We start from the raw sequence: 68,897 nt of genomic DNA, 5'->3' as shown, positions 1-68,897 counted from the left end.
ATCAAAACACAAGCATATGCAACAATATGATGCATGATCATGGCATGTAGATGTGATGCTGTTTGAGCTAATGCAGCTAGCAATCATTTGGGTGAAATCCATTTGAACCAAAGATTCAAATGCATCTCCAAAATAAGCTCTTTATATAAGCCATTTTAGTGTTTCACTTATACAGTAGGTATAAGTTGGTTTGTCATGCATGAAACTAGAACAGATGGAAAGATTGCATTTTTCTGATAATTTTTCATATATAAATTATTTCAATCTAAGCTACGGTTGAATTTCTATGATTTTTTGAAGTTTGAATCATTTTCTGGATTTCCTGATTAAAATAATTCCAGAAATCATTATTGCGTCAGCATTGAGTAAGCATGACGTCAGCAGGTCAACTGCGGCTGACTAGGGTCAAACCTGACGTGTGGGGTCCACACGTCAGTGTCTAAGGGTTAATCAGGGGTTTATACTAATCTAATTAAAATATTAGGGCGCGGGGCCCACTGTCAGCGTCAGGGTTAGATAGATGGTGATTAGCCTTAAGCTAATCACCTGACCCACGGGGCCCACCTGACGGCCGGCGAGGTCAAAGGGTCAAACCTCACTGGCGTTAAGCCGCCGGCAGGGCCTGAGACGGCGGGGCACCGCGGAAATCGCCCACAGGGCTCCGTTTAGCGCGCGAAGCACAGCTACGGGATGCGGACGCTCGTCTGCATCCAACCGTGGTGGTGGCTCGGCCGGGGAGTGGCCGGAGTGGCGCCGGTGACGAGCTCGGCGGTGGCCGAAGCTCGGCCGGGGTTGGGTTCGGCGCTACGGTGCACGAGAGGGCGAGTGGGTGAGTGCGTTAGGCTCCTGGGAGCTTCCTGAGCACGGTGAGGCGCTCCGTTGTGAGCGCGCGCGGCTGTGGCCACGATGGCGAGGAGCTGCGGCGGCGATGGCTTCGGCCACGGTGGAAACGACGGCTACGACGCGGGAACGAGGGGGAGAAGAGAGGGGAAATGGGAAGATGCTCACGGCGGACTCGACGGGCTTGTCGGCGAGCTCCGGGATGCGCTGAAGACGGCGGGGCGGCAAAGACGATCTCCGGCGACCGGAGATGAAGACAGCAGCGATGGCGACTCTCCAGGGCCTCTCGAGGCGCGTGGCTTGACGGAGAGGTAGCCGGCGATGTGGCGGAGCTTCTAGGCGCAGCGGCAGGGCGAGGGGTGGCCGGTGGCCACGGCAACGAGCAGCGGCGCTCTCCGGTGCGCTCGGTGAAGAGAGGGAGAGGGAGCCAGAGGAGGGGAGAGGCACGGGAGAGAGGGGGTGAGGCCAGGGGGATCGGGGCGGCACCGAGAAGAGGCATCGCGGCGTCACGCTGGCAGGGGAGGCAGGCAGGCGAGCTGGTGGCGTGGCGCTCTGCCCGTGCGCGCGCGTCGGCCACACGCCTGGCCGACTGGCGCCAGGAGGACGACGACGGTGGTGGCTGGGCCGGCCTGCTGGGCCAGACCAGGCCGCACAGTGCCAGGCTGCACAGGGAGGTAAGCACCAGGTAGGTTTTCTCGTGTTTTGTTTTTCTGACATATGTTTTGATTTAAAAAAATACTAAATCATTTTATTTACTTATACCAATTTTTGCAGGTGCTAGTGATATTATTCCAAAGCTCCTCATTAACTAGCATAATTTTTGGACAATATTGTATATATATAACAATATATATCCAAAGCAAATATTTACTGCATTAATTCCAAATGCCCAAAATAAATACTTATGAGCTCCTAAAAATATTGGTTTGATTTTTATCTCTATCCAATATTTTCAGAGAGCAACATGAGCATTTTCTTGGACCTTTTTCGAGCAATTTTTATTTGGGTCATTTCCAAAAATGATTCTGAGGGTTTCACAAATCCTCATTTCAAATTTAGATGGAATTTAAACATGATGCACAAATGACTAGCTAGCCTTGAGCATACCAGAACTAGGGATGTGACAATCAATCACAAGATGATATTGAACATGGATACTATGATGAGGATGATGATAGTGACTATGATCTCGATGAGTCTATGAGACACTTTGGTCTTATGGATAACCTTCGTGGCTACATGGCTGGAGGAAAGGAATGGGTTCTTGATAGTGGATGTACCGATCACATGACTGGAGACAAGGACATGTTTCATGAGCTTGCTAAAAATGACGGCCCTCGAAAGTATGTCACTTTTGGTGATAACTCAATGGGTAAGGTGGTTGGCCTCGGTAAGGTGGCCATCTCACATGACAGCTCCATACAAAATGTTATGCTCGTTGAATCTCTTGGCTATAATTTACTTTCTGTATCTAGACTAGCCAATTTCGGTTTCAATGTCCTATTTACTGAAGTAGATTGCCAAGTGTTTCGAAGAGATAATCATAATATGGTCTTTACCGACATACGTAGAGGTGATCTATACATTGTTGATTTCACTAAAAGGCTCAACCTAGAACTTTCTTAATTGCTAAATCTTCTAAAGGCTGGTTGTGGCATAGACTGTTAGGCCATGTGGGCATGCGAAATCTTGACAAGCTTATTAAAGGTGATCATATCCTTGGTGTTAAATATGTTATATTTGATAAGGATAGACTTTGTAGTGCTTGCCAAGCAGGAAAACAAGTTGGAGGAAGTCATCCTGTGAAGAACATCATTACCACAAGAAGACCACTCGAGCTACTTCATATGGATCTCTTTGGTCCCAATGCCTACAAGAGTCTCGGTGGTAACTCATTCTGATTGGTCATTGTAGATGATTTTTCAAGGTTTACACGGGTGTTCTTTCTTGACGATAAATCGCAGGTCCAAAAGATCTTCAATAACTTCGCCAGGAAGGCCCAAAATCAGTTTGAAGTGAAGATCAAGAAGGTTCGCAGCGACAACGGGACAGAGTTCAGGAACGCCAATGTGGACACCTTTCTTGACGAAGAAGGGATTTCACATGAGTTCTCGGCTACGTACACGCCTCAACAAAATGGAGTTGTTAAGAGGAAGAACCAGACGCTCATTGAAATGGTGGGAATGATGCTTGACGAGTACAAGACGCCAAAACACTTTTTGGCAGAAGCGGTTGAGACAGCTTGCCATGCAACGAATCGTCTATATCTTCACAAGCTACTCGGCAAGACGACATAAAAGCTTCTCACCGGTAACAAACCCCAAGTTGGATACTTTCGGGTATTCGGCTCAAAGTGCTACATTCTTGATATGCATCGTCCTTCGAAATTTGCTCCTAAATCTCATGAAGGTTTCCTACTCGGTTATGGCTCAAACTCTCACACATACCATGTCTACAACAATTTCACTCGAAAGATTGAAGAGATGGTAGATGTGAAGTTTGATGAATCTAACGGCTCGCAAGTAGAGCAATTGCCAATTGATGTAGGTGACAAATATGCTTCAGAAGCAATACAAGACTTGTCTATTGGCAAGATTCGCCCAACGGAGGTGAAGGAGAGTACCTCGTCTGTCCAAGTGGAAGCCTCGACTTCACGCCAAGGTGAACCACAAGTTGACTTGGAGGCATCCACAACTGGAACGCATCAAGACGATGAAAATGAGGATGTACAATAAGACGAACCTTGTCGACCTACCTCTCCACCTCCATGAGAGAACAACAACGCCAACGACAACGAAGAAAGACAAGAAGAAGAACAAGACAATGAAGAGGATGTTCCACCCGGCCCAAAAAAAAGATCGCACGATCTCGAGAAAGAGTTTCAAGAGATCATCCCGTCGAACAAATCTATGATGATATTCAAACCGGGAGAATTACTCGCTCTAAAACTCGTTTGGCTAACTTTTGTGAACATTATTCATTCATTTCTAGTATTGAACCTATGAAGGTTGAAGATGCTCTTGATGATCCAGATTGGGTGAACGCCATGCATGAAGAGCTACACAATTTCGAGAGGAACCAAGTGTGGACGTTGGTTGAAAAGCCCGATGAGAGCAAAATGTCATTGGAACCAAATGGGTGTTTTGGAATAAGCAAGATGAAGATGGACAAGTTGTATGCAACAAGGCTCGTCTCGTCACTCAAGGCTACACTCAAGTCAAAGGTATGGACTATGGTGAGACATATGCCCCCATTGCTAGACTTGAATCCATTCGCATCTTACTTGCTTATGCCAATCATCATGATATCACTCTATATCAAATGGACATTAAAGTGCATTTCTTAATGGTGAAATTGAGGAGGAAGTTTATGTTAAACAACCTCCCGGCTTTGTTAATCCCAAGAAACCCGATCATGTGTACAAACTTCACAAAGCTCTTTATGGTCTTAAACAAGCTCTTAGAGTGTGGTATAAATGCTTGACTAAGTTCCTTATTGAAAAAGGATTTGAGATTGGAAAAATTGATTCTACACTTTTTACTAAAGGGTTAATGGTGAATTATTTGTGTGCCAAATTTATGTGGATGATATCATATTTGGTTCGACTAACCCTCATTTTAGTGAAAAGTTTGGAAGGCTAATGTCGGAGAAGTTTGAGATGTTTATGATGAGTGAACTCAAGTTCTTTCTTGGTTTGCAAATCAAGCAAACTAAGGAGGGTACCTTTGTCTCTCAAACAAAGTATACCAAGTACTTATTCAAAAAGTTCAACATGCAAGAATGCAAAGGTATGAGTACACCCATGCCTACTAGTGGACATCTTGACTTGACAAAGGATGGCGAACCAGTTGACGAAAAGGTTTACCGCTCTATGATTGGTTCATTGTTATATCCATGTGCATCCCGTCCCGCTATTATGCTAAGTGTGTGCATGTGTGCACGATATCAAGCGGCCCCCGAAGAATGTCATCTTAAGGCTGTGAAAAGGATAGTGAGGTACTTAATTGACACACCAAACTTTGGCATTTGGTATCCTAAGAGGTCTTCTTTTGATCTTGTTGGCTACTCCGATTCGGACTATGCCGGTGACAAGGTTGATAGAAAGTCCACTTTGGGTCCTTGTCAATTTCTTGGTAGATCTCTTGTGTCTTGGTCATCCAAGAAACAAAATTCGGTATCCTTATCCACCGCCTAAGCGGAGTACATTGTTGCCGGTTCATGTTGTGCTCAATTACTTTGGATGACCCAAACTCTTAAAGATTATGGAATATATGTGAAACATGTTCCATTGCTTTGTGACAATGAAAGTGCTATTAAGATTGCTCATAATCCCGTGCAACATTCTCGAACTAAGCATATTGAAGTTCGTCATCATTTCATTCGAGACCATGTTGCTAAGGGAGATATCAATCTTAAACATATTCGTACCGATAAGCAATTGGCGGATATATTCACCAAACCTCTTGATGAGAAAGTATTTTGCCAATTGAGAGGTGAATTAAACATCATTGATGCCTCAAACTTGGAGTAGGAACTCCATTTGGATGCATGCAAGGCATGAGCCTTTATATGACTATTCCTTGATATTTCTCTTATGATGATGATCATATGTCTTGGATATACTTGTACCCTTGCATGCTATCTAACCCTTGTAGGTACTTGGATAAGCCCAATTCTATGAGATTGCAAGTCACTCACATCCTAAGCAATCTCTACATCACCAAGTCTCTACAACATGGTGTGGTTGAAGACAAGGAAGCATGAATCCTTTCAATATATCCTTTGACAATTTCTATCAAATTCCATGTTTGTCATTTTGGATACACAAGTGCTCTTCCTTGCAAACCTAACCCATGTAGGAAGATGAAATCAAGTTACAAGCGATGCTCCCAACTCTTGATGAACTACATAAACCTTGAGCATCTTATACAAGTTTAACTACATGACCAAGATCAACACCACCACCAACGTATGCCATTCCATCTTAGAGAAGCTTTTCCCCAAGACATGGGTCAAAGCAACTCAACAAGATGTGAATACATCAAAATTCTTAAACGAAAAATGGCAACCCCATTTTGAGCTTAAATGATGAGTATGACCTATGACCAAGTGCCTTCACTTGAATCCTAAGTCAATATACTCTAACATAGGTGACTTTGTCGCTGACCAATTCTAGATGAAGTTCTCTAGTGTTTCTCTATGTTCTTGCATTTTTCTCTTGCATGCTTGTTCCCCTTTCAAAAAAGCTTCATATAGATTTCTTTTCTTTTCTCTGTTATTTTTCTGCTTTCCTTGCATTTAATTCATTACAAATCCTTTAGTTAATTCCCTGTAAATCTTTGTGAGATCCTATTTGCCTATTGAGCTGAGATGACAAAATCTTTCTCTATGTTGAACTCAGCCTCACCGATCTTTCCTTATCGGCTAGACCGAAACAACTCGGTGTCACCGAAGAAACAGATTCGGTGTTACCGATTTCACTACTAAGGTAACATTTTGCCATTTACATCCTGCATATCTAATCCAGCTCAACTTGATGATTCTTATCCTCTACCTGCATCACAACATACATGCTGCTTTGTCATGTGACTCAAGGACCAAACCTACTTGACTCATGCTCCAGAAGACCCCTTCTTGGAAATTGATGTCAAAGGGGGAGAGAGAGATCACATCAAAGGGAGAGAGAGAGACCCTATGGGAGAGAAAGACTTCTAAGTCTTCCCAGATGCTTGGTATACAAAGAGGAGAGAAGCTACATGTCTTTAAGAGGGGAAAGACGTGTTAGTAGAAGATGTTTCTTTGTGTTTTTTTCTCTGTGTTTCATTTTCTCTGATTTTCTATTACCCTATCTTCTCCCGTTATCCATTATCAGATTTAGGGGGAGAAAGACATCTAAGGGAAGAAAATCTCTGAAATTCATTGCATATCTTTATCCCTTGGGGACATGTCAATATCCGAGTAGAGTACTAAGTACTCACTCACTACAAGTCATCCCAGTCTTGGTAATCTTGTGGTTTCTCGTTCTTGCTCTGATTAGTAGATGTTCCTGTGTTATCTAACCCTATTTTCTCAGGTTCATCTCTTCCAAAGTCGGCTCAAGATCACAAGGTAAGTATATGCATCACTCCCATGTGCATGATGATCTCTTGCTGATGTACATATTGTTTGCAAGAAGAACTCATGACCATGAAGGTACATTTTCTGCATTTCACAACATTTGCTCTGATGCATATAGCCAAGATACATGTAACTCATTGCATGCTCTGACATGCTTATGCATTCACATACTTTCATAATCTATCTTCACATGATTGCATACATGTAGGGGGGCCAATGCATGTTGCATGTTCTTCCAAAGCTTTACTTGTCACACTTCATACCTTTATCTAAAGCTTTGATGTATGTTGTCATCAATTACCAAAAAGGGGGAGATTGAAAGCACAAGTGCTCCCTGGGTGATTTTGGTAATTAATGTCAACATATCTCTTATTAGACTAATACTTCTATCTAGTATGTTTCAGATAAGTTCAACAGTGGAGTGGCAGGACAAGAGGATGTGGAACCCCTTCAAGGTGCTAAGGACACATATTGGCAAAAGCTCAAGACTCTACATTTTCATTTTAGTGATCCAAGATCACAATGAGTCCATAGGAAAAGCCAATACCATTAAGAGGGGATGAGGTGTTGCTTAATGGCTTGCTTGCTCAAAATGCTTAGTGATATGCTCCAAAAGCCCTCAACCACTTTCTCATTTCCACATATGCCCTAAAACTAAAGTCAAACTCGGCCCCACTGATTTGATCTATACGGTGCCACCGAGTTCATTGACATAGCCACTGCCAGAAACCCTAATAAGTTCGTTCTCACCGATGGGATCTCAGTCTCACCGAGATGGCCCTGCAAACTCTCTGTTACCTATTGCAGTTATTTCGGTCTCACCGAGATATGCAGTTGGTCCCACCGAGTTTGCTTGACCAAGTCTCTGTTTGCTTGTTGCTGAAATCGGTCTCACCAAGTTCACGCAATCGGTCTCACCGAGATGAGGTTTTGCCCTAACCCTAGCACATCGGTCCCACTGAGTTAACCTTGTCGGTCCCACGGAAAACTCTAACGTTCACATTTTGAACCAGATCGATCTGACCGAGTTTCACTATTCGGTCCCACCGAGTTTGGTAAATTGTGTGTAACGGCTAGATTTTGTGTGGAGGCTATATATACCCCTCCACCCCCTTCTCCATCTGTGAGAGAGCCATCAGAACGTGCCTACACCTCCACCATACATTTTCTGAGAGAGAACCACCTACTCATGTGTTGAGAGCAAGATATTCCAATCCAACCACAAGAATCTTATCTCTAGCCTTCCCCAAGGTGCTTTCCACTCAAACTATCTTTCCACTGTATCCAAATCTGTGAGAAAGAGTTGAGTGTTGGAGAGACTATCATTTGAAGCAGAGCAAGGAGTTCATCATCAACACACCATCTATTACCTTTTGGAGAGTGGTCTCTCCTAGATTGGTTAGGCGTCACTTGGGAGCCTCCGTCAAGATTGTGGAGTTGAACCAAGGAGTTTGTAAGGGCAAGGAGATGTCCTACTTCGTCAAGATCTACCCAAGTGAGGCAAGTCCTTCATGGGAGATGGCCATGGTGGGATATACAAGGTTGCTTCTTCGTGGACCCTTCATGGATGGAGCCCTCCGTGGACTCGCGCAACCGTTACCCTTCGTGGGTTGAAGTCTCCATCAACATGGATGTACGATAGCACCACCTATCGGAACCATGCCAAAAATCTCCGTGTCTCCAATTGCGTTTGTACACTCTAATCCCATCCACTTACTCTCTTGCAAGATGCATGCTTTACTTTCCGCTGCTCACATACTCTTTCCATGCTTGCTTGAAATGCATTGTGAATGTTTGAAATTGTGCTAATCTCCAACCTCAACTTGAAAAACTTAAAAACTACTACTGAGGGAGTCCCGGACTAGGGGGTGTCCGGATAGCCAAACTATCATGGTCGGCTGGACTCCAAGACTATGAAGATACAAGATTGAAGACTTCGTCCCGTGTCCGGATGGGACTTTCCTTGGCGTGGAAGGCAAGCTTGGCGATACGGATATGTAGATTTCCTACCATTGTAACCGACTTTGTGTAACCCTAGCCCTCTCCGGTGTCTATATAAACCGGATGGCTTTAGTCCATAGGACGAACAACAATCATACCATAGGCTAGCCTCTAGGGTTTAGCCTCCTTGATCTCGTGGTAGATCTACTCTTGTAACACATATCATCAATATTAATCAAGCAGGACATAGGGTTTTACCTCCATCAAGAGGGCCCGAACCTGGGTAAAACATCGTGTCCCTTATCTCCTATTACCATCCGCCTAGACGCACAGTACGGGACCCCCTACCCGAGATCCGCCGGTTTTGACACCGACTTTGGTGCTTTCATTGAGAGTTCCTCTGTGTCGTCACCGATAGGCTCGATGGCTTCTTCGACCATCATCAACGATGCAGTTCAGGGTGAGACCTTTCTCCCCGGACAGATCTTTGTATTCGGCGGCTTTGCACTGCGGGCCAATTCGCTTGGCCGTCTAGAACAGATCGAAAGCTACGCCCCTGGCCGTCAGGTCAGATTTGGAAGTTTGAACTTCACGGCTGACATCCGCGGGGACTTGATCCTCGATGGATTCGAGCCACAGCCAAGCGTGCCGCGCTGTCACGGCGAGCATGATTTAGCTCTGCAGCTGGACAGTACCCTGGAGGCCACACTCGAACCCGCTCCGATCTTCAATTCGGAGCCGGCTGCGCAGATCGAGGACAGATGGCTAGACACCACCTCGGGGGCTGCAACCTCTACGGCGATGGAGCCGAACAATGAACTTGTCCCTCATGAAGCTCGGGACTCCGAGGTGCCGGACTCCTTACCGGACTCCGAACCTCCAGCGCCCTCTCCGATCGAATCCGATCGGGCGCCAATCATGGAGTTCACCGCAGCGGACATCTTTCAACACTCACCTTTTGGCGACATCTTGAGTTCGCTAAAGTATCTCTCGTTATGAGGAGAGCCCTGGCCGGACTGCGCTCAGGATGGTTGGGATGCGGACAACGAAGAAATTCAAAGCCCACCCACCAGCCACTTGGTAGCCGTTGTCGACGATCTAACCGACATGCTAGACTACGACTCCGAAGACATCGACGGTATGGACGAAGATGCCGGAGACAACCAAGAACCAACGCCTACCGGGCACTGGAAAGCGACCTCATCATATGACATATACATGGTGGATATCCCAAAGGATGGGAATGGCGAAGGAACAAAGGAGGATGACCCCTCCAAGAAACAGCCCAAGCGCCGGCGTCAGTGGCGCCGCTCTAAATCCCGCCACAGCAAGAATGAAGATTCCGGCACCGGAGATAATAATACACCAGACAGTGCCGAAGACAACCCACTCCAGCAAGATCCAGCGCAGGAGGATGGAGATGCCAGCCCTCATGAGAGAGCGGTAGAAGAAGAGGTAGAGGATTATATGCCTCCCTCCGGAGATGAAGCAAGCCTCGACGACGATGAATTCGTCGTTCCTGAGGATCCCGTCGAACAAGAGCGTTTTAAACGCAGGCTTATGGCCACGGCGAACAGCCTCAAGAAAAAGTAGCAACAGCTTAGAGCTGATCAAGATCTGCTAGCCGACAGATGGACTGAAGTCCTCGCGGTCGAAGAGCATGAGCTCGAACGCCCCTCCAAAAGCTACCCTAAACGCAAGTTGCTCCCCCGATTAGAGGAGGAAGCGTATGAACCCACATCACCAGGAGACAATACGGCTGACCGACCACCCCGTGGTCGCGACAGAGAGGCCTCTAGGCCCTTCACTAGACCCGTACCCCGGCATCGCTCGAAAAGCACAAGGCCACAGGGGAACGCTCCGGACTTGCGAGATATATTGGAGGATAAGGCAAGACAATCAAGATCGATCTATGGATCGCGTGGGCGCCCCACGGTACGTGACGACAGCCGTCGCGCCGGACACAGTAAGTCCGGCCGGGTCGAACAAAACAGACAAAGTTCTTCTGAGCTCCGTCGTGATATCGCCCAGTACAGAGGCGCCGCACACCCACTATGCTTCACAGATGAAGTAATGGATCATCAAATCCCCGAAGGGTTTAAACCCGTGAATATCGAATCTTACGATGGCACAACAGACCCCGCGGTTTGGATCGAAGACTATCTTCTTCACATCCACATGGCCCGCGGTGACGATCTTCACGCCATCAAATATCTCCCCCCCCCCCAAGCTTAAAGGACCAGCCCGGCATTGGCTTAATAGCTTGCCAGCAGAGTCAATTGGGAGTTGGGAAGACCTGGAAGCCGCATTCCTCGATAACTTCCAAGGCACGTTTGTGCGACCACCAGACGCTGACGACCTAAGCCACATAATTCACCAGCCAGACGAATCGGCCAGACAATTCTGGACACGGTTCTTAACCAAGAAAAACCAAATCGTCGATTGTCCGGATGCGGAGGCCCTCGCGGCCTTCAAGCATAACATCCACGACGAGTGGCTTGCCCGGCACCTGGGACAGGAAAAGCCGAAATCCATGGCAGCCCTCACATCACTCATGACCCGCTTCTGCGCGGGTGAGGATAGCTGGCTAGCACGCAGCAACAACTTCAGCAAAAATTCTGGCAGTCCGGATTTCAAGGACCGAAATGGCAGGTCGCGTCGTAACAAAAACAAGCGCCGCATCAACGGTGACAATAGTGAGGATACGGCAGTCAATGCCGGATTCAGAGGCTCTAAACCCTGTCAGCGGAAAAAGTCATTTAAAAGAACTGCTACGGGTCCAACCAATTTGGACCGAATACTCGACCGCTTGTGCCAGATACATGGCACCCCCAAAAAGCCAGCTAACCACACCAATAGGGACTGTTGGGTATTCAAGCAGGCAGGCAAGTTAATTGCCGAAAACAATGACAAGGGGCTGCATAGCGATGACGAGGAAGAGACCCGACCGCCGAACAATAGAGGACAGAAGGGTTTCCCCCCACAGGTGCGGACGGTGAACATGATATACGCAACGCACATACCTAAAAGGGAGCGGAAGCGTGCACTCAGGGATGCATACGCAATGGAGCCAGTCGCCCCGAAGTTCAATCCATGGTCCTCCTGCCCGATCACTTTTGACCGAAGGGACCACCCCACCAGCATCCGCCACGGCGGATTCGCCGCATTGGTCTTAGACCCAATCGTCGATGGATTTCACCTAACCAGAGTCCTGATGGACGGCGGCAGCAGCCTGAACCTGCTCTATCAGGATACAGTGTGCAAAATGGGCATAGACCCCTCAAGGATTAAACCTACCAAGACGACCTTTAAAGCCGTCATACCAGGTGTAGAAGCCAATTGTACAGGCTCAGTTACACTGGAAGTGGTCTTCGGATCCCCGGATAACTTCCGAAGCGAGGAGTTAATCTTTGACATAGTCCCGTTCCTCAGCGGCTATCGTGCCTTGCTCGGACGTACCGCGTTTGCAAAGTTCAACGCGGTGCCGCACTACGCATACCTCAAGCTCAAGATGCCAGGCCCTCGAGGAGTCATCACGGTCAATGGAAACACTGAACGTTCTCTCTGAACGGAGGAACACACGACGGCTCTCGCGGCAGAAGTACAATGCAGCCTCTTAAGGCAATTCTCGAGTCCGGCCGTTAAGCGGCCGGACATAGCTAAGCACGCCCGGAGTAACCTACAACAAAACCACCTGGCACGTTCCGAGCACGCGTAGTAGTGCGGCCCCAACCCCAGCCCCTGCAAAACGTCAAAAACAGGTCCTTCGCGTACACCATTACGCTCTGAAAATACCATGGGCATGGGGAGAGGGGCACGACCACGATAAGCCCAGACTGCGGCTCAACCACACCAGGGGCTCTCAAGTGTGTCGTTCTTTTTTTCTTTTTACCTTTTATTTTTTACCCACAGGACTCCGTTCGTCAGAAGCCCTGTCCGGCAGCAGACCTGGCGAACTCATGATGCAACAGCCAGGGAAGGATAAAGGCTACAACGAATATACAGGTGGTCTCCATTACAAGCATTTTTATACACCAATCCGCAGCCTACCCCTGGAGGGGGACATGTTTAACAGTCCCATCCCTTGCTTATCGCACTACTTGTATCGTTCTGCATTCATAGCAGCACTTATTGAATAAAACAATGCAGCACCTTTTTGCTTATAATTGCATTTCTTTTCATACATATGTTCATTTATGACATGTCGCATCCGTACACTTTGGTACGGTTAAAACACACCAGGGGCTTATGTTTCCCGCATCATGGTGTGATAAGTCCGAACACTTTCACAAGTGCGGCACCCCGAACTTATAGCATTATATGCATCGGCTCCGAATCATGTCTTGGGTCAATAGTTGGGTTTGCCCGGCTCCCATGTTTTGGTACCTTACGTTCCGTTGTATCGGCTAAGGTAGCACTGGGAGAACCACTGCGATTGCGCCCCAGTTGAGCTGGGTTAACGCCTCAGTGGAGAAAGCTAAAATTGACCGTCATGATGAGGCGAGAGCCGGTCGCTGTTCGAGAGGTTTTTGCGAGTCCTTAAAGACTTACGCCGCTTAGAGCGAGGAGCCGGATCTTGTCCGGCCCAGGCGTGGATAGCGCCCCAAATTCGGCCTTCCGAAGACTAGGGGCTTCGCCGAAATTTAAAATCATAGAATTCTATGGCTAAGTGAGAGTGTTCAAGCATTATAAGTCCGGTTGCCTTGTTCGCTGTGTTGAGCGCCTCCCTATATGGACCCAAAAATGGGAACAAGAGTGCTCAAGTTTATCCCGAACACCCCAGCACTCGTGGCATGGGGGCTGAAGCCGACGACTTGCCATCTCTCAGATTTGATAAACAGACGCACAGAAGGTAATATTTTAAATTAACAAGCGTTGCTTAGCGCATATGAACTAAGTTTTCAGCGCACAGGATAACAAAATGCGAGTCTACTCAAAAATTACATCTTTGGAGCACTCCCCCGCAATAGTGCGGGCGCCCTTCAGCACACTCTTATAATACATCCCGGGCGTGCGATGCTCCTTTCCCTCTGGTGGCGGGTCCGTCACAAGCTTCTGGGCATCCATCTTGCCCCAGTGCACCTTTGCACGGGCAAGGGCCCGACGGGCACCCTCAATACAGGCGGAGTGCTTGATGACTTCAACCCACGGGCACGCATCCACCAGGCGCCGCACCAGGCCGAAGTAGCTCCCAGGCATGGCCTCCTTAGGCCACAGCCGAACTATGAGGCCCTTCATGGCCTGTTCGGCCGCCTTGTGGAGCTCGACCAGCTGCTTCAGTTGGTCGCTAAGGGGCACCGGATGTCCGGCCTCAGCATACTGAGACCAGAAGACCTTCTCCGTCGAGCTCCCCTCCTCGGCCCGGTAGAATGCGGCAGCATCGGACACGCTGCGAGGAAGATCTACGAACGCTCCTGGAGAGCTCCGAATTCGGGTAAGCAACAGGTAATTAACACTCACATGCTTACTTTGCATGAAAAATGCCTTACCCGCTGCTATTTTCTTCACCGCCTCAATCTCCTGGAGGGCCTTGTAGGCTTCGGCCTTAGCAGCTTTGGCACTCTCAAGAGCCGTTGCAAGCTCAGACTCTCGAGTCTTCGAGTCACGCTCCAGGCTCTCATGTTTTTTCATGAGATCCTAGAGATCTTGTTGTACCTCCGCCACCCGCGCCTCCTGCTTCACTCGCTCGGTGCGCTCCGCGGCCGCATTGCGTTCGGCCACGGCCACCGCCTCTTTCAGGGTCGCCACCTTGTTAGTGGCCCCTGCAATACCCACGTTATCCTTGTCATTCTTTTGCAACCAAAATCCTTTTCTATAAGGTACAATTTTAATAAGGTGTTACTCACCTTGCTTGTCCTCGAGCTCCTTCTTGGCATGGCCGAGCTCGTTCTCGGACCGCTCGAGGTTTTCCTTCAAAGTATTGACCTCCGCAGTCAGTGCGGTAGAGGTCAGCAGCGCAGCCTGCAATCCCATATTGACATATTTATTATGACTCCTGCGTATATCTTTTTAGATCCTCAGTCCGGCTTTTCTTTCCGAACACCGAACCGAGCATCAGGGGCTACTGTCTATGCGGTACCATTCTATACATATTGAAATTCTTACCTCAAAGCCTGTTAGAAGGCTGCTGCAGGCTTCGGTCAGCCCGCTCTTGGCGAGCTACACCTTCTGAATCACCGCATCATAACGGTGTGGTGTTCCTCTTCGATGGAGGCACCATTGAGCGCCTCCAGCAAGCTATCCGGCGCCTCCGGTTGGACGGAGGCTGCCGGCGTCACGGTCTTGCCCTTCTTACAAAGGGGTCGCCCGCCGGACTCCGGAGCCACTGTGGGTTCCGGGGCCGAGTCCGGTGCAAAGTCCGGGAGGTTGTCCTGCGACACCTCCGGGGCCCTCTCCTCCTGGTGGGTCCCTTCCTGGGATCCCACCTCAGCATCGTCCGCGTCACGGCGGGTGGAGGCAGTCGGAAGAGAATCCATATCCGACGCACCTAAGGACCCGCTCGATGAAGCGGGAAGATCATCCTTAGGCGGACTGCAGGGTTGTATGCGGCATTAGAAAGACATTATGTGGCAAAAAATATAAACCTTGAAGTTATTCGGGAGTCCGGATACTTACGATCTCGCCAGGGGCTTGGCCCTTGGAGGCCAGTCCTCGTCGTCGTCACTGGCGTTGGCGGAGCAGTCCGGGGGAAGAGTTTTTCCCTTCTTGGACCCTTCGGCCTCCCTTGTTGGGGAGGCCTTTCTTTTCTTCCCTCCCCCCGCTGGGGGAGAGGCTTTCTTCTTCTCCTCCTCGCCTTGGTGGGAGCAGTCGGCCTCGGATTCATCATCCGATAGCACCTGAAAACGGGAACTCTTCCGAGTCCCCGTGGCCTTCTTCTTGGCCTTCTTCTCCGGCACCACGTGGGGTGCCGGAGCCAGCAGCCCCGTTAGGCGGGCGTCCGCTGGGTCCTCTGGCAATGGGGCCGGACAGATAGTCCATTCGGCCTTCGCCAGCCAATCCTGTCAAAGGTTGTCACATCCCTAATTCTGGTCTGACCTATGCCAGCTTCCATGTGTGCATCATGTTAAATTCAAATGAAACTTGAATTGAGGAATTTTCAAAAGCCTCAAAAAAACCTCTAAAAATAACCAACATTTAAATCTCATCAAATGAGTACAAGAAATTGTTCCTGTTATTCTGTGAATATATTGGCATGAGGTAAAATTCAAACCAATATTTTTGGAGTCACAGAAATAATTTATTTTTGGGTCTTTGATTTAAATCAATTATATATTTGGGTTGGAAATTATTTCTGCTATATAAGAAATAATGTTCAAATATTTTGTAAGTTTGCATGTGACCTTGGACTAGCTCTCTGAGTTCACATAAAAAGTTACAGAAAGTTTTAAAATGGTTTAGTTTCCAAACTAAACCAAAACAAAATAACAGAAATAGAAAAGAAATAAAAGAAAGAGAGAGAGAAGACACCTACCTCGGCCACTTATCTGGCCGGCCCACCTGGCAGGCCCAGCACTGTGCTGGCCCATGCCAGCCAACTGCTTCTTCCTCACCAGGCAGGCATAGAGGAGGGACACCGCGACGCCGCCGAGGTCGCCACGCCACCACCCTGCCTGCCTCTCCCCCTCGACGCCCGGACGCTCTAGACGTCGCCACGCACTCCCCTCGACCTCTGCACTTCTCCCCTCCTCGCAGCTCTCGCCCCTCCTCTTCTGCTCTCTTCCCGAGCGACCCATCGCCGCCGTCCACTGCCGCCGCGTCCACCGAGCTCCCCTCGCCCTGCCGCTGAGCTCTGGAGCTCCGCTTCGACCCGATCTCCCTCTCCACGGATCCAGGCCCCTCCGGAAGCCCTGCAGTGTCGTCCCCAACCTCGTCTTCAACCTCTGACCGCCGGCGGACTCGTCGGGGATTCGCGAGCTCCAGCCTCTCCCCGGCCTCGCCGTCGCCTCTGCTGGATCCGCCGTGAGCCCCTGCTCTTGCTTCCCCTCTCCGTTTTTCCCCTCGTGTGCCGTAGCCATCGCCTCGCCTGCAACCGAACGTGCCGCCGCCCGCGCTCGCCACCGGTGATGCTCCGGTGACCATTTGGTCTCAGGCATGCGACCAACGTATTCACCGCATCACGTAGGCCACCACTAGCGCCTCAGCTCGCTTGCTCGCACACCGCAACGCGGCCGCACCCACGCCCGAACTCCGGCGGCCGCAACCGAGCTCGCCGCCATCGACTCCAGCCACCCCAGGCCCAACCACGGCTGCCAATGGATGCGCCGTTGCGCCAGCTTTCCGTAGATCCCAACGGCGCCTTGAATGGTTCCCTGTGGGCGATTCCCGAGCCCCTCCACCGCGTCTGGCCTCGCCGGCGTCATGTCGCCGGTGGGTTTGACCCCCCGCTGACCGTTGACTGGTGGGCCCAGTTTGACCCTTGGGTCCATGACAGGTGGGGCCCGCCCTGCTAACTAACCCAGGATTAGCGCTAACTAAATTTAGTTAGATTAACTAACTACTGACAGACGGGACCCACTGGTCAGTTTGACCCGGACCGTGCCACGTTGACCTGCTGACGTCATGATGATGTCAGGCTGACGCAGTAATGTTTTTCTGGATTTATTTTTATTCAGAAAATTCCAGAAAATAGTATTAACTTCTAAAATTCATATAAATTCAACCGTAACTCCAAATGAAATAAATTATATATGAAAAATGATCAGAAAAATCCAATATATCCATCTGTACCATTTTCATGCATGTTAGAACAACTTATAGCTGGTGTTTAGCACAAATCATATATGGCATTTAAATATCCACATATGGAGTTTGAATTTGAATCTTTGATTCAAACCAACTTCATTTAACTTGTTGCTAGTTGCATTAGCTCAAACCACAGCATATTGCCATGTCACATTCATTAATCATATTGTTGCATTGCATTGATTGTGTTCTCCCTTGTTGCTGGTATTTGTCCCCTCTCAGTAGACGACATTCCGACGATGAGTTCGATGACACCGATGAAGAGCTATATTATCTTCAGAAGTGCCAGGCAAGCAAAACCCCCTTGTTCATTCCGATACAATCCCACTCTCTCGCTCCTGCTCTCTTTTACTGCATTAGGACAACAACGGCATTCGTGTTACATGCTGCGGTAGTTGAACCCCTTTCCTCTGCATGACCTGTCATTGCCACAGTAAATAGATGAAACCCACTAGCATGAGTAGGAGTTATTTGAGCCCTGATGTGCCTACTCATTCATGCTTGTTTGTCATGCCTGCAATTGCTTAGAGTTGTGTCAGGTCTGATTCATCGGGGATGAATCGGAGGTGTGTGAACATGTCCTACTGTTGAGAGCTAAGTGTGTGAACACGATTTAGTAAAGGTAGCGGTGAGAGGCCATGTAGGAGTACATGGTGGGTTGTCTCATTGCAGCCGTCCTCAGGAACTGAGTTCTGTGTTTGTGATCCATGAACAGCTACTACCACACATTGGGATCCTTAATTGACTCTCTCGACTTATTAATCAACTTGATCTCTGTCCAGGAGTTGCAACTAGTTTCTGGTGTTTGTAGGTAGTGTTAGTAGTCTACCAAGTGGCACCCGGTACAGGTGGGCTTGGGACAGACTAGGCACAGTGGCCCAGTGTACCAAGTGGCACCCGGATGGTGGGCTTGGGAACCCTGCACACATCGTTTGGGGCCGTGAGCGACACCCCGGCCGGATCTCCTTGCGGATGGAACCCGAATAGGCGATAAACCTGGACGAGAGACTTGTGTGGTTAGTCAGGTCGTGGCCGACACCCTCGCTGGGCTTCCGCTTGAAGGTTGCCGAGTACATGTCGTGTAAACGGCGGTAAGTGGTGAGAGCGTGTGTGAAGAAGTACACCCCTGCAGGGTTAATATGATCTATTCGAATAGCCGTGTTCGCGGTAAAGGACTTCTGGGTTGCCTGTACAGTTCATAGATAACTTGAAGTGGATACTCTAAAATACGCAAGATAAGCGTGAGTGCTATGGATGGCGTTCTCGTAGGGAGACGGGAGCGGATCCATAGTGGTGTATTGATATAGTGAATATGTGGACTCGTGTGCGCCACCTCAAAAGAGTTACTCGCAGTCGTAGTTCAGGATAGCCACCGAGTCAAAGCTGGCTTGCTGCAGTTAAACCCCACCATCCCCTTGTTGATAATGATGCATATGTAGTTAGATCTGATGTAAGTCTTGATGGGTACATTTGTACTCACGTTGCTTAATTTATGTTTTTGCAGAGAGACGTCAGTCTCGCTAGTAATACCGCGTGGACTTCGACGTTTAGCTTGTTACCTCAGCTACGATCTTGTGCCCTCGGCAGGATCTGATAGACAGTTAGGCTTCTCAGCTTTTTCATTTGTAGATGTCTGTACTCAGACATGTTAAGCTTCCGTTTGTGCTTTGACTTGTATGCTCTGAGTGTTGGGTCATGAGACCCATATTTGTAATATCTCGCTCCTTGGAGCCTATTGAATAAAATACTTGAGTTGTAGAGTCATGTTGTGATGCCATGTTGTACTTGCACATATCGAGCATATTGTGTGTATGTTATTGAAATGCTTGACATGTGTGGGATCTGACTATCTAGTTGTTTATCCTTAGTAGCCTCTCTTACCGGGAAATGTCTCCTAGTGTTTCCACTGAGCCATGGTAGCTTGCTACTGCTCCGGAACACTTAGGCTGGCCGGCATGTGTCCTTCTTTGTCCCTGTGTCTGTCCCTTCGGGGAAATGTCACGCGATGAATACCGGAGTCCTGTTAGCCCGCTACAGCCCGGTTCACCGGAGTCCTGCTAGCCCAGTGCTACAGCCTGGATTCACTCGCTGATGACCGACACGTTCGATGATGGGTCATGGATGCATGTCCCTGTAAGTTTGTGCCACTTTGGGTTTACGACTAGCCATGTGAGCCCGGGCTCCTTATCATATGGATGCTAGCGACACTATCATATACGTGTGCCAAAAGGCGCAAACGGTCCCGGGCAAAGGTAAGGCGACACCCGTGGGGATACCGTGCGTGAGGCCGCAAAGTGACATGAGGTATTACATGCTAGATCGATGTGGCATTGAGTCGGGGTCCTGACAGCTTTGGTATCAGAGCTTGACTGCCTGTAGGATTACCAAGCCAAACTGGTCGAAGTTGAGTCTAGAAATTCTTTAGTTATATAAGGGAATTGATTGTGGGATGGAACGTAAGGCTCTTTTTACTCCTTATACCTTGTGCCTTCTGATCTGAGTCATCCTCTTCTCTTCTACGGGGTTTAAGAACTAGGCTTCTCATCTATCTCTTGACGTGTTACTAATCCATAGACTTATAGGATTGATGGATTTAAGCCTTTGTTCAGTTTCTACTACTTCTGTATGTTGATAGTTGGTCTAGGAACCTTGATATTGTGATGTTAAGTGGTTATGCCACCATTTTCGCTGGATGTCTCAAATATTTTTGAGCATTTACAGCCGTTATGCTGTCCGAGTCATCCCAGGTTTCTAAATAGTCTGATGCATTTGCAAATCCCTTCCTCCTGTTCCCGATGTGCCTTTGGTCAGATTAATCACACAAATCAATGAGCTGAGGTACTTTATTGCCTTGACATATATGTTGGATCTGGTATTATGACCCTAGGTGTCTTAGGGGATCATCTAGTAATCTAGCCATGTTCGTGTTCCCAGTGTGATGATTCTGGTCTTTATTCTCAAAAGCATCCCGTGATGCCACTTAGTAGTAGGTATTCTAGTCCTGGGTTTCTGAACCCGAGATTTCCCTACTTACTTCATGTTGTTAGTGTTGCTCGTACCTTTAGGATATTAGTAACCTTTGTGATAGTCCTCGAGGTACATGGTATATCATTCTTCCAATACCATGAACCAATATGGCAGCAGTCTTTCTGAGCCAAAAGATCACAATAAGAGTGCTCTTGATGAGTTCTTGATTCTATATTGTGACTCTGCCAATTCTACCTCTCTGCATGGGTTATCCGGGAGAAATATGTTGAATTCGTTCGACATGCTAATCTATGCATCCACAACTCAAAAAGTTATATGTTCCTTGAGTTGTACCTCCTTAGTTGTTTTCTAAACCTCGTCTATCAATTGATAGTCAGGGGTATGTGTGCATTCGTTCATCGATGCCTATTATTCTTGTGGTCCGTCAAGCCATTCTATTCTGAAATGACTGGGAGAAACAAACTCCAGTACCTCGTCCATATCTAGGATTGGGTCAAAGTAGTTGTATTCCACAGATCAAAATGCCAATCCAGCTTTTGTTCTGTTCTACCTTGGAGTGTTACCATCTTTATGTCAAGAATGTCATGAGAATTGCACCACCTCTTATGAATTCTTGACGCAGTAATACTTCTTGCCATCATTGTTCATTCCTCGGCTCCCGTGTTATCGTAACCGGAATGCCGACAAGTGTACTGTGATGTGCGAAATCAATACTTCGAGCAACTCATTGCTTGGTAGCTAATGGACAATACTCTCATTCTTAGCGTGCTGGTTATTGAATCATCATCCTAAGATTGATCATGCTACCTAGTCCATATTTCCGGGTGCACTCATCAACCAAGGAGTTAGGATTGTGACAATCCCTCGCTCCTTGATCATACCGTCTTGCCCTGAAAAGCAAGATTGTTCTCGAGCTTAATAACATATCGGTGGTTCGTGATTTTCCGGATATCTTCTCGGAAGTGTCACCGGGTCGTCACCTGACCGCTATGTTGAGTTCGTGATCATGTTGGTTTTCCTCCAAACCACAAATTCTCCAAGAATCTGTGTTGGATACCCCTGAGCTAGTTGTTTAAGCTGAACAACAACTTGGGGAGTTGGAAGATAAAAGCTTGTCCGACTTAGTTCATTTTAAGGGATATCTTGTATGTGTGTTGAAGAAAGTTGATATTTTCATCGATTGACCCTCGTGATCAGTTAATGGACCTATCATTTTATCCAACCTTTGATTTGAGCATGGGCTATCATCAAATCAGACCAGAACCAATGATATTCGTAATGTTGTCTCACTCGTGGTTGATCCCTCGAGCATACACCATTATATCTTTTGGGTCTAACCAATGCTATCACTTGTTCACATAATTATGGAACTCCATCCTCATGGAAACCTGGATGAATTGTTGTTGAGCCCATCAGCAACATTTTTATCTTATCCGTGATTGTGTAGAACATCCAGCTAGTGTTGGAAACTTTATAAGCATTATCTTCATGTTCCATGCATGAAGCATATGTCCGGATGAAAGAAGTGACTCCCTTTAATTCATGTGCATCTGATGCAAGCTGTCGCTGTGAATTCAAGGAAGTCAATGTTTGTTTCCTTTGGAATCATCCCAAGTTAGTCACACATGTGCAAAGTATACTATGGTTTGGTAGATTAATTACCTCCACTCCATATGTATTCCGTAGCACCCCAAGCCACTGATTGATTTGTTCAAGGAGAAGAAGTTCCTTCATAAGAGCTAATCATATGACTTATGCAAGGACTCCGTTATCCGCGATGATGGTTGCCTGCCAGAACTCGGTAGTGTTTTATTATAAGACTACTGCGTGGTCATGCTTGTCTGGGACAGCGTGTTCACATGTGTGTAGTAGAACCAGCTCATGCCTTGGAGCATGCTATCGTAGTTCATTTTCCTGAGAATCTCGCAACGTCATCTCGTCGATTTGTGTTGCAAACTTTCATTTTTCTTTCTAGACTTGATGAGTCTGGAATATCATGTTACCAACCAGATCTGAATCTCAGGCAGATACGATGGTTGGAACCTTTCCAAGATCTATGATGTAGGTCCCGACAAGGTTGATGTTCTGGCCGACACACCTAGCCGGAAGATCTATCATTGTAGTATCTTGATTGAGCAAATCGGCCATCTTCTCCATGAGGATTTCGAGTGACTTACTATAAGTTGTTCCTTATGGATCCTTTGTTCTCCCGAAGCCCGACCTTTTACTTGATGTTCTAGTTACCAAACCATTTCAATGAATGGGATACGCTAGCACATCAAGGAGAACATTAGAAGCGGAGTGCTAAATGTCTCTCGGTCGATCATCCAGATTTTGTTCCCTTGGCCCCGCCAAGGTGAAATCTGAGAAGGTGTTATCTTCTTTTGCATCTGCATCTTCCACCGGTATTCATCATGGTAGTATGTTGTGTTGCCAGGATCCTTGACACGGATATTGGTAAAATCTTGATGAGTATGGAAATGCTCAAGTTCTTGAGAGCACGCACAAGCGCTAGGTGTTATCATCGGCATTAACTGGATTGCTCTCAGTCTCCTTGATTATGCTATAACTTTTCAAACAGTGGATTCACTCTCTACTGTTGAGCTTCTCCCCAGTTACTAAAATCACTCCATGTGTTGTTTTCAACAAGGTAATCCACATCATCCATTCTAATCCAAGCATGCCATTCTACCGACCCCCTCCAAACGATCGCTCGAGAATTGCCTTAGGCTGGTATAAAGAGTTCCAATGATCTCTAAATCAAAGATAATTCTTTTTGCCACTTAAGGGGATATTTCTACAAGTCACCTTCCCTGAGGTGCCCCATTTTGGAATCATGGCAATTTCCCTCGCTACTTTGAAACTCTCGTCAAATTGTTTCTTTTGTTGCTCCTGATGCATGTTTTGCCTCTCGGCTCGAGAGATGTTGCTATGTCTCATTCCGTGAGTTAATCCTGAGTTGTTCGACCTTCGAGAAGATCGATTCTTCTAGAGTTTTTCCTTTCCTCTTCTTGTCATGTTAGTTGGAGTTCTCAGAGGAAGACATCGAGACAAAGATGAGGATCAAATCAACGCTCTTATGAAGTGCACCCTGGATCGTGAAGATTATACTAGTTTGCGTTTCCCCTTCATCTTACCCTACGTTTGAATCTCGAGACGAGATTCTTGTTTAGTGGGGGTGAGTTGTCACATCCCTAATTCTGGTCTGACCTATGCCAGCTTCCATGTGTGCATCATGTTAAATTGAAATGAAACTTGAATTGAGGAATTTTCAAAAGCCTCAGAAAAACCTCTAAAAATAACCAACATTTAAATCTCATCAAATGAGTACAAGAAATTGTTCCTGTTATTCTGTGAAAATATTGGCATGAGGTAAAATTCAAACCAATATTTTTGGAGTCACAGAAATAATTTATTTTTGGGTCTTTGATTTATATCAATTATATATTTGGGTTGGAAATTATTTCTGCTATATAAGAAATAATGTTCAAATATTTTGTAAGTTTGCATGTGACCTTGGACTAGCTCTCTGAGTTCACATAAAAAGTTACAAAAAGTTTTAAAATGGTTTAGTTTCCAAACTAAACCAAAACAAAATAACAGAAATAGAAAAGAAATAAAAGAAAGAGAGAGAGAAGACACCTACCTGGGCCACTTATCTGGCCGGCCCACCTGGCAGGCCCAGCACTGTGCTGGCCCATGCCAGCCAGCTGCTTCTTCCTCACCAGGCAGGCACAGAGGAGGGACACCGCGACACCGCCGAGGTCGCCACGCCACCACCCTGCCTGCCTCTCCCCCTCGACGCCCAGACGCTCTGGACGTCGCCACGCACTCCTCTCGACCTCTGCACTTCTCCCCTCCTCGCAGCTCTCGCCCCTCCTCTCTCTGCTCTCTTCCCGAGCGACCCGTCGCCGCCGTCCACTGCCGCCGCGTCCACCGAGCTCCCCTCGCCCTGCCGCTGAGCTCTGGAGCTCCGCTTCGACCCGCTCTCCCTCTCCACGGATCCAGGCCCCTCCGGAAGCCCTGCAGCGTCGTCCCCAACCTCGTCTTCAACCTCTGACCGCCGGCGGACTCATCGGGGATTCGCGAGCTCTAGCCTCTCCCCGGCCTCGCCGTCGCCTCTGCTGGATCTGCCGTGAGCCCCTGCTCCTGCTTCCCCTCTCCGTTTTTCCCCTCGTGTGCCGTAGCCATCGCCTCGCCTGCAACCGAACGCGCCGCCGCCCGCGCTCGCCACCGGTGATGCTCCGATGACCATTTGGTCTCAGGCATGCGACCAACGTATTCACCGCATCACGTAGGCCACCACTAGCGCCTCAGCTCGCTTGCTCGCACACCGCAACGCGGCCGCACCAACGCCCGAACTCCGGCGGCCGCAACCGAGCTCGCCGCCGTCGACTCCAGCCACCCCAGGCCCAACCACGGCTGCCAACGGATGCGCCGTTGCGCCAGCTTTCCGTAGAGCCCAACGGCGCCTTGAATGGTTCCCTGTGGGCGATTCCCGAGCCCCTCCACCGCGTCTAGCCTCGCCGGCGTCATGTCGCCGGTGGGTTTGACCCCCCGCTGACCGTTGACTGGTGGGCCCAGTTTGACCCTTGGGTCCATGACAGGTGGGGCCCGCCCTGCTAACTAACCCAGGATTAGCGCTAACTAAATTTAGTTAGATTAACTAACTACTGACAGACGGGACCCACTGGTCAGTTTGACCCGGACCGTGCCACGTTGACCTGCTGACGTCATGATGATGTCAGGCTGACGCAGTAATGTTTTTCTGGATTTATTTTTATTCAGAAAATTCCAGAAAATAGTATTAACTTCTAAAATTCATATAAATTCAACCGTAACTCCAAATGAAATAAATTATATATGAAAAATGATCAGAAAAATCCAATATATCCATCTGTACCATTTTCATGCATGTTAGAACAACTTATAGCTGTTGTTTAGCACAAATCATATATGGCATTTAAATATCCACATATGGAGTTTGAATTTGAATCTTTGATTCAAACCAACTTCATTTAACTTGTTGCTAGTTGCATTAGCTCAAACCACAGCATATTGCCATGTCACATTCATTAATCATATTGTTGCATTGCATTGATTGTGTTCTCCCTTGTTGCTGGTATTTGTCCCCTCTCAGTAGACGACATTCCGACGATGAGTTCGATGACACCGATGAAGAGCTATATTATCTTCAGAAGTGCCAGGCAAGCAAAACCCCCTTGTTCATTCCGATACAATCCCACTCTCTCGCTCCTGCTCTCTTTTACTGCATTAGGACAACAACGGCATTCGTGTTACATGCTGCGGTAGTTGAACCCCTTTCCTCTGCATGACCTGTCATTGCCACAGTAAATAGATGAAACCCACTAGCATGAGTAGGAGTTATTTGAGCCCTGATGTGCCTACTCATTCATGCTTGTTTGTCATGCCTGCAATTGCTTAGAGTTGTGTCAGGTCTGATTCATCGGGGATGAATCGGAGGTGTGTGAACATGTCCTACTGTTGAGAGCTAAGTGTGTGAACACGATTTAGTAAAGGTAGCGGTGAGAGGCCATGTAGGAGTACATGGTGGGTTGTCTCATTGCAGCCGTCCTCAGGAACTGAGTTCTGTGTTTGTGATCCATGAACAGCTACTACCACACATTGGGATCCTTAATTGACTCTCTCGACTTATTAATCAACTTGATCTCTGTCCAGGAGTTGCAACTAGTTTCTGGTGTTTGTAGGTAGTGTTAGTAGTCTACCAAGTGGCACCCGGTACAGGTGGGCTTGGGACAGACTAGGCACAGTGGCCCAGTGTACCAAGTGGCACCCGGATGGTGGGCTTGGGAACCCTGCACACATCGTTTGGGGCCGTGAGCGACACCCCGGCCGGATCTCCTTGCGGATGGAACCCGAATAGGCGATAAACCTGGACGAGAGACTTGTGTGGTTAGTCAGGTCGTGGCCGACACCCTCGCTGGGCTTCCGCTTGAAGATTGCCGAGTACATGTCGTGTAAACGACGGTAAGTGGTGAGAGCGTGTGTGAAGAAGTACACCCCTGCAGGGTTAATATGATCTATTCGAATAGCCGTGTTCGCGGTAAAGGACTTCTGGGTTGCCTGTACAGTTCATAGATAACTTGAAGTGGATACTCTAAAATACGCAAGATAAGCGTGAGTGCTATGGATGGCGTTCTCGTAGGGAGACGGGAGCGGATCCATAGTGGTGTATTGATATGGTGAATATGTGGACTCGTGTGCGCCACCTCAAAAGAGTTACTCGCAGTCGTAGTTCAGGATAGCCACCGAGTCAAAGCTGGCTTGCTGCAGTTAAACCCCACCATCCCCTTGTTGATAATGATGCATATGTAGTTAGATCTGATGTAAGTCTTGCTGGGTACATTTGTACTCACGTTGCTTAATTTATGTTTTTGCAGAGAGACGTCAGTCTCGCTAGTAATACCGCGTGGACTTCGATGTTTAGCTTGTTACCTCAGCTACGATCTTGTGCCCTTGGCAGGATCTGATAGACAGTTAGGCTTCTCAGCTTTTTCATTTATAGATGTTTGTACTCAGACATGTTAAGCTTCCGTTTGTGCTTTGACTTGTATGCTTTGAGTGTTGGGTCATGAGACCCATATTTGTAATATCTCGCTCCTCGGAGCCTATTGAATAAAATACTTGAGTTGTAGAGTCATGTTGTGATGCCATGTTGTACTTGCACATATCGAGCATATTGTGTGTATGTTATTGAAATGCTTGACATGTGTGGGATCTGACTATCTAGTTGTTTATCCTTAGTAGCCTCTCTTACCGGGAAATGTCTCCTAGTGTTTCCACTGAGCCATGGTAGCTTGCTACTGCTCCGGAACACTTAGGCTGGCCGGCATGTGTCCTTCTTTGTCCCTGTGTCTGTCCCTTCGGGGAAATGTCACGCGATGAATACCGGAGTCCTGTTAGCCCGCTACAGCCCGGTTCACCGGAGTCCTGCTAGCCCAGTGCTACAGCCTGGATTCACTCGCTGATGACCGACACGTTCGATGATGGGTCATGGATGCCTGTCCCTGTAAGTTTGTGCCACTTTGGGTTTACGACTAGCCATGTCAGCCCGGGCTCCTTATCATATGGATGCTAGCGACACTATCATATACGTGTGCCAAAAGGCGCAAACGGTCCCGGGCAAAGGTAAGGCGACACCCTTGGGGATACCATGCGTGAGGCCGCAAAATGATATGATGTGTTACATGCTAGATCGATGTGCCATTGAGTCGGGGTCCTGACAAAGGTAAAGGGAGTTTAGATCCCGCATGGAGTCAAACTATGGAAAACAAGTGGCAAAATCACTTACCTCGTCAGCTGGACGCTGCGAGCGGAATCCTTGATCTTCGGTAGCGGATGCGGGAGCCTCGACGCCCTTGAACAGCACCTTCCAGACATCTTCGTACGTAGTGTCGAAGAGCCCGCTCAGAGTCTGGTGCTGCGCCGGATCGAACTCCCACATGTTGAAGCCCCGTCGTTGGCACGGGAGAATCCGGCGGATGAGCATGACCTGGACTACGTTGACAAGCTTGAGCTTCTTGTCCACCAGCTTCTGGATACAGGCTTGGAGTCCGGTCAGCTCCTCTGAATCCCCCCATATCCGGCCACTCTCTTTCCAGGAGGTGAGCCGTGTAGGGATGCCGGATCTAAATTCGGGGGCCACTGCCCAATCAGGGTCACGCGGCTCAGTGATGTAGAACCACCCCGATTGCTACCCCTTAATGGTTTCCACGAAAGTGCCTTCCAGCCACGTAACGTGGGACATCCTGCCCACCATGGCGCCTCCGCACTCCGCTTGGCTGCCCTTCACAACCTTCGGCTTGACACTGAAGGTCTTGAGCCACAAGCCGAAGTGGGGCTGGATGCAGAGGAAGGCCTCGCACACGACAATAAACACCGAGATGTTGAGGATGAAATTCGGGGCCAGATCATGGAAATCTAGGCCGTAGTAGAACATGAGCCCCCGGACAAAGGGATGAAGTGGGAAGCCAAGTCCGCGGAGGAAATGGGGAAGAAATACTACCCTCTCATGGGGCCTGTGGGTGGGGATGAGCTCTCCCTCGTCGGGGAGCTGGTGCGCAATGTCGCTGGACAAATATCCGGCGTCGCGCAGCTTCTGGATCTGCCCCTTCGTGACGGAGGAGGCCATCCACTTGCCTCCCGCTCCGGACATAGTTAGAGAAGGTTGAGGTGAGAAGTGCGGACTTGGGCGCTGGAGCTCGAGTTCGCGGAGATGGATAAGCCAAGGAGGAAGAAGGCGCAGGTAAAAGGGTTGGATATTATCCCCTTATATGGGCAGACAAAAACATGTGTCCCCACCAGCCTGGTAAAACTCGCTTATCTCCCAAGCGTCACAATCAATGGCGCGGTTGGGTTACCCATGTCCGTATTGATGGGAATCTCGGCATAAGGGGAACACGATCTCTGCTTCGACAAGACGTGCCAAGGAAACCGCTTCGCTAAACACGCGGAGGTGGAACAATAAAAACAATTTGAGTAAAGGCTTGGTAGTGGTATGACGTCACGCCACAAAATACGTCAGCAGATTGAACTTGTGTAATATTATTCTCTCTACGGTGGTACGTGGAATTTATTTTTGCAGAGCCGGACACTATCCTGATGTTCACAATCTTCTATAAATTATTCGGAGGAAGAACCCACCTTGCAATGCCGAAGACAACATGCGCGCCGGACTCGTCGTCATTGAAGCCTGGTTCAGGGGCTACTGAGGGAGTCCCGGACTAGGAGGTGTCCGGATAGCCGAACTATCATGGTCGGCCGGACTCCAAGACTATGAAGATACAAGATTGAAGACTTCATCCCGTGTCCGGATGGGACTTTCCTTGGCATGGAAGGCAAACTTGGCGATACGGATATGTAGATTTCCTACCATTGTAACCGACTTTGTGTAACTCTAGCCCTCTCCGGTGTCTATATAAACCGGATGGCTTTAGTCCATAGGACGAACACCAATCATACCATAGGCTAGCTTCTAGGGTTTAGCCTCCTTGATCTCGTGGTTGATCTACTCTTGTAACACATATCATCAATACTAATCAAGCAGGACGTAGGGTTTTACCTCCATCAGGAGGGCCCGAACCTGGGTAAAACATCGTGTCCCTTGTCTCCTGTTACCATCCGCCTAGACGCACAGTTCGGGACCCCCTACCCGAGATCCGCCGGTTTTGACACCGACAGCTACCTTTACTTGTTGAGGGTCTAATCACTCCCCTCTGGACACCTCTTCTCGATCCTTTCAATTGGTATCAAAGCTTTGGTCTCCATTGCTTTGGTTTAAACACCATTGGAGGAAGATGGATGAGTCTATGATTGGGAGTATTAGACGTAGAGTGCCTATGCTTGATGGAGAGTTATATAATGCTTGGAAAAACGAGATGCTTGAGATTTTCAATGAATATCACTTGAACAAGTACATTACTACCCCTTGTGCGCCCCTTGTTGACCCCTTGCATCCTACCCCCCGATGAGTCTCTTGATATGATTCGTAATCTTAGAACTATCAATCTTATCACTAAAGGATTACCTAGAAATTTGATTGCTTGCTTGCCAACTCTTGAATGTGCTTACACTATATGGAGATTTCTTGAGGAACGATTTCCAGACTATTCCTTGAAAAACTTAGATGAGATTTTTCACAAGTCCATTGCTTTAAATAAGATGAGTCCTAATGATCCTAAGTTTAGTGATTGTCTATTTAAGCTTTGTGACCGTATTTGTGCCAAAGGAGATATTGGAATCATTAGCAACATCATTTTCGAAGTCATTAGAATTCATAGAGATGCACATTGTCATGATCACAAAACTAATGAATCACTCTCTCTAGGAAATGATCAATCACAAGATGATGTTGAACATGGATACTATAATGAGGATGATGATAGTGACTATGATCTTGATGAGTCTATGAGACACTTTGGTCTTATGGCTAACCTTCATGGCTACATGGCTGGAGGAAAGGAATGGGTTCTTGATAGTGGATGTACCGATCACATGACCGGAGACAATGATATGTTTCATGAGCTTGCTGAAAACAATGACCCTCGAAAGTATGTCACTTTTTGTGATAACTCAAAGGGTAAGGTGGTTGGCCTCGGTAAGGTAGCCATCTCACATGACAGCTCCATACAAAATGTTATGCTCGTTGAATCTCTTGGCTATAATTTACTTTCTGTATCTAGACTAGCCGATTTCGGTTTCATTGTCCTATTTACTGAAGTAGATTGCCAAGTGTTTCAAAGAGATAATCATAATATGGTCTTTACCGGTATACGTAGAGGTGATCTATACATTGTTGATTTCACTAAAAAGGCTCAACCTAGAACTTGCTTAATTGCTAAATCTTCTAAAGGCTCGTTGTGGCATAGACTATTAGGTCATGTGGGCATGCGAAATCTTGACAAGCTTATTAAAGGTGATCATATCCTTGGTGTTAAAGATGTTATGATTATCTCTTTGAAACACTTGGCAATCTACTTCAGTATATGTGCATCCGGCCTATTGGATATGGGTCAGACTGATGGACCGTCAAGACATAAGGCAGAAGACCACCTCTCGTGTCCGTTAGGGACTCCCGTATACGTGGATGGCAAGTTTAGGTGTCCGGATATGCTATTTCCTTTCTATTGAACCGACTTCGTACAACCCTAAGCCCCTCCGGTGTCTATATGAACCGGAGGGTTAGATCAAAGGCAGGATCATAACGTTACTAGGCTAGCCGAGCTAGGGTTAGCCAATACGATCTTGAGGTAGATCAACTCTTGTAACCCCTATACCATTCGAATATGATCAAGCAAGAGTAGGGTTTTACCTCCATTAAGAGGGCCCAAACCTGGGTAAACACTGTGTCCTTTGTCCATTGTTACTATCAACCCTTAGACGCACAACTTGGGCCCCTCTACCCGAGATCTGTTGGTTTTGACACTGATATTGGCGCTTTCATTGAGAGCTCCGCTGTATCATCGGCAGAAGGATGGATGGCTCGCCTCCTCATCAACAATGATGCCGCATCCATGGAAACCTTTCTCCCCAGACATGTCTTTGTGTTCAGTGGCTTCGTGCTTCGTGCCAACTCGATCGGCCGTCTCGAGTACGTCGACAGTTACGCCCCCGGCCCCCAGATCAGGTTTGGAAACCTGAACTACATCGCTGACATCCGAGGAGATCTAATCTTCGAGGGGTTCGCGGCCTCGGCTGCTGCTCTGTGCCCCCATGAACAAGGCTCTTCGGATCCCACGTTAGATCATGTTCAAGGGTCAACACTCACACATGCCCCGGCCTTAGATCCGAGGCGGGTCGTATCGTCCGAAGACAGGAGCGTTAGCCCCGCCAGACTCTCCCCCTCATGGAGCTCCTGAGCGAAGACCCAGATGCAATCTTGGACTAGCCTCTGGATGATAACTCCGAACTGTCAAGGTCTGCGCTCATCGGGTCCGAACAGGTGCCTCATGCCGAACTCAGCCCAGCAGACCCACAGTTTCCTATCAGCTTTTGCTCCTAGATGACGCATTGGGATTAATGCAGTCTCTCGCCATCATGGAGGTTTTTCCTCCAAACTATACCCAGCTCGGGTTGGGGCTGATAGCGGGGAATTTTATGCCCACCCACCACCCAATTGATAGCCACTTTCAAGGATTTAACCGACATGCTGGACTACGCATCCGAAGACATCGACGGTATGGACAACGATGCCAACGCCGAACCTAGCCAAGTCCCGCCCACCACAGGGCATTGGACGTCCATGTCAACCTATGATGTATACATGGTGGACACTCCTGATAAAAAGGACGACGAGGATAATTAGAACCCCGATGAGGACAAGCGCGTCGATAAACCACCAAAGCACCAACGTCAGCAGAGCCGTTCACGATCGCGTCGGGCGAAGGATAGTAATATTGGCACAAGATACAACGAGACTCCGGATGATGTCGAAGATCCCGAATACCCCGTCGAGCCCACATCCGAAAGGGAAGAGGGTCAGTATAGTCCCAAACACGCCGATCATGAAGATTCGGAAGATAACAACTATATCATCCCAGAGGAATCCCTCGAGCAACAACGCTTCAAGTGACAGCTCATTGCCACAGTGCGGAGCCTGAAAAAGAAACAACAACAGCTCAAAGCTGAACAAGATACACTCAAGGAAAGGTGGACTAAGGTCCTGGCCGCCGAGAAGTACGGCCACGAGTGACCTAGAAAAAGTTACCCCAAGCGCAAGTTGCTGCCACAATTCAACGACGAAGCCCTTGAGCCAATACCATCGAAATACAATCAGGCAGATCAACCAGACCGACCACTGCGTGGACGGGATAAAGCGACATATCAAGTCGAACACTAGCTCACACCCCTCCCCGAAGAGGCAGGGAGACAGCAATTGCGGGATACACATATGACTTACAACATGACCTAGACAATAAAGCTGGCCAGACTAGATCAATCTACGGATCAAGAGGCCGTGCCCCAGCGCGAGACAACGGCTACGAAGCCCGGTGTGACGACCATAATTATATTCAGATCAGAACCGAACTCAGATGTCGTCCGACCTCCGCCGTGATATTGTGCGATATAGAGGGGATGTACACCCTTTATGCTTCACCGATGAGGTAATGCAGCACCAATTGCTGGAAGGGTTTAAACCCGTAAACATCGAACAGTATGATGGAACGATGGATCCAGCCATCTGGATTGAAGATTTTCTTCTCCACATTCACATGGCTCGAGGAGAAGACCTCCATGCCATTAATTATTTTCCTCTAAAGCTGACAAGACTAGCACTACACTGGCTGAACAGCCTCCCAGAAAAATCCATCGGAACCTAGGAAGATTTGGAAGATGCTTTTTGGGCCAACTTTCAAGGCACTTATGTCCGGCCACCGGATGCTGATGACTTGAGTCACATAATCCAGCAACTAGGCGAATCAGCTCGCAAGCGTTGGAATCGGTTCCTAATCAAAAAGAACCAGATCATGGATTGTCCAAACGCCAAAGCCTTAGCGGCCTCCAAACACAGTGTCCGGGATGAATGGCTCGCCCGACACCTCGGGCGGGAAAAGACGAAGACCATGGCAGCCTTAACTGCACTTATGACCCACTTCTGTGCGGGTGAGGATAGCTGGTTGGCTCGTAGAAGCAAAAGCTCGAGCAACCCCGACACTTCGAAGGCCAGGGATGGCAATGGTAAACCTCGCCGCAATAAAAACAAGCGTCGGAGCAACAATGACAACGCAGATGATACGATAATCAATGCCGGATTCAGCGGTTCTAAATCTACTCAGCGGAAGAAACCTTTCAAAGGCAACATGGATGGTCCATCCAGCTTGAATAAAATCCTTGAGCGGCCCTGTCAGATTCATGGCACGCTCGATAAGCCTACTGACCACACCAACAGGAATTGTTGGCTTTTTAAACAGGCCGGTAAGATAAATACTGAACACAAGGGAAAGGGACCTCCAAGTGAAGACCATGATGAGCCCCGTCATCCGAACACAAAGGGTCAGAAGCAGTTTCCCCCTGAGGTGAAGACAGTGAACATGATCTATGTCACTCACATCCCCAAAAGGGAGCGCAAGCGCGCACTAAGGGACGTCTACATTGTAGAGCCTGTCGCCCCAAAGTTTAACCCATGGTGAGCTTGTCCGTGTTGGAAATATGCCCTAGAGGCAATAATAAAATGGTTATTATTATATTTCTTTGTTCATGATAATTATCTGTTATTCATGCTAGAATTGTATTATTCAGAAATTGTAGTACACGTGTGAATACATAGACCACAACATGTCCCTAGTGAGCCTCTAGTTGACTAGCTCGTCGATCAACAGATAGTCATGGTTTCCTGACTATGGACATTGGATGTCATTGATAACGGGATCAATCATTAGGAGAATGATGTGATGGACAAGACCCAATCCTAAGCATAGCTCAAAGATCGTGTAGTTCGTTTAGCTAGAGCTTTTCCAAATGTCAAGTATCATTTCCTTAGACCATGAGATTGTGCAACTCTCGGATACCGTAGGAGTGCTTTGGGTGTGCCAAACGTCACAACGTAACTGGGTGACTATAAAGGTACACTACGGGTATCTCCGAAAGTGTCTGTTGGGTTGGCACGAATCGAGAGTGGGATTTGTCACTCCGTATGACCGAGAGGTATCTCTGGGCCCACTCGGTAATGCATCATCATAATGAGCTCAATGTGACCAAGTGTATGGTCACGGGATCATGCATTACGGTACGAGTAAAGTGACTTGCCGGTAACAAGATTAAACGAGGTATTGGGATACCAACGATCGAGTCTCGGGCATGTAACGTACCGATTGACAAAGGGAATTGTATACGGGGTTGCTTAAATCCTCGACATCATGGTTCATCCGATGAGATCATCGAGGAGCATGTGGGAGCCAACATGGGTATCCAGATCCCGCTGTTGGTTATTGACCGGAGAGGCGTCTCGGTCATGTCTGCATGTCTCCCGAACCCGTAGGGTCTACACACTTAAGGTTCGGTGACACTAGGGTTGTAGAGATATGAGTATGCAGTAAACCAAAAGTTGTTCGGAGTCCCGGATGAGATCCCGTACGTCACGAGGAGTTCCAGAATGGTCCGGAGGTAAACAATTATATATTGGAAGTTAGGTTTCGGCCATCGGGAAAGTTTTGGGGGTCACCGGTATTGTACCGGGACCACCGGAAGGGTCCCGGGGGGTCCACCGGGTGGGGCCACCCATCCCGGAGGGCCCCATGGGCTGAAGTGGGAGGGGAACCAGCCCCTGGTGGGCTGGTGCGCGCCCCCCCTTGGCCCCCCCTACGCCTAGGGTTGGAAACCCTAGGGGTGGGGGGCGCCTCCACTTGCCTTGGGGGGCAAGCTACCCCCTTGGCCGCCGCCCCCCTAGGAGATTGCATATACTAGGGCCGTCCCCCCCCCCTAGGGGCCCTATATAAAGAGGGGGGAGGGAGGGCAGCCGGACCTATGCTCTTGGCGCCTCCCTCTCCCTCTGCTACACCTCTACCTCTCAAAGACGCTTGGCGAAGCCCTGCCGAGATCGCTGCTGCATCCACCACCACGTCGTCGTGCTGCTGGATCTTCATAAACCTCTCCTTTCCCCTTGCTGGATCAAGAAGGAGGAGACGTCTCCCTGACCGTACGGGTGTTGAACGCGGAGGTGCTGTCCGTTCGGCGCTAGGATCTCCGGTGATTTGGATCACGACGAGTACGACTCCCTCAACCCCGTTCCCTTGAACGCTTCCGCTCGATCTACAAGGGTATGTAGATGCACTCCTCTCTCTCGTTGCTAGATGAACTCATAGGTTGATCGTGGTGAAACCATAGGAAATTTTTTATTTTCTGCAACGTTCCCCAACAGTGGCATCATGAGCTAGGTCTATGCGTAGTTCTCTTTGCACGAATAGAACACAATTTTGTTGTGGGCGTAGATGTTGTCAACTTTCTTGCCACTACTAGTCTTATTTTGCTTCAGTGGTATTGTGGGATGAAGCGGTCCGGACCGACCTTACACGTACGCTTACGTGAGACAGGTTCCACGACTGACATGCACTAGTTGCATAAGGTGGCTAGCGGGTGTCTGCCTCTCCCACTTTAGTTGGAGCGGATTCGATGAAAAGGGTCCTTATGAAGGGTAAATAGAAGTTGACAAATCGCGTTGTGGCTTTTACGTAGGTAAGAAAATGTTCTTGCTAGAACCCTATTGCAGCCACGTAAAACATGCAACAACAATTAGAGGACGTCTAACTTGTTTTTGCAGCATATGATTTGTGATGTGATATGGCCAAAAGTTGTGATGAATGATGAATGATATATGTGATGTATGAGATCATGTTCTTGTAATAGGAATCACGACTTGCATGTCGATGAGTATGACAACCGGTAGGAGCCATAGGAGTTGTCTTAATTATTGTATGACCTGCGTGTCAATGATTTAACGCCATGTAATTACTTTACTTTATTGCTAAACCGTTAGCCATAGTAGTAGAAGTAATAGTTGGCGAGCAACTTCATGGAGACACGATGATGGAGATCATGATGATGGAGATCATGGTGTCATGCCGGTGACGAAGATGATCATGGAGCCCCGAAGATGGAGATCAAAGGAGCTATATGATATTGGCCATATCATGTCACTGTTTAATTGCATGTGATGTTTATTATATTTATGCATCTTGTTTACTTAGAACGACAGCAGTAAATAAGATGATCCCTCATAATAATTTCAAGAAAGTGTTCCCCCTAACTGTGCACCGTTGCGAAAGTTCGTCGTTTTGAAGCACCACGTGATGATCGGGTGTGATAGATTCTAACGTTCACATACAACGGGTGTAAGACAGATTTACACATGCAAAACACTTAGGTTAACTTGACGAGTCTAGCATGTACAGACATGGCCTTGGAACACAAGAGACCGAAAGTTCGAACATGAGTCGTATGGAAGATACGATCAACATGAAGATGTTCACCGATGATGACTAGTCCGTCTCACGTGATGATCGGACACGGCCTAGTCGACTCGGATCATGTATCACTTAGATGACTAGAGGGATGTCTAATCTAAGTGGGAGTTCATTAAATAATTTGATTAGATGAACTTAATTATCATGAACTTAGTCTAAAAGCCTTTGCAAATATGTCTTGTAGATCAAATGGCCAACGCTCATATCCACCTCAACTTCAACGCGTTCCTAGAGAAAACCAAGCTGAAAGATGATGGCAGCAACTATACGGACTGTGTCCGGAACCTAAGGATCATCCTCATAGCTGCAAAGAAAGATTATGTCTTAGAAGCACTGCTAGGTGAAGCTCCCACCCCAGAGAACCAAGACGTTGTGAACGCTTGGCAGTCTCGTGCTGATGATTACTCCCTCGTCCGGTGCGGCATGCTTTACAACTTAGAACCGGGGCTCCAAAAGCGTTTTGAGCAACACGCGCCTTGACCAGCCGCTTCACAAGTCCAAAGTAGCTGCTGGGTATGGGCTCGGCTGGCCAAAGACGGACTATCACGTCTTTCATGGCTAGTCGGGCCACCCTATGCAACTCCGTTAGCTGCTTCAGCTGATCGCTGAGGGGCGCCGGATACTTTGGTGCAAGGTACTGCGACCAGAATAGCTTCTTCGTTGAGCTCCCCTCTTCGGCGTGGAAGAACTCGGCGGCGTCAGCAATACTCCTCGACAGATCCGCAAATGTGCCTGGAGAACGCCAAACCCGGGTCAGCAAAATGTATCTCTTTCTTGTAAATTTACTCTACATGAGAAAGGCCTTACCAGCCGCTATCTGTCTCGCCTCTTGGATCTCCTGGCGAGTGCCCTGGGCTTCAACACGAGCTTCCTTCATGCTCTCAAGAGCTTTGGTGAGCTCGAAGGCCTGTTCCGAACTCTTCTGCTCTAAGGACTCGCATTTAGCGATAACGTCCTTGAGCTCCTATTCGACCTCGCCCACCGCGCCTTGTGTTGTTCACGGGCGGTTCGTTCCACCTCCAAATCCTTGGCCCCTTTGTCAGCAACCACCTTGCTCACCTCCGCCTCCTTCTTGGCTTGGGCGAGGGCGCTCTTGAGGGACTCGACCTCGGCTGCGCCAGCTGTGAGTATAGTCATAACATTTAGTAAATTTAAAGAATTCACACACATATCACTTCGGGTATGTAATAGTGTCGCATACCTTGGGTTTTGTCAAACCGCTTATTGACACGGTCGAGTTCCTCATCGGCTAGCCGAAGCTTCCGATTGAGCTCGGAAACCTCTGCGGCCTGGGCAGCAGCCGCCAGCATAGAAGCATGTCGAACAAGATAGTACATAAAATTATCAACTTGTTTTTTATCCTTTGTCCAGATCGTTCTAATCCGGACAGAGTCTCATGGGCTACTATCTATGCATAGGTTCATCCTTGCACATATATATAAAAATTTGCAAGAGAATTACATTGCATACCCTCAAAGCCCGTCAGTAGGCTGTTCAAGGCTTCGGTCAGTCCGCTCTTTGCGGACCGAATCTTTTCCATAACCGCACCCATCAAGGTGCGGTGTTCCTCCATGATGGAAGCATGTTGCAGTGCTTCCTACAGAGTATCAGCGGCCTCCGGATTGACAGAGGTCGCCGATGGAGCTGCTGCTCCTCCCCCCTCTGTCGAAGGGGGTGTTGGTCCGAACCCGGAGCCGTATTGGTCTCGGGGACGGTGTTCGGCGAGGGCCCGAACTGCTGAGGCCCCCCACCTCCGGTGGTCATGGGGGTCGCCGTGCCCCGCTCTACGGCATCCGAGGTGTTATCCTCGGGCGCCTTTTGGACGGCCTCGTACGCTCCTCCTCGGCCAGGAGATGTCCTTTGAGACGACACATCGGTGTCCTCCATGGCAGGGGGAGAAGGCACGCGATGGTCCGTCATTCTCCGCGTCTTCAGGTGGCAGAGAGTTCCCCTCCAAAGAGGAGGGAATTAGGATCTCGCGTGGAGGGCTAAAAAGGCAAACAAAGATATGATTCATATAACAGGTGCAGATTAAGCGAAAATTGAACAAGTAAGGTTTCAACACTTACGTGTCGGCCAGGGGCTTCTCCCTTGGGGCCCTCTTCGGGCTGTGTTTGGACTCTGAGTCCAAACTATCCGAGAGGGTTATCTTCTCCCTCTTCGGCATTGCTCCCTCCGGATTCTTGGAGGTTGTCCTCTTCTTCCTCCTCATCTTGCGCCGGGAATCGCTCTCCACTTCCTCCTCCTCCTCCTCTTCATCTTCGTCTTCCTTGTGAGAGAAGACGTCCTCGTTCTCTCCGAACACTGCGTCCGAAGGACCTTTGCGGAGGGAACCGTCCTTGGGCCCTTTGCCCTTCTTCTTGGTCTTCTTCTCCGGCGGCTGATAGGGCGTTGGGACCAGCATCTCCTCCAGCTGAGGAGTGACTGGATCTTCAGGCAACGGAGTCAGACTCTTAATCCGCTCCAACTTGTTGGTCCAGCCCTGCAGAAAGATGGGCTGATAAATTTATTGATCGAATACATAAACCAGATATATCTTTGGAAAACCAAACACTTACCAGAGTGGCCAAATTCTTGGCATCGAGGCCGACGTCTTCGGTCTCCATGGGCCATCTCTTCTGCGCCTTGAAGAGTAGCTTCCACATTCCCTTGTGCGTCGTGCCGAGGAAATGTTGCAGAGTCCGCAGCTCCTCCGGATGAACTCCCACATGGGGGAAGTCCGGCGCTGACAGGGGAGTATGCAGCGGAAGAGCATAATCTGCACTATGTTGGTTAGACCAACGTTTTTGCTTAGTACGTTGGTGATACACGTTTGCACCTCCGTCTGAGACCCCCAGTCAAGGCCCTTCGCGGTCCAGGAGATGAGCCTCATGGGGGGGCCGGATTTGAACTCTGGAATCGCCGCCCACTTGCTGTGGCGCGGCTCAGTGATATAAAACCACTCTTGTTGCCAGATCTTGACAGTCTCGACGAAGGCCCCCTTGGGCCATGTGGCGTTGGGCAGCTTGCTAATCATGACCCCGCCGCAGTCCGTGTGTTGCCCGTCAACCACCTTCGGCTTCACATTGGAGACTTTCAGCCACAGGCCGAAGTGTGGGTGAATGCGGAGAAGAGCCTCACACACGACGATAAACGCCGAGATGTGGAGGAAAGGGTTTGGGGCTAGATCATGGAAATCTAGCCTGTAGTAGAACATAAGGCCGCGAACGAATGGGTGGAATGGAAAACCTAACCTTCTAAGGAAAATGGGGAAGGAAGACGACCCTTTCGCCGGGCTCTGGAGTGGGAATGATCTGGCCCTTGGGGGGAGCCTGTGCGCGATGGTGGTAGCAAGGTATCCTGCACTCCGGAGATCCTTTATCTCCTTCTCCGTGATGGAGGAGGCCTCCCACTTGCCTTTGGACCAGATCCAGCCATGGTCGGAGGAGGTGGTGGTGGTGAGGAAGACGGAAACTTTTCGGGCACTGAGAGCTTGGGAGATTGGAAGGCAGAGGAGACTGGAAGGCGTGAGGAAGAAAGGAGAAATCCATTGCCCTCTTATAGGCAGTAAAAATGCCAACCGTCCCCCCACTTGCGCCTTGAAACTCGCCTATTCCCAATGAAAGTGTGTGTCGTAAACGGTTGGATTACCAAAATTCTATTGATGAGCAATCACGTATTAAGTGGGCACGATCTCTGTTTTGACAAGACGGGCCAATGGGTCTTGGCCTCGAAACATGGAACGCGGAGTGTGAAAATGGTTCAAAACGTCGAAGGGTCAAGTATGACGCTTCGCCAAAAAAAGTTGTCAGTAAAATACACTATTCTTATTTTATATATCCTGCCTTCGTGGCTAAGGGTTGTGTTAATTATGAAAAGACGGATACAATTCTCTTACGGTGGAAAGCTGACATGTATTATTCAAGGAACCTGCCTCGCAATGCCGAAGATAATCTGCACGCCGAACATGTCGTCATTGAAGACTGGTTCAGGGGCTACTGAGGGAGTCCTGGACTAAGGGGTCCTTGGGCATCCAGCCTATTGGATATGGGCTGGACTGATGGGCCATCAAGATACAAGGCAGAAGACCACCTCTCATGTCCGGTAGGGACTCCCGTATACGTGGATGGCAAGTTAGGTGTCTGGATATGCTATTTCCTTTCTGTTAAACCGACTTTGTACAACCCTAAGCCCCTCTGGTGTCTATATAAACCGGACGGTTAGATCGAAGGCAGGATCATAACATTACTAGGCTAGCCGAGCTAAGGTTAGCCAATACGATCTCGAGGTAGATCAATTCTTGTAACCCCTATACCCTTCGAATATGATCAAGCGGGAGTAGGGTTTTACCTCCATTAAGAGGGCCCGAACCTGGGTAAACACTGTGTCCTTTGTCCATTGTTACCATGAACCCTTACACGCACAGCTTGGGCCCCTCTACCCGAGATTGCCGGTTTTGACACCGACACCCGGGTTTGGGCTCTTCAAAGATATACACCCTACGTCTTGCTTGCGTTTATTGCGTTGGATTGATACAAAGTACAGATTTTCTACCATGAGATCGTCATGTCCTTTATGAGCCCTAGCTCTCGATTTATATAAATACCGAGGGGCGGTCTAGGGTTACAACATCCTGGATGGCTATGTACGAGGAAACCAAGTATTTGATAAGTCTAGCGTCTTGGAGTGCACGATGTCTTCTGGAGCCTTTCGTTTATGCATCATGGTCCGCCCCGCGTGGCCCACCCCGAAACCGACAAAGGGGAGCTCGGCAAGTCATTTGGCTCAAAGTTTTGATTGCATTTACTTGAAGTTTGATTCATTCAAATCAAGTTTTGAGTAGAAATGGAGTTTGGAAGAGATGATATAGCTAGGCCATTTCCTTATGAAAACTAGATGGAATGAGAGATAGATGCTCTCAAGGAAGTTTGATCCAAATTGAGTTTGGTTTGAATTGATTTTTTTAAGTTCAAACAGGGCAGGACTGAATATAGATGATCTGACCAAGCTAAACAATTTGGAATCAAATGAAGCTTGGCAAGATCATCATTTAGGGGAAATGTGACTTAGATTTATTTGTGAATATTTCCCATGAAAATATTTCAAATACTTGAAATGTCCAGAAAATGTTTTTGGAAGTTTTGATCAAGATGATGAACATAATCATGTGGTGAAACTCACATATATGTCCTTTGAGTCTCTCTAAATTTCCTCAAATAATTTTGAAACAGAAAAGTAATTATTCTTGTTTACTTGCCATTTCTAGCCTTTCAAAAAAATAATTTAAAAAGGGATTTAAATACTTTCCAAATTTGAAATAGTGGTCTTATATATAGTAGAACTTAAAAAATTATTTTAATAACCATATCATATGTAAAAATAAATACTTATAGTTCAAACCTTCATTTTGGGATTTTTGAAAAGGAAAATATAACAAATACTCTTTGTGAAAATATAATAAATACTTTTTGTGAAAATATAATAAATACTTTTTGAATAGTGAATTTTGTAAGTAAAATATTTTTATGAGCTAAACATATGGCATGATCATTGGGCAATGTTTCAGCTCAATGGGCAGAAAGTATTAATTTGGAGCAATCACAAGAAGTAATGCAAATAAAATCCAATAAAAAGCAAATGAAGATCCAAAAAATTTAATTGGTCCAATTGTTTCAATCACTTAAAATTAAGTAAACAATTTTACAAAACATAAGGTGTTACAGCGAGGCGGATACGAGAGGCAGTTTGACCTGTGCAGGTGAGAGGTTTGGGGTGCAGGAAGATCTGGAGGACGAAGAACAGGTTGGGCTAGAGGAGGAAGTAGGGTGCCCACAATCGATTTGCACTGATTTTTTTCCGAGCACCTTATGTATTGCCAGTCCCATTTTTCAACATACGTGTTGTGGCATTCAAATCTTGCATTTTTTTTCCTATTCCCACGTTTATAAATTTATGTGTTCTGAGTTGTTCAGAACAAATTATTATTTTTTTCCTATTCCCACGTTTATAAATTTATGTGTTCTGAGTTGTTCTGAACAAATTATCGGTGTGTGTGCGCGTCTCGTTTGCCTTTTGGCATGTATCCTCGTTTTTTCTTTTTTCGGACCTTTTTACATCTTCCTGAACTTGTAAATTGGTAAGGGCCTCAGTTTAAGGCCGGGCAAGCGCCTCCGTTCTAAAAGAAATGTGTGGATCTCTACGAGATTTTGGAACACACATGTGCATTGGCTGACAACCCCAACTTCAAATAACTTGTAGTCCAAAGAATTATAAGGATTCGAATTCTCTAAAATCAACTCCCTCTGTAACGTAATATAAGACCTTTCAGATTACTAGAGGATATAAAAGCAACTCCAATGGGGCGACCCATTTTGTCCGCTGCCGTTAGTTTGGGTCGGCGCGGACACAAAAGGCGGCCCAACACACCGACACAAACGGACGTATGTCCGCTTGGCGTCCACATGGCAACCCATTCCCGGTTCATTTTTAAGCCAAATTTACGCCCGCGCGGACACGAGACGGACGCGCACGCCTACTCCTCTCCCCGGTCCCGCCGGTCGGTGGCAGCCTCCACCATTTCCCCCCATTTTTCCAAAAACACTCCCGCCCGTGCGCGCTCCAACCAGCCATGGACGACGCCATCGACCTCGACGTCGCCGCCGGCCTCGCCTCCCTCGCCTCGTCCGGCGCCGCCGCCCCCGCCGAGAAAGGCAAGCCTCGTGCCCCGTGCAAGACGGCCGCCACGACCAAGCCAAAGAAGACGCTAACGCCCAAACAGCGGGCACACAAGTCGGCCAAGAGGAAGGGCCGGAGGCACGCCGCGGACGCGAGGGATGAGGCCGCCACTCAGGCTGCCGTCGTTGCCGCCGCGCAGCAGGAGGTCGCCAACGGCCGCGGGGGAAGACCAACTCCAAGAAGGAGGACAAGCGAGATGCGGCCACCAACGCTTTGATTGCAAGCGTGGACGGCATGATGAATAAGAAGGACTCAAGGGAGGAGGAGCGCCGGCGTTTCAAGGCAGAGCAAATGGACGCTTTCATGGAGATACAAAGGAGGAGGCTTGACCTGGACGCCGAGAAGCAAACCAAGATGTTCGAGTTAGAGGCGGAGAAGCAAGCCAAGATGCTAGAGATCGAGGCCGCCAACGCCAAGACCAAGGCGAAAGAAGGGGCTCTCACGAGCATGATGACCGGGGTGGAGATCATGAAGGTGGATCTCAACACCATGTCGTCAAGGAAGAGGTCGTGGTTCGAGAAGATGCAGGCCGACATGATCAAGTTCGACGACGAGTGATCTATGACGGCGAGCGCCATCTTTTTTGTATGCCGGCAGGTGTGCCGGCATGACCACGAGAGCCGCGATGGCATGGTCGAACTCAAGTCCCACCCTTTTTTATGTGGTGACATGTGTGCCGGCCGGCTGGCGAGTGCGCTAGCATGAACTGTGGTGATATTTTTTAAAGACAACATTGTATGTCGGCGCTAGCATGGTGCCGACATGAGACATGGCCGCTGACATGATTGTCCGTGGGCCTTTTTTAAAAAAAAATTGAATGCGAACATGAAATGGGTCAACGCGTTGGGCGCATTGCCGACCCAAATGCAAAATTGGACGGACGCCGGGCGGGCGGCCGACCCAAACGGACCAAAGGCGGACAAATACGCCGCCCGTTTGGATCGGCCCGTTGAAGTTGCTCTAACATTTCTACAATCTAAAGAAGTCATTAGCATTTCCTTCTCACGATCCAGAGTTCTCTTTCCCCGTCGCGTGCCGAGTGAAGTCTGTTTTGAACCTTGAGATTGTAGGGTGTGACGCAAATGAACCCTCAAGTCTAAATCCCTGAAGTTGGTACCCTGTACTCCTCGATCCCGGTCAATTTAGACCTTAAATCCGTTTGGCACACCTGGAAAATAACAAACCTGGCCGAGATCACTGTCCACAGTCATTGACCACCCGGGTCTACATGTCATATTCATCATCTCTCTCTCTCAGCGTCAGCGACCAACGCTAGCCATCAACTCGTGCCCATCTGTTCCAGGAGAAGCGATTTGTATACGCGCGTTAGTGAGAATCGATCAAGGCTGTGTACAGGTTGCGGGTAGGCATAGGCAGACGAGTTCTTCGACTCGACGGAGGTCCTTGTAGGTCATGTCGCCGGCGTCCGTGGCCTCGCCGGCAAGCTCCGGCAGCCGCGGCGACCACAGTTGCTGACTCTGTTGTGGGCCCCTACTCGATGTGTGGGCCACGGACACCTGCAGCGTCGAGGATCGTCGCCGGAGGTTCATGCGGTCCCTAGGCCTCCTGGATCCGGCCGTCCTGCTTTACCAGGAGCCGCGTGCGAGGCCCGTGCCAGCGAGGAGATCAATAGTGAGCTCGGGAGGCAGGAGGAGCACTAGGGATGAGCTTGTAGAGGAGGAATACGAGCTGGTGAAGAATGGGACGTCTACGGCATCTGGAGCTCGTACACAACATGCACAGCTAGCTCGATTATGTATGTCCAAGCAAGATGTGCACGTACACAACGTAAGCCGCCCGTGTCTTGATCGATTCCTTGCCGCCACATGCAGTGGCGGAGCGAGGATTGGAGCAAGCCCCGGGTCCAAAAAAAAAAATTCAGCGCGAGAGAAAAACTTAACGTCCATCAGGCTATAGCTACCTCAAATATGGCTCAATTGCACCAAAACTTTAAAATTTAAACTCAATGCTTATAAAGATACAACTAAACAGTGTCTTCATGTACGTGATAAAAACTACAAACGGTACGTTATAAAAAAAGAGTACCAAATCATTAGCAGTACTTCAGCCCTCTCAGGCAGCCCCTTGATCAGTTGTGGGTGTAGACACTTCCGTTGCGGCCACCGATGAATAAAATCTATTCATCTTTTATTTCTACAAAATAAAATGAAATTGATATCAATAGCAGCAACAGCATTCACTTTCAAATTCAATTAAAATGTAATTGGTTTTTTGACAGCAGCAGCAACCATTAGCAGTACTGCAGTAGCACATCCACACATTAGCATATCAAAAATTGTACTGCAGTAGCACATCCACACAGCAGCAGCAACCATTCATGATTCATTAGCATCAGGACTGATTAGCATAGACACATTAGCACATCCACACAACAGCAGCAGCCATTACTAGTACTCCCTCTGTAAACTAATATAAGAGTGTTTAGATCACTAAAGTAGTGATCTAAACGCTCCTATATTAGTTTACGGAGGGAGTATTCAGTACCATATCCATTCATTAGCATCAGACCATCAGTATTGGGATTTATTGGAGATGCATTTGCTGTTTGAAGAAAACTTGAAATTACCTCGGCTGCAGTCGGGGCAGCAGTTGCGCGGGGGAGACCGGGAGGCGGGAGAGGCCGGCAGGACTGGAGGATGGAGCAGGGCCGGAGCAGAGCCGGCGCGCGGCGCCCCGCGCCCGGCTGGAGAAGCAGAGCAGGCGAGCCAGGCGAGCAGGGCTGCAGCCTGCAGGGGACTGGATGGGAGCGCCGGAGTCAGGGGAGGGGAGCAGCCGAGCAGGGGACTGCAGGGGAGTCGCCGGCGGGCGGCGGCGGCAGCCTCGGCTCCCTGGAGGTCTGGAACTCGCGTCGCGTGGTTAGGTCTGGTCGTCTGGCTCGGGCTACTACACCGGCAAGATGGAGAGCCTTGCCTGTGTGTTCGGCCACGCCCCGAGCCCATTCAAAAAATCTGGATAGGTAATAACTAAAAAAAAGCCACGCCCCAGGCCTGGGCCCTGGGGGCCTGGGGCCCAGATCCGCCCCTGGCCACATGAAAAATATCTAAGGTGCCGTCGAGCTCGGTCCCGGCGTCCCACATGCGCAGCTCCACGCGCTGGCCTTGCGGCCGTGGTCGCTGTACTTGCTTTTTTTTTAAACCGGGCGAATCCCCTTTCCATTACTTGAACAACATAACGGAAATACAGCCAAGTTCAGCAGATAGGACGAGAAAAAGGAAAGCGGGTTCAAGCATCGCCGGGAAACCCACCATGAGCACTCGCCATCGAGATTACTCACCATGGGGCGAAAACCCGACGACACTAAATATCCAAGACTCCAACATCTAACTCACAGTTAACACCAAAAGACCAACGCTCACATTTGAGCAACATGCTCCATAACATCCTCACGCAGGAGGAAACTCGACCAGAAACAGTAAAGCAAAAGGCGCAGCAGATCAACTTCCTCCCTCTTCGTTAGCCCTCAGGGCACTCCCCTCATCCATGGTGCGCCGTTGCGCAGATCCTCATCATACGAGACACGATGTCCTTCAGCAGAGCTGCACCAACTCTCAGCTTCTCAGCATCCTCCTGTTTCATCAGTCCTGCCCAGTAACAAAGAAGTGCACATGCAGCGAAAATACATTCAAATGGGGTTTTGAGAGGAATATGCTCAAAAGTAGCTCGGTTGCGGCAAGTCCAAATAGCCCAACACAGAGCTGCAATGCCAACCGTATAGAAAACATCGCCACCTGGAAAGAAAGTATAACACCAAACATATGCCTGCCACAAGTTGTCAGGGCATAGATCCGTACCAAACATGCAACCAACTACTCTCCATGTAACCCTAGCCACAGGGCAGGTGAACAAGAGATGCTGGGAGGTTTCTCTCTCCCCATAAAAGGAACACTTGGGTTCCCCCTCCATCCATGACGTTTCATCACATCCTTGGTCAGTACCGCATCTTGCGATAGCTGCCACATAAAAAATTGGATTTTCAAAGGGATTCTGGCTTTCCATATCCAGCGATAGTCACACCCAGCAATGCTTTTTTCCAGGTAAGCATAAAGAGCTTTAGTGGTATAATAGGGCTTGGGTCCCAGCCCCCACTTGATACTATCACTATCCGCAGATATACAGGTTTCCCTAACCGTGGAAGTCATCTTTTTCCATTGTTCATTAAGTTCCGAGGTCAGTCTCCTTCGAAAGAAGGTGACAGGATTAGCCTCCAAACAATCTTTCACGACACAATCGGGCTTATTGCAAATAGCAAAAAGCTGAGGAAATTGGTCAGCAAAAGGGGCTTGGTCGCCAACTGGATCATACCACAGCCTCGCTATGTTACCAGATTGTACGACCACTTTCCTCCCTGCCATATATAGGTCTCTCACTTTCATAATAGCCTTCCAACACAAAGAGTCAGTGATTCTCCCCTTAACCGAGGCTACTGTATCTCTACCAAAATATTTGGCTTTGACAATGTCTTGCCACAGCCCCTGTTTCATCTCAAGCTTCCACCACCATTTCACCAAAAGGCAAATATTTTGCCTATGGAGATCTTTCACACCCAAACCCCCCTTCTCCTTGGATTGACAGATCCTAGACCATCTAACCAGGTAATATCTTTTCCTGTTTTTAGTCACTTGCCAGAAGAACTTCCTTCTGTGTTTATCTAACCTCTCAATGATGGTTTTAGATAAAAGAAACATGGACATATAATAGTATGCAATGCTGGAAATATTAGCATTCAATAAAGTCAACATGCCCCCCGAGGAGGCATTACTTCCCAGTCCAGATTCACATCTCTTGACAAATTTTGCCTCAAGGTATTCCCAATCCACACCTTTCAAAGTCGAGTAACTGACAGGAACACCAAGATGTTGGAAATATGCCCTAGAGGCAATAATAAAAGGATTATTATTATATTTCCTTGTTCATGATAATTGTCTTTTATTCATGCTATAATTGTATTATCCGGAAATCGTAATACACGTGTGAATACATAGACCATAATACGTCCCTAGTAAGCCTCTAGTTGACTAGCTCGTTGGTCAACAAATAGTCATGGTTTCCTCACTATGGACATTAGATGTCGTTGACAATGGGATCACATCATTAGGAGAATGATATGATGGACAAGACCCAATCTTAAGCATAGCACAAGATCGTGTAGTTCGTTTTGCTAGAGCTTTTCCAATGTCAAGTATCTCTTCCTTAGACCATGAGATCGTGTAACTCCCGGATACCGTAGAAGTGCTTTGGGTGTACCAAACGTCACAACGTAACTGGGTGACTATAAAGGTGCACTACAGGTATCTCCGAAAGTGTCTGTTGGGTTGACACGGATCGAGACTGGGATTTGTCACTCCGTATGACGGAGAGGTATCTCTGGGCCCACTCGGTAATGCATCATCATAATGAGCTCAAAGTGACCAAGTGTTTGGTCACGGGATCATGCATTACGGTACGAGTAAAGTGACTTGCCGGTAACGAGACTGAACGAGGTATTGGGATATCGACGATCGAGTCTCGGGCATGTAACGTACCGATTGACAAAGGGAATTGCATACGGGGTTGATTGAATCCTCGACATCGTGGTTCATCCGATGACATCATCGAGGAGCATGTGGGAGCCAACATGGGTATCCAGATCCCGTTGTTGGTTATTGACCGGAGAGCCGTCTCGGTCATGTCTGCGTGTCTCCCGAACCCGTAGGGTCTACACACTTAAGGTTCGGTGACGCTAGGGTTATTAGGAAGAATTGTATGTGATTACCGAATGTTGTTCGGAGTCCCGGATGAGATCCCGGACGTCACGAGGAGTTCCGGAATGGTCCGGAGGTAAATATTTATATATGGGAAGTTGTCATGCGGACACCGGAAAGTTTCGGGGGCATATCGGTATTGTACCGGGGCCACCGGAGGGGTTCCGGGGGTCCACCGGGAGGGGCCACCCCTCTTGGTGGGCCACATGGGCCACGTGGGGCAGGACACCAGCCCTTGGAGGGCTGGGCGCCCCCCCCCTTGGGCCCATGCGCCTAGGGTTGGGGGGGGGGAACCCTAGTGGGGGCGCACCCCCCTTGCTTGGGGGGCAAGCCCCCTCCCTGGCCGCCGCCCCCCCCCCCCCTCTAGATCTCATCTAGAGGGGGCTGGCCCCCTTCCCCCTTCCCTATAAATAGAGGGGCGAGGGGAGGGCTGAACACCTGATCCAAGGCGCAGCCCCTCCCCTCCCCAACACCTCTCCTCCTCCGTTGTGCGCTTGGCGAAGCCCTGTCGGAGTACTGCCTCTCCACCATCATCACGCCGTCGTGCTGCTGCTGGAGCCTTCTTCCTCAACCTCTCCTTCCCCCTTGCTGGATCAAGAAGGAGGAGACGTCGTCCGTACCGTACGTGTGCTGAACACGGAGGTGCTGTCCGTTCAGCACTTGGTCATCGGTGATCTGAATCACGGCGAGTACGACTCCATCATCATCGTTCCCTCGAACGCTTCCGCACGCAATCTACAAGTGGTATGTAGATGCAATCTATCTCCCATGACTCGTTGCTTAGATGAACTCATAGATGGATCTTGGTGAAACCGTAGAAATTTTTTAATTTTCTACAACGTTCCCCAACAGTGGCATCATGAGCTAGGTCTATGCGTAGTTCTCTATTGCACGAGTAGAACACAATTTTGTTGTGGGCGTAGATCTTGTCAACTTGCTTGCCGCTACTAGTCTTATCTTACTTCAGCGGTATTGTGGGATGAAGCGGCCCGGACCAACCTTACACGTACGCTTACGTGAGACCAGTTCCACTGACTGACATGCACTAGTTACATAAGGTGGCTGACGGGTGTCTGTCTCTCCGACTTTAGTTGGAGCGGATTCGATGAAAAGGGTCCTTATGAAGGGTAAATAGAAGTTGACAAAAATCACGTTGTGGTTATTCGTAGGTAAGAAAACATTCTTGCTAGAACCCAATTGCAGCCACGTAAAAGATGCAACAACAATTAGAGGACGTCTAACTTGTTTTTGCAGCAATTGTCATGTGATGTGATATGGCCAGAAGTTGTGATGAATGATGAATGATATATTGGTATGTATGAGATCATATTCTTGTAATAGGAATCACGACTTGCATGTCGATGAGTATGACAACCGGCAGGAGCCATAGGAGTTGTCTTTATTTTTTGTATGACCTGCGTGTCATTGAAGAACGCCATGTAAATTACTTTACTTTATTGCTAAAAGTGTTAGCCATAGAAATAGAAGTAGTCGTTGGCGTGACAACTTCATGAAGACACAATGATGGAGATCATGATGATGGAGATCATGGTGTCATGCCGGTGACGAAGATGATCATGGAGCCCCGAAGATGGAGATCGAAGGAGCTATATGATATTGGCCATATCATGTCACTACTATATAATTGCATGTGATGTTTATTATGTTTTATGCATCTTGTTTACTTAGAACGGCGGTAGTAAATAAGATGATCCCTTATAATAATTTCAGGAAAGTGTTCCCCCTAACTGTGCACCTGCTAAAGTTCGTCGTTTCAAAGCACCACGTGATGATCGGGTGTGATAGATCCTTACGTTCACATACAACGGGTGTAAGACAGATTTACACATGCAGAACACTTAGGATTAACTTGACGAGCCTAGCATGTACAGACATGGCCTCGGAACACAGAGATCGAAAGGTCGAACACGAGTCGTATGGAAGATACGATCAACATGGAGATGTTCACCGACGATGACTAGCCCGTCTCACGTGATGATCGGACACGGCCTAGTCGACTCGGATCGTGTAACACTTAGATGACTAGAGGAATGTCTAATCTGAGTGGGAGTTCATTATAATAATTTGATAAGATGAACTTAATTATCATGAACTTAGTCTAAAACCTTTGCAAATATGTCTTGTAGATCAAATGGCCGCCGCTCATGTCAACATGAACTTGAACACGTTCCTAGAGAAACCCAAGCTGAAAGATGATGGCAGCAACTATACGGACTGGGTCCGGAACCTGAGGATCATCCTCATAGCTGCCAGGAAACAATATGTCCTAGAAGGACCGCTAGGTGATGCACCCGTCCCAGAGAACCAAGACATTATGAATGCTTGGCAGTCTCGCGCTGATGATTACTCCCTCGTTCAGTGTGGCATGCTTTACAGCTTAGAACCAGGGCTCCAAAAGCATTTTAAGCAACACGGAGCATATGAGATGTTCGAGGAGCTGAAACTAGTTTTCCAAGCTCATGCCCTGGTCGAGAGATATGAAGTCTCCGACAAGTTCTATAGTTGTAAGATGGAGGAAAATAGTTCTGTCAGTGAGCATATACTCAAAATGTCTGGGTTGCACAACCGCCTCTCCCAGCTAGACATTAACCTCCCGGATGAGGCGGTCATTGACAGAATCCTTCAGTCGCTCCCACCAAGCTACAAGAGCTTTGTGATGAACTACAATATGCAGGGGATGGTGAAAACCATTCCTGAATTATTTTCAATGTTGAAGTTAGCAGAGGTTGAAATCAAGAAAGAACATCAAGTGTTGATGGTCAATAAGACCACTAAGTTCAAGAAGGGCAAGGGTAAGAAGAACTTCAAGAAGGACGGCAAAGATGTTGCCGCGCCCGGTAAGCCAGTTGTCGGGAAGAAGTCAAAGAATGGACCCAAGCCTGAAACTGAGTGCTTTTATTGCAAGGGGAAGGGTCACTGGAAGCGGAACTGCCCCAAATACTTAGCGGACAAGAAGGCCGGCAACACTAAAGGTATATTTGATATACATGTAATTGATGTGTACCTTACTAGTACTCGTAGTAACTCCTGGGTATTTGATACCGGTGCCGTTGCTCACATTTGTAACTCACATCAGGAGCTGCGGAATAAGCGGAGACTGACGAAGGACGAGGTGACGATGCGCGTCGGGAATGGTTCCAAGGTCGATGTGATCGCCGTCGGCACGCTACCTCTACATTTACCTACGGGATTAGTTTTAAACCTCAATAATTGTTATTTAGTGCCAAGTTTGAGCATGAACATTGTATCTGGATCTCGTTTAATACGAGATGGCTACTCATTTAAATCTGAGAATAATGGTTGTTCTATTTATATGAGAGATATGTTTTATGGTCATGCCCCGATGGTCAATGGTTTATTCTTAATGAATCTCGAACGTAATGTTACACATATTCATAGCGTGAATACCAAAAGATGTAAAGTTTATAACGATAGTCCCACATACTTGTGGCACTGCCGCCTTGGTCACATTGGTGTCAAGCGCATGAAGAAGCTCCATGCTGATGGACTTTTAGAGTCTCTCGATTATGAATCATTTGACACATGCGAACCATGCCTCATGGGCAAAATGACCAAGACCCCGTTCTCCGGAACAATGGAGCGAGCAACCAACTTGTTGGAAATCATACATACCGATGTGTGCGGTCCAATGAGCGTTGAGGCTCGCGGAGGGTATCGTTATGTTCTCACTCTCACTGATGACTTGAGTAGATATGGGTATGTCTACTTGATGAAACACAAGTCTGAGACCTTTGAAAAGTTCAAGGAATTTCAGAATGAAGTAGAGAATCAACATGACCGAAAGATAAAATTCTTACGATCGGATCATGGAGGAGAATATTTAAGTCACGAATTTGGTACACACTTAAGAAAATGTGGAATCGTTTCACAACTCACGCCGCCTGGAACACCTCAGCGTAACGGTGTGTCCGAAGTCGTAATCGCACTCTACTGGATATGGTGCGATCTATGATGTCTCTTACCGATTTACCGCTATCATTTTGGGGATACACTCTAGAGACAGCTACATTCACTTTAAATAGGGCACCGTCTAAATCCGTTGAGACGACACCGTATGAATTATGGTTTGGGAAGAAACCTAAGCTGTTGTTTCTAAAAGTTTGGGGATGCGATGCTTATGTCAAGAAACTTCAACCTGAAAAGCTCGAACCCAAGTCGGAAAAATGCGTCTTCATAGGATACCCTAAAGAAACCATTGGGTATACCTTCTACTTAAGATCCGAGGGCAAGATCTTTGTTGCCAAGAACGGATCCTTTCTGGAAAAAGAGTTTCTCTCGAAAGAAGTAAGTGGCAGGAAAGTAGAACTCAATGAAGTACTACCTCTTGAACGGGATAGTAGTGCAGCTCAGGAAAATGTTCCTGTGATGCCTACACCAACTGAAGAGGAAAATAATAATGATGATCAAGGTACTTCAGATCAAGTTGCTACTGAACTTCGTAGGTCCACAAGGACACGTTCCGCACCAGAGTGGTACGGCAACCCTGTCCTGGAAATCATGTTGTTGGACAACGGTGAACCTTCGAACTATGAAGAAGCAATGGCGGGCCCAGATTCCAACAAATGGCTTGAAGCCATGAAATCCGAGATAGAATCCATGTATGAAAACAAAGTATGGACTTTGACAGACTTGCCCGATGAACGGCGAGCGATAGAAAACAAATGGATCTTTAAGAAGAAGACGGACGCGGATGGTAATATTACCGTCTATAAAGCTCGACTTGTCGCTAAGCGTTATCGACAAGTTCAAGGGATTGACTACGACGAGACATTCTCTCCCGCAGTGAAGCTGAAGTCCGTCCGAATCATGTTAGCAATTGCCGCATACTATGATTATGAGATATGGCAGATGGACGTCAAAACAGCATTCCTTAATGGACATCTTAAGGAAGAACTGTATATGATGCAACCGGAAGGTTTTGTCGATCCTAAGAATGCTAACAAAGTATGCAAGCTCCAGCGATCCATTTATGGGCTGGTGCAAGCATCTCGGGGTTGGAAGATTCGCTTTGATGAGATGATCAAAGCGTTTGGATTTATGCAGACTTATGGAGAAGCCTGCATTTACAAGAAAGTGAGTGGGAGCTCTGTAGCATTTCTCATATTATATGTAAATGACATACTTTTGATGGGAAATGATATAGAACTTTTGGACGACATTAAGGCCTACTTGAATAAGTGTTTTTCAATGAAGGACCTTGGAGAAGCTGCTTATATATTAGGCATCAAGATCTATAGAGATAGATCGAGACGCCTCATAGGTCTTTCACAAAGCACATACCTTGATAAGATTTTGAAGAAGTTCAAAATGGATCAGTCCAAGAAGGGGTTCTTGCCTGTATTGCAAGGTGTGAGATTGAGCTCGGCTCAATGCCCGACCACGGCAAAAGATAAAGAAGAGATGAGTGTCATCCCCTATGCTTCAGCCATAGGATCTATTATGTATGCCATGCTGTGTACCAGACCTGATGTAAACCTTGTCGTAAGTTTGGTAGGTACCAAAGTAATCCCGGCAAGGAACACTGGTCAGCGGTCAAGAACATCCTAAAGTACCTGAAAAGGACGAAGGACATGTTTCTCGTTTATGGAGGTGACGAAGAGCTCGTCGTAAAGGGTTACGTCGACGCTAGCTTTGACACAGATCTGGATGACTCTAAGTCACAAACCGGATACATGTATATGTTGAATGGTGGAGCAGTAAGCTGGTGCAGCTGCAAGCAGAGCGTTGTGGCGGGATCTACATGTGAAGCGGAGTACATGGCAGCCTCGGAGGCAGCGCATGAAGCAATTTGGGTGAAGGAGTTCATCACGGACCTAGGAGTCATACCCAATGCGTCGGGGCCGATCAAACTCTTCTGTGACAACACTGGAGCTATTGCCCTTGCCAAGGAGCCCAGGTTTCACAAGAAGACCAGGCACATCAAGCGTCGCTTCAACTCCATCCGTGAAAATGTTCAAGATGGAGATATAGATATTTGCAAAGTACATACGGATCTGAATGTCGCAGATCCGTTGACTAAACCTCTCTCGCGAGCAAAACATGATCAACACCAGAACTCTATGGGTGTTCGATTCATCACAATGTAACTAGATTATTGACTCTAGTGCAAGTGGGAGACTGTTGGAAATATGCCCTAGAGGCAATAATAAAAGGATTATTATTATATTTCCTTGTTCATGATAATTGTCTTTTATTCATGCTATAATTCTATTATCCGGAAATCGTAATACACGTGTGAATACATAGACCACAATACGTCCCTAGTAAGCCTCTAGTTGACTAGCTCGTTGGTCAACAGATAGTCATAGTTTCCTGACTATGGACATTAGATGTCATTGACAACGGGATCACATCATTAGGAGAATGATGTGATGGACAAGACCCAATCCTAAGCATAGCACAAGATCGTGTAGTTCGTTTTGCTAGAGCTTTTCCAATGTCAAGTATCTCTTCCTTAGACCATGAGATCGTGTAACTCCCGGATACCGTAGAAGTGCTTTGGGTGTACCAAACGTCACAACGTAACTGGGTGACTATAAAGGTGCACTACAGGTATCTCCGAAAGTGTCTGTTGGGTTGACACGGATCGAGACTGGGATTTGTCACTTCGTATGACGGAGAGGTATCTCTGGGCCCACTCGGTAATGCATCATCATAATGTGCTCAAAGTGACCAAGTATTTGGTCACGGGATCATGCATTACGGTACGAGTAAAGTGACTTTCCGGTAACGAGACTGAACGAGGTATTGGGATACCGACGATCGAGTCTCGGGCATGTAACGTACCGATTGACAAAGGGAATTGCATACAGGGTTGATTGAATCCTCGACATCGTGGTTCATCCGATGACATCATCAAGGAGCATGTGGGAGCCAACATGGGTATCCAGATCCCGCTGTTGGTTATTGACCGGAGAGCCGTCTCGGTCATGTCTGCGTGTCTCCCGAACCCGTAGGGTCTACACACTTAAGGTTCGGTGACGCTAGGGTTATTAGGAAGACTTGTATGTGATTACCGAATGTTGTTCGGAGTCTCGGATGAGATCCCGAACGTCACGAGGAGTTCCGAAAGGGTCCGGAGGTAAATATTTATATATGGGAAGTTGTCATGCGTACACCGGAAAGTTTCGGGGGCATATCGGTATTGTACCGGGGCCACCGGAGGGGTTCCGGGGGTCCACCGGGAGGGTCCACCCCTCTTGGTGGGCCACATGGGCCGCGTGGGGCAGGGCACCAGCCCCTGGAGGGCTGGGCGCCCCCCCCCTTGGGCCCATGCGCCTAGGGTTGGGGGGGGGGGAACCCTAGTGGGGGCGCACCCCCCTTGCTTGGGGGGCAAGACCCCTCCCTGGCCGCCGCCCCCCCTCTAGATCTCATCTAGAGGGGGCCGGCCCCCTTCCCCCTTCCCCTATAAATAGAGGGGCGAGGGGAGGGCTGAACTCCTGATCCAAGGCGCAACCCCTCCCCTCCCCAACACCTCTCCTCCTCTGTTGTGCGCTTGGCGAAGCCCTGTCGGAGTATTGCCTCTCCACCATCATCACGCCGTCGTGCTGCTGCTGGAGCCTTCTTCCTCAGCCTCTCCTTCCCCCTTGCTGGATCAAGAAGGAGGAGACGTCGTCCATACCGTACGTGTGTTGAACGCGGAGGTGCTGTCCGTTCAGCACTTGGTCATCGGTGATCTGAATCACGGCGAGTACGACTCCATCATCACCGTTCCCTCGAACGCTTCCGCACGCAATCTACAAGTGGTATGTAGATGCAATCTCTCTCCCATGACTCATTGCTTAGATGAACTCATAGATGGATCTTGGTGAAACCGTAGAAAATTTTTAATTTTCTGCAACGTTCCCCAACACAAGATACTTCATTGGGAAATGCCCAATCTGGCAACCAAAAATATCAGCATATTCTTTCAAAATATTATCATCTCCCCCCACGCTAAGAATTTCACTTTTTTGAAAGTTAATTTTCAGCCCTGACATGAGTTCGAACATATACAACAACAGTTTCAGGTTTAGCGCTTTTTCAGGGTTATGTTCAATGCACAGGATTGTGTCATCTGCATATTGCAGAATGGCCACTCCCTTATCGACCAAATCCGAGGCCAACCCATCAATCAAACCGTTTGTTTGTGCTTGCAGCACCATTTTACACAAGCACTCGGCAGCAATATTGAACAGAAAGGGGGACACCGGATCCCCTTGTCGCACTCCTTTGTGGCTTTGGAAGTAAGGCCCTGAAGTATTGTTTATTTTCACACTAACGGTGCCATTGTGGAGGATTTTCTCCATCCACCTGCACCAGGTTTTGCCAAAACCTCTCATCTCAAGACACTTAAGCAGGAAATCCCAGTTCACTTTATCGTAAGCTTTTTCAAAATCAAGCTTGATAACGATGCCAATTTTCTTCTTTACACGAGTATGGTGCAAGATCTCATGCAAAGTGAGGACCCCATCCATGATATTCCTGTGTTTAATAAAGGCATTTTGGTGTTTGCTAAACAGAGTGTCAGCGTAAGGAGCTGCTCTATTGTCTAACACCTTTCTGATCAACTTATAAGGGCATCTAAGCAAGCAAATAGGTCTAAACTGTTGAATTTTGTTCGCACCATTGATTTTAGGAATCAAGGTAATAATCCCGTAGTTTAACCGTTGAACATCGAGTGTTCCCTCGTACATGGCCTCAAAAAGTCTCATGATATCACCCTTCAATCTCCCAACAGTGTTGATAAAATTCTGCTCGAATATTGTCAGGACCAGGGGCCCTGTTGCTATTCATATCAAATAGAGCATTTTTGACTTCCTCTTCTGAGAATGGTCTACATAGAATTTCATTATCCTCATGTTTTAATTTCTCCTCCACACCCCACACATTAGGGTCCACCTGGAGCAAGTTCCCAGGTGCCGGCCCGAAGAGATCTTTATAGAAATCAGTAGCATGTTTCAAAAGATCCTTCGTTCCTTCTATGACAGTATCCCCTACATTCAGGGAGTGAATAGTACTTTTTCTCTTATTGCCATTAGCAATTTTCTGATAGTAAGCAGTATTACTATCTCCTTTTAAAAGCCATTTTTCCTTAGATTGTTGTAGTAGGAATAATTCTTCATTTACCAGAATTTCATTAAGTTCCACTAAAAGTTCTGTCTTCCTATAGAACATTTCTGGGTGTATCATACCCTCCTCCTCTTCTTTTTCAATATTAGCCAACTCTTCTTTAATGTTTCTTTTTCGAATCTTCTCATGCCCAAACTTATTAGATCCCCAGCCCTTAAAAAGAATTTTTTAAGGTCGCTGTACTTGCTATTCCAGGAAGATGGACGCTAGGAGAGAAAAGGGAAGATTGAAGAAGATAAAAAATATGACATATAGGCCCGTGTGGTCAGTGAGAGGAACAACCCATCCTGGTCAGGATTGGCCTTCCAAACAAGTATAGGATCAGTCTAGGGTTTAGAATGACCGGGATCGAGGAGTATAGGGTACCGATTTTAGGGATTTAGACGTGAAGGTTCATTTACGTCGCGCTCTACAATCTTAGGGTTTAAAACATACTTCACTCCCGCGTGCCGCGTGATCGTCTCCTTCCCAGACAACGCAGCACCGGTACTCCACGCAGGGGAGCAAGGCCACGAGGCACACCTCGTCGCTAACCAAAGCATCCTAGGCAAGCCGGGCCACCGATCTGTTCGTGCTCCTTTTGTTGGGCGCACGGATAATGGGCGCCATCCTCCAATCCGACCCACCCGCCACCCGGCCATCCATCCATCCATCCCCTCGTGCTGCCGCTCGTCCCTGACCGTATCGCAGGGGGGTCGCTGGGACCAGCCAAACAAAGTTGACGCGCACCACGACGGCAACTAACGAACGCCGCCCCCTCCGCCAGACTGTGGCCTCCCACCCTCGTTAGCCTGTCTCCAACTATAATCCTCCGTCCGGCCGTTCCTTCCCGCGCCCATCCCCTGCGCCCGCCACGCTGTGCCCCGCCGTATGCTGCTGCCTGCTGGGATCCACATGCGTTGGTTTCTCTACGCGTTATGTGTTGCTCCTTCCGACTGTGGATAATTTACTGTGGTGATCACGAAATTCCTGGACGTACGTGTGCGGCGGTGCCTTGTTTATGTGATGTCGGTATAAGTTGATTTGGTCTCCTGTTGCCAAGTTGTCTCACATGATGTTCAAGATGGCCGCGATTAACATGTTGGATTTATGTGTGGTGTCGGCGTCTCCTTTAGTTGATGACAGCCAGTTTAGTTGGCCACATCACCGTGACACCGTGTGTAGAAACCAAACTGTCCGTTTCACTAGTTAAGCTCTTGTTTTTGTCCACGGTGTTTAACAGATCATATACAGACTATGCTATCAGTTGGTTAATCGTCATGCATGCATGTAGTTTTAAATCTGGGTGCGCCGGTTTTAGCTTTAGGGCCGCCAATAGCCTACTTTGCTCCCTCCTGTTACAAAAGAGTGTTCTTTTGAGCTCGATGCAACCTTTCAATCGTGCGTGGAGCCGAGGAAGGAAGGGCTACATCTGAACTATTAGGGTTTAATATAAATCTAGCGAGATTCACAGAAGATGGGTTCATCTTCGGTCATTGTCGATTAGTACCATCTTCGATCATTGTCAATCAGAATATAAATCCTGTCGGCGCCCCTGCCACGTCCAGCGTCACTGACGGAACAGGCCCACATGGCAGCAGCTCACATGGCGCCGCTGCTGCCCAACCTCCACCACGGGCTCGAAGGCCCAACTCCCGCGTCAGTGGGCCTGAGTGGACTAAGTGAAGCTCAGGTGCGGCTACCACTATTTACGGCGACTCCACTGACTGGATAGGCATCCGGTGGATCAAGGAAACAACGGCGGTGGCTAACCCTAGTTCTTCCCTCAGCTATTTCCCCATTTCTGTAATCACAATTCCCCTTGTAATCGAGCTACTGGACTCGAATTCGTGAGTGAGATCAAGTTAGCGCGAGTGATTCCCATCCCGTACCTTACATCTGGTATCAGAGACCATCCCCACCCCACTCCACAGCGCCGATCTGGCCCAGTTCATTGAGACTTGATCCCTGCGCCAAGGACGAGTTCAGCTCACGGCCATGGATCCATCCGTCCAATCCTTCCTGGAGCGGCTGGAAACGACCCTCAAGGAGCACACCGCCGCGATCCACGCCTCCAACTCCAAGATCGAGGACCTCGTGGCGTGGCGTCCCAATCTCGAGCGGCGCGATGCCGATCTGTCCGATGCGGTAGCGGCGATACAGAGCGCTCCTCCACTACCACGACCGGAGGCTGTGGCGAACCAGGCGCTTCCTCCGAACACCGGCCTGCCTGCGACGACCGGTGCCTACACCGGGGCCGCGTCCGGCACGGCATCACCACCTCAAGGGCCAACCGGCCACGGCGTCTTCAACCTACCACGGGAGCCCCCGGCGGTGTCGTTCCAGACGCCGCCCCCGCCCCCGACATTGGGTCAGTTCAATTCCTTGGCGGCCTCTCCTTCCTCATTGTCACCCTTTGCACATGCTAGCCAACTCCTCTCGGGACTGGGATAGACTCACCCGTCCATCTCGTTTCCCCAGTTTACGGGAGACAACCCGAATCTGTGGGAAACATTGTGCGAGCAATATTTCCAGATGTTCGGGATTTACCATCTTTTTGGGTCCCTATGGCAGCTCTGAATTTTTAGGGCGCAACCTCTGTTTGGTTACAATCCATCCAGAAGCCACTCGGGGATTACGATTGGGATGCTTTTACCACACTCCTATGTACTCGTTTTGGTCGCGATCGGCATCAAACGCTGATCAGGCAGTTCTACACTGTCCGCCAAACTGCTTCAGTCGCACATTACATAGAGCAATTCAAGTTAATCATTAATCATTTATCCTCATATTCTCATACAATTCACCCCTTCTACTTTCTGAATCGTTTTGTCGAGGGCCTACGGAAGGACATACGAGCGGTGGTGCTCGTCCAGCGGCTGCCGGACTTGGACACCGCGTGCGCGCTGACCTTACTTCAGGAGGAAGTGGCCGACGGCGTATTCGGCAACCTGTCGCGCCCACCAGATACGGTGCCGCATGCTGGCACGCCACTGCCCTTGCCTCCTCCTCCGGCACGCCTGGTACCCGCTGCGCCTGCAGCGGATCACCGTGGCACTGATGCTGCCCGCGCAGACACCTCAAAGATCAAGGCTCTTAGAGACTACCGCCGCACCCGAGGATTATGTTTCAAGTGAGACGAGCACTGGGGACAAGATCATGTCTGCCCGACCACCGTCCAACTGCACGTGGTCGAGGAAATGCTCGAGCTCTTCAGTGTGGAAACCATCAATGACGCCGAGGGAGAAATTCAACAGGTCCATGCTATCTCGCGTCCGATGGCGGTGTTACACCCAAAGCCTTCCAACTGCTGGCAACCATGCAAGATAAGGAGGTGCTCATATTGGTGGATAGTGGGAGTTCCATGTCGTTCATCAACCAGCATCTGGCCGAACGTCTGTCCGGCGCCCAAGCTCTGCGTCAGCCTTGTCGGGTCAAAGTGGCTGATGGAGGTGAACTCATCTGTTCGGCCTCTATCCCTGCTTGCCACTGGTCGTCCAAAGGACTGGAATTTGTCATGGATATGAAGATTCTGCCGCTCGGGGTGTATGATGCCATCCTTGGGATGGATTGGCTGGAGCAGCACAGCCCGATGACTGTTGATTGGAGGAACAAGCACTTACGCATCCCCACAGCTCTCGGTCCGGCCAGTTTGTTTGGGCACGAGGCATAGTCCACCCAATGCCATGTCATCAACAGTGCTCAGTTACAACAGCTGCATCGACAAGGTGCCCTACTGCATATTTGTTTGCTCTACCCAATCAACGATAAATCAAGTGCCCCAATGCATGAAACCCCTGGTCTGCAACAGTTATTGGCAGAATTGGAGGACGTGTTTGGCAAGCCTACGGGACTACCCCCAAGACGGGCCTGTGATCATACAATTCCTCTCATGCCAGGGGCACAACCTGTTAACATCAGGCCTTATAGGCACAAACCAGAACACAAGTCGGAGATCGAACACCAAGTTCAAGAACTCCTGCAGTCCGGAGTAACTCAGCGCAGCCACAGCACGTTCTCTTCTCCTGTCATTCTGGTTAAGAAGAAGGACGTCACATGGCGAATGTGTGTCGACTATAGACACCTCAACGCAATGACCCACGTCAGCAAGTTTCCAGTTCTGATCATTGAAGAGTTGTTGGATGAGTTGCACGGTGTGGTATGGTTCTCCAAGCTGGATTTGCGCGCCGGGTACCAACAAATTCGCTTGGCTGAAGGGTTCAAAATAGCATTTCAGACTCACTTGGGTGCTTTCGTTTGGATTGGCAGGAGGACCCGGAACTTTCAATGGTGCAATAAATAACACAATGCACCCCCTCTTGAGGCACTGTGTCCGGCTCTTCTTCGGTGACATTCTCGTTTTTAGCAAGACTTGGGAAGATCACCTAGTTCACCTTCGATAGGTTCTCGAACTCCTGCGCAGAGATCAATGTAAAGTGAAGGAATCCAAGTGTGAGTTTGGACAGCGGCAACTATCTTATTTGGGGCACCTTATCAACAGCCAAGGAGTGGCCATAGACCCAGGAAAAATCCGAGCAGTTGAAGAATGGCCAACACCTATGGACGCGAAGGAAGTGCATCGTTTCTTGGGGCTGGCGGGTTATTACCGCAGGTTTGTCCGTGGGTTTGGCATCATAGCTCGCCCCTTGTTCAATCTCTTGAAGAAGGGCATACCTTTTGTCTGGACAGAGAACACCGACCAAGCCTTCAAACTACTTAAACAACAATTGGTGTCAGCACCGGTGTTGGCAATGCCAGATTTCAGTAAACACTTCACGGTTGAGACCGACACATGCGACAAGGGTATTGGGGCAGTGTTGCAGCATGAGGGGCATCCAATTCCATTCATGAGCAAAGGCTTGAGTCCGCGTTAACAGGGCCTGTCGACATATGAAAAGGAGTACCTGGCTATTGTGGTCGGCGTCGACCAGTGGCGACCCTACCTGCAACATAGTGAGTTTGTCATCTTCACAGATAAAAAAGTCTTATTCATCTGGAAGAGCAACGTTTGACAACGCCCTGGCAGCAGCGAGCCTTTACAAAGTTGTTGGGTCTGCGGTATATCATTCGATACAAGAAGGGGCCAGACAATATAGCGGCTGACGCACTCTCGTGGTCACAGTCCCCAGAACTGCTGTTTGACATCACCTCATGCCAACCCAGCTGGTTGGATGACGTACTGGCCAGCTATAACTGCAATCCCCAAGCACAAAAGCTCCTTCAATAGCTAGCTTTGCGAGAGGATCCTAAGAAACGCTTCACCCTGCAGAAGGGCATACTGTACTTTCGAGACCGGATCTGCTCGGGGGTTCGACGGCCCTGCAACAACGCATCATCTCGACCTTTCATGACAGCCCCATGGGGGGCCACAGTGGATTCCCAACCACTTTTCATCGCGTTCGTCGTTTGTTTGCTTGGCCCAAGATGAACATGCACGTCTTGCAATACGTTTGGTGCTGCCAAGTTTGCCAACAAGCCAAGCCGGACAGGTCAGCATCTCCAGGACTGCTCGAACCATTACCAATTCCACAACAGCCATGGAAGATGATCACGATGGATTTCATCGACGGCTTACCGCAATCGGGAAATTTCAATTGCCTCTGGGTGGTCGTCGACAAAAGGACCAAGTTTGCTCACTTCTTGCCACTGGCGCATCCTTATACAACTTCAAAGGTGCCACTACTGTACATGTCCAGCATATACATCATCCATGGCTTTCCCGGTTCAATTGTGTCTGATCGGGACCCGATCTTCACCAGCCATTTCTGGCGTGAGCTTTTCAAGTACGCCGACACTGATTTGAGAATGAGCTCAGCGAATCACCCCCAAACGGATGGCCAGACGGAGAGGGTGAACCACTGCGTCGAGACTTACTTGCGTTGCTTCGTTCATGCTTGCCCAGGGCGCTGGAGTCACTGGATTCCGTTGGCGTAATTCTGGTACAACTCCTCGTACCACTCCAGCATCGGCATGTCTCCATTTAAGGCAATGTTCGGGTATGAACCAAGGCAATGGGGGCTGGCACCCACTGCAGGTTGTACTGTTCCATCCCTGCACGCGTGGTTGGAAGAAAGAGCAGTCATCCAGGACTTGCTACAGCAACATTTGCATCGAGCGCAACAGCACATGAAGACTCAGGCTGACAAACGCTGATCACCGCGCGTCTTCGAGGTGGGCGAGGTTGTATACCTCAATCTGCATCCGTATATACAAACATCGGTGGCAAGAAGAGCAAATCACAAACTCTTCTTCAAGTACTACGTGCCATTTCCAATCATCGCCAAGATCAATGGTGTTGCCTACAAGTTGGAGCTGCCATCGCACTCTCAAGTGCATCCTGTGTTCCACGTCTCCCAACTCCGCCACTGCCTTCGCCCGGGTACGCCGACCTCCGATGTTCTTCCCCATCCTACTGACATTCCAGTTGCGCCAGTCGCAGTCCTGCAACACCGCTGGCGCCGCAAGAACGGGGCTCTCATGGAGCAGGTACTAATTCGCTGGTCGGATCCAACGGCACTGGAGAACACTTGGGAGGACAAGGTGGCACTGCAGGCGCGCTTCCCTGGTGTAGAGGCTTGGGGGCAAGCCTCATCCCAAGGAGGAGGGGATGTCAGCGCCCCTTTCACGCCCAGCGTCACTAACGGACCAGGCCTACATGGCAGCAGCTCGCGTGGCGCCGCTGCTGCCCAACCTCCACCACAGGCTCGAAGGCCCAACTCCCGCGTCAGTGGGCCTGAGTGGACTAAGTGAAGCCCAGGTGCGGCTACCACTACTTAAGGCAACTCCACTCTGGATAGGCATCCGGTGGATCAAGGAAACAACGGCAACGGCTAACCCTAGTTCTTCCCTCAGCTATTTCCCCATTTCTGTAATCACAATTCCCCTTGTAATCGAGCTACTGGACTCGAATTCGTGAGTAAGATCAAGCTAGCGCGAGTAATTCCCATCCCGTACCTTACATATCCATGAAAAAGTGAATGGTGATGTGTGTGCACATACATTTTGTTATAGTAGGAAATGTTTAGAGTATGACATTTGTATGAATTTGCAATATTATAACATTTCATGCAAATCCACAAGTATCATCATCCAGTATAATCACTCAAGCATGTAGAAGTATCAATAGCTAAATGTTTAAGTGCACTTATGTCAAATGGTTCCATGCATGGAGCAGCAGAGGTTTTGGCTACTTCCATGCCCTGACAATGTGTATTGAAGATGAGAGCACCTTCCATGACCTGCCAAATGGCAATACTCGTGCGATTGTTCAAATTGGAGATGACAATGTCTATGCTTTCCAAAGGATGGAAGAAGGCTTTTGGGACTTCTTGAGATGGTACCTTTGAAGTTTGCCCGTAATCAAAACTAGGCCGCACACATGTTAGCTAGCCATGGTAGGGCTCCTGGTGTGGTGTGACATGTTGGTTGCAACCCCTGCGAACTTTTTATTCCATAGTTCACGGTAGTTGATTGTAATCCTAGTTATATATATGTGATTTCCCATTCCCTTTTATCAAGACACAATCCCATGTATCCCGTGACATAAATTGCAAGTCGAGAGTTTTCTAAATGATATAACTATATAGGGATAACAAGTAATAAAAGGCATGTGATATGTTTGATTAATCAATTGATATGAATACGGACACCTAGATCCCACATGCCATTGAGTGGAGAGTAGGCTTAGCTCCTTTTTATGTCTAGTCAGTAGAGATCTCAACTTGAGTTGGGCCGAAGCTCGACCCATGCCACCTATGACTTCTCACATATTCATTTGTCGAACGTAAGCGAGAGACATACGAGCTTTCCGTCAAGCTCACCTAGAGAAGAAGAAACATCATGGCCGAGTCATTGAAACGTGTGATATTAGGCAAATAAAAAAAACACATTTCACGCCAAGTGGTTAATTATTGGGATGGAAATCATAATTTAGAGGGGAGGGGGAGCCGTGGAAGGATTAGACACGAATAGTCTCAGTCCCATGTTCAGCGTCGAATAGGTATTACACATGGGAATTTGAGAGAGTCGTTTCTTCCTTAGTTTGGTTAGCAGGAATTCACGAAATGCAAGCCAAAAATGCCATCATGGTCAGAAATTATGATGAAGAACCTGTTCATGTCAATCAATTTCCTTCTAATCCCCACCCAATCTATTAATAAAATGAGCAAGAGTTTTTAACGGAGTAATAAAAAGAGTACAACTGTCCCAAAGATCATGTCTTGATTAACTTCCTTTCTTAAAAAAAACTGTTGCATAACGCGGCCTAGTAATGGTGCCGCGTCCTCGGCAGCGGAGCGTGGCGCCACACGGGATCCGGAACCCGTCGCTCCCGGGGACTGCAGCCAGGCGGGCACCGATTTCCTGGCAATTGTTTACTCCGGTCTGCCGCGCCGCGCCCGGGAATCTCTCCTCACGCGAACGGCAGCCAGTAGCCACCCCACCCCCAGCTCACCTCGCCCCTCCCCTCTACTCTCCCCCCCGCACGGCCTGCACCCGCACCTCACCGGAGGCTCCTCCCCAGCTAGCTAGCTGCCGCCAACCTCAGCCCAGCCCCGCATTTCATTAATCCAGAGCCCATCATCGTCGTCACCATCATCCCTTTCCTTCCCCGAGCCCCCTCGCACTACGCGGCTGGCTGCGCCTGCGCGGGCACTCCTCCTCCTACATTACTGCGCGACGTTGACATTGGCGATTGGCATGCCCCCTCCCCCCTCCGCTTCCCCACCGCCACCGCCACCGCGCCCGCTCCCGCTTCCCGCCCTCCGCGCGAAGTCCTGACCCGGGGCGTCGCGATGGCGGCGACGGCCGGGGCGGCCGCGGAGATCGTGCGGGAGATCGCGGCCGTGGGCGCCGCCGACCTGGCCGCCGCGCCGGAGCCGCTGCGGGCCGACTGCCTCCGCCTCGCGCGCAAGGTGTCCCTGCTCACGCACCTCGTCGCCGAGGTCGCCGAGGCGGCTGGGGAGGACAGCGCGGCGGCGGCGGCGCCCGAGGCGGCGGCGTGGGTGGCCGACCTGCTCTGGGCGCTCCAGGCCGCCAGGAGGTTCGTCGCGCTCGGCCGCGGGCCGGCGCTCGACACGGGCGCCGCGGATCAGGTGACTGACGGGGATCTCTTGGTTGAAAGAATCAAACCTTCTGCATTGCTCGCTTCTTTGGTGCGCGGCTCTTGGGCGAGATTCCGTCGAACACTTGGAGCGCGATTGCTTGGCGTCTAGTTCTCGCCTTCTCTAGATTGCTCTCTTTTCGGCATCGTTGTTCGTTTCCGTTGACGATCAGTATAGCGGGCAAGATTTTAGAAATTCATTCACGAAGCTTTAACTTTCGCTTGCGCGTAGATCTTTTTGTCGAGCCGCTCCAGTTGCAGCTATTGCACTGTGATATTTTAGGTGCTACAGCTGTAGATCTTAATAGACTTGGGCGCATCTTGATATGGTCAGATCATGCGTGTCCTCCTATACTTCTATGATTCCTCGATGAATATAAACTTTTGCGCACCAAGTAAGAAGAACGAAGGTGTCAAACAAGTTACGTCTTAGCATGCTTAGCAAGGACCATGGGTTCACGTTGACCTGGTTTCCTACAATCCCTTTTTCCCATCATCCATCCGAAATCTCATTGCCATTGCCAATTCGTATTTTGCAACCTTCAATATCTAATAAAAATGCATATTAACTATCAAGTCACCATACTTGAACTCATCGAATGTATAAATTGGGTTAGGGGTTGTCTAAAAGTATTTATTAGGGTTTTCTTTTCTAAATTGTTGCTGCTTACTGGAGCCTTTTGATCTCTGGTCTTGTATTTCGTCAAATTAGCTTTTGGTCTCAATACCACACTATGCTACTTGGGATAACATTGACAAATTTGCATGATTATGTGTATGCGGTGGAGTAGATAAGCCAGTCATTTGACTCCTTGAAACCATCTCTCCTAAAATTGGTCCAAGGAAGATAAGTGTTTAGTAGTTGTCACTGTAAGTCTGTAACTTCTAAATTTTCAGGAGGTTCTTTGAGCTATTTGTCCCCAAGTTACTCTTTACTTCAGGACTCAGGCGCACAAATGATCTTTAGCAAAATATATTAGCACTAGATTCATCTTTAAGAGGAGGCACAATAGTATGATACTTTTAGCTTGTGTTGCCTGCAGGATTGTTCTCTCCACATGA

General features: G+C 48.5%; 3 protein-coding genes across 4 annotated transcripts in view; 1 reads left to right on the top strand and 2 right to left on the bottom strand.

Annotated features, from left to right (window-relative positions):
- Positions 1–37,556: 37,556 nt before the first annotated feature.
- On the bottom strand, positions 37,557–42,283 carry LOC123134482 (uncharacterized). The gene is made up of 2 exons (XM_044553735.1): positions 39,686–42,283; positions 37,557–39,609 (listed from the first exon to the last, which is right to left on the bottom strand). Exons 1-2 carry the CDS (start codon positions 39,770–39,772, stop codon positions 39,193–39,195), a joined length of 504 nt encoding a protein of 167 aa, XP_044409670.1. The 5' UTR covers positions 39,773–42,283; the 3' UTR covers positions 37,557–39,192.
- A 3,507-nt stretch (positions 42,284–45,790) lies between these two features.
- LOC123134481 (uncharacterized) lies at positions 45,791–46,835 on the bottom strand. The gene is made up of 2 exons (XM_044553734.1): positions 46,429–46,835; positions 45,791–45,995 (listed from the first exon to the last, which is right to left on the bottom strand). The coding sequence occupies exons 1-2, from the start codon at positions 46,799–46,801 to the stop codon at positions 45,979–45,981; spliced, it is 390 nt and encodes a 129-aa protein (XP_044409669.1). The 5' UTR covers positions 46,802–46,835; the 3' UTR covers positions 45,791–45,978.
- A 20,357-nt stretch (positions 46,836–67,192) lies between these two features.
- Positions 67,193–68,897, top strand: part of LOC123138147 (U-box domain-containing protein 11) — a 4,171-nt gene continuing 2,466 nt past the window's right edge. The window contains exon 1 of one of the 2 annotated variants that reach the window (XM_044558058.1): positions 67,193–67,827. In XM_044558058.1, the coding sequence (XP_044413993.1) occupies positions 67,528–67,827 (300 nt within the window). In that variant the 5' untranslated portion in view covers positions 67,193–67,527. Of the gene's footprint in view, positions 67,828–67,871 lie in introns of those variants that run through there. The other variant, XM_044558059.1, reaches the window with a different exon arrangement.

Source organism: Triticum aestivum, chromosome 6B, assembly GCF_018294505.1.
Source record: "Triticum aestivum cultivar Chinese Spring chromosome 6B, IWGSC CS RefSeq v2.1, whole genome shotgun sequence".
Classification (NCBI taxonomy): domain Eukaryota; kingdom Viridiplantae; phylum Streptophyta; class Magnoliopsida; order Poales; family Poaceae; genus Triticum; species Triticum aestivum.
Note: the sequence above shows the minus strand (reverse complement) of the source record. Positions and strands in the feature narration are given on the sequence as shown.

Coding starts and splice junctions, on each gene's coding strand:
- LOC123134482 (XM_044553735.1), bottom strand. CDS start 39,772: ATGTGGAAGCTACTCTTCAAGGCGCAGAAGAGATGGCCCATGGAGACC. Junction 39,610..39,685: donor CCAAGAATTTGGCCACTCTG/GTAAGTGTTTGG, acceptor ATCTTTCTGCAG/GGCTGGACCAACAAGTTGGA.
- LOC123134481 (XM_044553734.1), bottom strand. CDS start 46,801: ATGGGCTCGGGGCGTGGCCGAACACACAGGCAAGGCTCTCCATCTTGC.